The sequence below is a fragment of the Chironomus tepperi genome, unplaced genomic scaffold (assembly GCF_022539635.2).
Source record: "Chironomus tepperi strain 1889 unplaced genomic scaffold, CSIRO-AGI_Ctep_v1 contig_235, whole genome shotgun sequence".
In the NCBI taxonomy this organism is placed as follows: Eukaryota; Metazoa; Arthropoda; class Insecta; order Diptera; family Chironomidae; genus Chironomus; species Chironomus tepperi.
Window position 1 is genome coordinate 97,639 of NW_027226357.1, and position 61,803 is coordinate 159,441.

General features: G+C 34.8%; 9 protein-coding genes and 3 non-coding genes across 15 annotated transcripts; 4 read left to right on the plus strand and 8 right to left on the minus strand.

The window, feature by feature from the left end:
* The first annotated feature begins 13,660 nt into the window (after window positions 1-13,660).
* LOC139091170 (E3 ubiquitin-protein ligase mind-bomb-like) lies at window positions 13,661-20,648 on the plus strand. Of its 2 annotated transcripts, none has more exons than XM_070641113.1 (11): window positions 13,661-13,958; window positions 14,203-14,297; window positions 14,385-14,585; window positions 15,216-15,274; window positions 16,164-17,531; window positions 18,004-18,090; window positions 18,153-18,473; window positions 18,536-18,618; window positions 18,743-18,849; window positions 18,978-19,278; window positions 19,375-20,648. In XM_070641113.1, exons 1-11 carry the CDS (start codon window positions 13,830-13,832, stop codon window positions 20,059-20,061), a joined length of 3,438 nt encoding a protein of 1,145 aa, XP_070497214.1. In that variant the 5' UTR covers window positions 13,661-13,829; the 3' UTR covers window positions 20,062-20,648. The 2 variants fall into 2 exon arrangements, with proteins under 2 accessions (XP_070497214.1, XP_070497215.1); XM_070641114.1 differs by having other exon boundaries at window positions 19,396-20,648.
* Window positions 20,649-22,770: 2,122 nt separating this feature from the next.
* On the minus strand, window positions 22,771-24,563 carry LOC139091163 (uncharacterized). Its single transcript, XM_070641105.1, has 3 exons — window positions 24,418-24,563; window positions 24,101-24,309; window positions 22,771-23,877 (listed from the first exon to the last, which is right to left on the minus strand). Exons 1-3 carry the CDS (start codon window positions 24,458-24,460, stop codon window positions 23,407-23,409), a joined length of 723 nt encoding a protein of 240 aa, XP_070497206.1. The 5' UTR covers window positions 24,461-24,563; the 3' UTR covers window positions 22,771-23,406.
* A 346-nt stretch (window positions 24,564-24,909) lies between these two features.
* Window positions 24,910-26,727, minus strand: LOC139091180 (PR domain zinc finger protein 10-like). Its single transcript, XM_070641123.1, has 2 exons — window positions 25,942-26,727; window positions 24,910-25,866 (listed from the first exon to the last, which is right to left on the minus strand). Exons 1-2 carry the CDS (start codon window positions 26,680-26,682, stop codon window positions 24,910-24,912), a joined length of 1,698 nt encoding a protein of 565 aa, XP_070497224.1. The 5' UTR covers window positions 26,683-26,727.
* A 90-nt stretch (window positions 26,728-26,817) lies between these two features.
* Window positions 26,818-28,956, minus strand: LOC139091168 (zinc finger protein 98-like). Of its 2 annotated transcripts, none has more exons than XM_070641112.1 (4): window positions 28,812-28,956; window positions 28,324-28,704; window positions 28,194-28,251; window positions 26,818-27,694 (listed from the first exon to the last, which is right to left on the minus strand). In XM_070641112.1, exons 1-4 carry the CDS (start codon window positions 28,857-28,859, stop codon window positions 26,937-26,939), a joined length of 1,245 nt encoding a protein of 414 aa, XP_070497213.1. In that variant the 5' UTR covers window positions 28,860-28,956; the 3' UTR covers window positions 26,818-26,936. The 2 variants fall into 2 exon arrangements, with proteins under 2 accessions (XP_070497213.1, XP_070497212.1); XM_070641111.1 differs by having other exon boundaries at window positions 28,324-28,707.
* Window positions 28,957-29,844: 888 nt separating this feature from the next.
* On the minus strand, window positions 29,845-33,337 carry LOC139091164 (LHFPL tetraspan subfamily member 3 protein-like). 2 transcript variants are annotated; one of them, XM_070641106.1, is made up of 4 exons: window positions 33,200-33,337; window positions 30,709-30,989; window positions 30,522-30,649; window positions 29,845-30,466 (listed from the first exon to the last, which is right to left on the minus strand). In XM_070641106.1, exons 1-4 carry the CDS (start codon window positions 33,241-33,243, stop codon window positions 30,200-30,202), a joined length of 720 nt encoding a protein of 239 aa, XP_070497207.1. In that variant the 5' UTR covers window positions 33,244-33,337; the 3' UTR covers window positions 29,845-30,199. The 2 variants fall into 2 exon arrangements, with proteins under 2 accessions (XP_070497207.1, XP_070497208.1); XM_070641107.1 differs by having other exon boundaries at window positions 33,057-33,290.
* A 425-nt stretch (window positions 33,338-33,762) lies between these two features.
* Window positions 33,763-35,234, minus strand: LOC139091167 (uncharacterized). The gene is made up of 2 exons (XM_070641110.1): window positions 35,044-35,234; window positions 33,763-34,968 (listed from the first exon to the last, which is right to left on the minus strand). Exons 1-2 carry the CDS (start codon window positions 35,180-35,182, stop codon window positions 34,445-34,447), a joined length of 663 nt encoding a protein of 220 aa, XP_070497211.1. The 5' UTR covers window positions 35,183-35,234; the 3' UTR covers window positions 33,763-34,444.
* Window positions 35,235-35,302: 68 nt separating this feature from the next.
* LOC139091166 (very-long-chain (3R)-3-hydroxyacyl-CoA dehydratase hpo-8-like) lies at window positions 35,303-37,639 on the plus strand. The gene is made up of 4 exons (XM_070641109.1): window positions 35,303-35,496; window positions 35,702-35,828; window positions 36,089-36,318; window positions 37,248-37,639. Exons 1-4 carry the CDS (start codon window positions 35,399-35,401, stop codon window positions 37,495-37,497), a joined length of 705 nt encoding a protein of 234 aa, XP_070497210.1. The 5' UTR covers window positions 35,303-35,398; the 3' UTR covers window positions 37,498-37,639.
* Window positions 35,924-35,996, minus strand: TRNAK-UUU (transfer RNA lysine (anticodon UUU)). Its single transcript has one exon. It is a non-coding gene; the product is annotated as a tRNA-Lys (tRNA).
* On the plus strand, window positions 36,539-36,611 carry TRNAK-UUU (transfer RNA lysine (anticodon UUU)). Its single transcript has one exon. It is a non-coding gene; the product is annotated as a tRNA-Lys (tRNA).
* Window positions 37,099-37,171, minus strand: TRNAK-UUU (transfer RNA lysine (anticodon UUU)). The gene has a single exon. It is a non-coding gene; the product is annotated as a tRNA-Lys (tRNA).
* On the minus strand, window positions 37,618-38,709 carry LOC139091165 (selenocysteine insertion sequence-binding protein 2-like). Its single transcript, XM_070641108.1, has 2 exons — window positions 38,190-38,709; window positions 37,618-37,978 (listed from the first exon to the last, which is right to left on the minus strand). Exons 1-2 carry the CDS (start codon window positions 38,662-38,664, stop codon window positions 37,641-37,643), a joined length of 813 nt encoding a protein of 270 aa, XP_070497209.1. The 5' UTR covers window positions 38,665-38,709; the 3' UTR covers window positions 37,618-37,640.
* Window positions 38,710-38,805: 96 nt separating this feature from the next.
* Window positions 38,806-40,342, plus strand: LOC139091174 (uncharacterized). Its single transcript, XM_070641119.1, has one exon. The coding sequence runs from the start codon at window positions 38,826-38,828 to the stop codon at window positions 40,257-40,259; it is 1,434 nt and encodes a 477-aa protein (XP_070497220.1). The 5' UTR covers window positions 38,806-38,825; the 3' UTR covers window positions 40,260-40,342.
* The last annotated feature ends 21,461 nt before the right edge of the window (window positions 40,343-61,803 follow it).

Sequence of the window (61,803 nt, forward strand, 5' to 3'; positions counted from 1 at the left end):
GTAATTTCGTAATAGCCTAACTCAAAAAAATGTTCTTTTATATCGTGTCACCCACGCTGGCAACAATCATGCTCAACTTTTACTTTCACGAAAAACAAGCAAAAAATTATGACAAAAAACAAGCTGAGGAACAAGGAGAAGAAAAATGTATTAAGATTTTCACTGGAAGTAAGCTGATTTATCACACGACCTTAACTGCTGCACACACGAGCAATTCACAATGAATATAAATCTCTCTTGTGATTCCCATTGTCATAAAAATGGCACATCAGAACATCATGATCAGACAATATGGGGGGGTTGTTGGTAGGTGATGTTTAGCTTGTCAAGACCAGGATGAGGTAAAACAGAAAGGAATTCATGAAATTTGATGAAAATCTGACTAAGGTATGGCTTTTTTGGTCATATTCTGAAGTATAGTGTTCCAAAGAAGTCCCCAGAGCATTTAGGTTGACCTTGGAAGCACCTCCTACCTACCTTACCCTTGAATACGACCCTGTAATGAACTTAAGACTGTTCTAAAGTTAGATTCTATCGAAAATCAGGATGAAAGGCACCTCTGGCCTGGTTAGGAGAGCATTCGTAGATACTTACCTCAACAAGTCACAAAGTCACTTCCACATCAATTTTTAGCACGTCCTGTAGGTCAAATTGCCTTATTGCAGTACTATATTCCATATATTCAACCCAATGGTTCTCAAACTGTTTAGATAGACACACAGTTAACTTAGTGTCGTGGTGACACAGTTGTATGTTGCAGGGTATGGTTTGAGAAGTCTTGTTATAGGGTTTGGACTAGCATTGTATATAGACTACCCCAGGCATACCCCAGAAAATATCAGATAAAAATCGAGTAGACTTTGCGCTCTGTGCTACCTTATGTTAAGCGCATGGCTTACCCAAGGATGAAATCAACCCTAAGATATAGTCTAAACTGTCCAAATCCACATCCAGAACAATATAGACATCACTTCCAAACGACCCCCAGCGAGCGAAAAAAAAATTTCAGTCAGACGCCACACTTTCCTTTCATAATGATGTTATGTATGCCTTTGTGTCGTGGAACAAATGAGGTGGCTAATATTTTTCTTTCTTCTTTTTTTGTTCCATCCATGCCTTTTCATTCCACTCCTTAAAAATAGATCTATTTGTATTCTCATCCATTACAAACTTTTGTTCTTCTATTATTCACATTCGCGTTCTATGTCTTCACATTCTTTATGCTTCTTGACTCATTCATACAAAAAACATAATTTTCAGCAACATCATAAAAATGAAAATGGAAATGGATATAATTTTGTTACTGTGTATGTTTTGAGTTGTTTACATTTTAGCGAATGTGAATTATTTTTGTAAAGCTTTTTTTTTGGCTACAAAGAAGAGCTTAGAAACCTTAAAATGCAAACAGAAATAAAGTTGCATGTTTGAGGATGAGGACTGAAAGTATTGCATGGTAAATTTGAAGTTGAAGCAAACAAGTGTGTGGAGCTGTTTAAGAGTGATGTGTTGTGAGTATTATGTCTGATGCTGTTGTATACTGTAATGAGTGCCTGCTTAGTGATAACAAAATGACTTTTGAACTGCAACACGAGTTTGCAAAGGAGCCCCTACGTCGCTGTTCTAATGGAAGACAACAAGTTCTTCTAACTTCAACGTGATGGCTGATTTTGATCCATTTTTAAGGCAGCTTGTCAAATTGTGCTGCTTGGTGCTTGATTTGACTAACCCCATCTACAAATCAATTATTAATCCCTAACAGTCAATGAACATCCCTTCAAGAGCTTCCTATATTCAAATGTTCTAGTTAAGCATGCTTGCGAACACGCTCTTAGCTTATTCTGCTCTTGAATGCATGCTCATTGACTTGTAGGATATTATAGACATCAAAAAGTCATCTTCAAAGGACATCGTAAGTTGCTCTCAGCTTATTCTGCTCTTAAAAGCATGCTCTATGCCTGGTAGGATACTTTATATATTAAAAATATATCTTAACAGGACATCACAACTTAACGTCCCCGCATGACCATTTCAGATTCATATGAATGAATATTTACAAAGGTTTGTGGCAATATATGAACATTTTCCATGCCCAAAGCTCAGGCATGAACCATTTTGAAAGGCTTTGATCATCAATTAAGGAATCTTTTGCCAATTTAGATCCATAGAATTGCTTGCCCTTAAATACAGACAATTTTTAAGCATTGAACACTTAAAGTCGTCCAATTAAAGTCATCACACAGTTCTACTTCCTCAAAAAACTCTAACGAATCCAATTCCATCCATTTTTCACCAGAACTTACAGCTCAAAATCTTCTAACCCAATCGAAAGTGAAGAAGGAAGTAACAAAAAGAATCACATCGAGCAAGAACCAAGAAAACTTAAAATTTATCTTGTGTGGCATAAAGCAGCATAATAGAGAAGTAAAAAAAAAGGAAATAAAAACTTTCACCTGAAACTTTTCGATAATCAAGTAAATAAATTTTACTTTACTACCTAACAAGAACGAGAATGAAAGGAAATGGAACTACTGTAAAGTAGGTGAGCAGGTCTAATTTATAGATTTTGATGTAACGGAAGGGAAATAAAAATATAATAAATTGTGTCGGATAGCATTAAGGTGAAAATGTGCATAGATGCAAGTAATTTCGCCGTGGCTTGTTTGGGAGATGAAGATTTGGGAATGTTTGGATCTAAGGAAGAATGTGAAGTGCAATTGATCGAAATTGGCAGTGAAGGAAGTAGTCTGAATAGCATGAATCGGTTAATGGATCAAGAATCCAATCCAGGACAGCAAAATCGATTTAAACCGACACCATGGCAGGTGCAACTCAGTCTGAAGTTAGATTTTGGATCAGTCATCCCACAATTGGTATTCAGGCAAGGGTTTGGATCTCAACAGATTCAGAATTTCACTTTGTCTCAATTTGAGACCGTAAACTTACATTCACAAGCTACACAGAGTAGGCAATGGATTCTATGTCAGCTCCTAACTCCGTGTGGCTTCTAAATGTCTACCACATGGAGCTTCGTGTCATCCAACAGCTCGCATTGCCCACGACTATTCTTAATCCTTTTTATTCAATTCACCATCTCAATTCCTCATCAAAATCCAACAGAATCAATCCCAATCAATTACAGAAACTTACATTCCCAGTCTTAAATCCACCCGCTACCTTCCCATACCATAAACTCTCAAAGAACAATCCCACAACCTTTTAAAATTCCATAAAACAAAAAAATACTCAAACCGAGAGAAAAAGTTGAAGCTTAAAAAATTTATCTCATAGGAGCAATAAGCAGTTGCAATAAAGTATTCGAGTGCAACATCAACTGAGCATTCATATAGATTCCAATTCACAGTTGAGTGAGTTGAACAATTTCAACTTTAATTGGCTGATTAAGCAAGCTTTAATTTGATGTAAAATTTTTCATTTTTTAATCTCAGTCAGCTTTGAATGTGAAAAATTCTTCATTTTGTTAAAAGCTTTCGAAGTGTTTAGACGTTTTTAAATTTCAGTCTGTCTTATTTTGTGATTTAAATTAATTTTCAAGTGAGGAATTATTCAGGATGGCTTTGTGGATGAAGAAACGTATGGTTGAAAGTCAACGACGAAATGGATTGTATGAATTCGATGAAGGAATTATTACAAATAATTGTGGTAAGAATGGGAATGAACTTTGTTTTTGTGGATGGAACTTGAATAGTTGCTTGGATATTAATGGGACATGCTGGAAATGGAAGCATTTTAGGCTGGATTTGAACAGAAATCCTGAAAAATTCGAGATTTTCTGACTTGAAAAATTCAAAAAAAAATGTCAAAAAAAATTCCAAAGCCAACTACGACTGAAAATTTCCAATTTTTCACCCAATTCCCAAATCAACCCCAGCTTCCAATTCCCAATCCTCTATAAATCACTCTCAATCAATAACCAATTCCATTTTTTTAATTACAGCACCAAAAATGAATTGTGTGAAACCAGTTGAGCCACAATTTAATTACAATTTCCAAAGTTGGCCACCAACAGCAGCGTCGTACAACGAAAAGAACTGCACATCAATGCCAAAGATAAATGATCAGCAGTGCCAACAACAATCAACATATCTGGAGCAAGTCCAAGACTCAATAGAGGCGAAAAAAGAGTTTAAGCTTCAGCCAAATGTGTCACAGTCCAATCAAATAAATTCCAATGCACAGGGATGGACTACTATGGATGATAATAAAAATATTTCAGTCACAGCTGATCGAGGAGATTCGAATGCTATGACTTTACCACCAGGCGCCTATTATGGTAATATCTAATGCTGTTGAGTTTGTGTGGGAATGTTGGGTTGTTCGTAAGTGACGTCAATAGTCGAAATTGGGGTTTTGAGGGCTTAGTAGCTTAATATGAAACAAAACATGCAGCATGGCACACAGTAGTCATTTCATAAAATTTGACGTCATTTATGAACAATCCCAAAAACAGCATTAAGCATTATTGCAACAGTTGTATGCTTGTTGTCGACATGATTAACTCAAGTTCTTTCTATATCCTTTATTCATACAGATGAGCCAATTTACATTGACCCAATGACCTATCAACAGCAGCAACAGCATCAGCAAGCTAATTCAATTAATGTTGCATCTAATGCCGCCATTCAAATGGATTTCCGACAAAACTTGGCACAACCTTATCGATGCGCAAATGCTGACTGTAGAAGTTGCATAAACAGCATGAGAAAATCATAAACTGCTTCTCACATCCTCATCTTATTGTATATTTTCTTTTAAGTAAGCTTAAAAATTCGATAATAAAAATTTTCTTATGTCATAAAATTTACTTTTTTTTAAATAATTTTCATCCTTCCTTGAATGGGTCCTTTATGTCATTGAACGGTAGCAGCTTTTTGTCATCTTAAAATATTATGAATACATTTTTTTTATAAATAATGCAAAGCTTATTTTCCTCCAGAGGATATTAATTTTCAGCGATAACAAAATCGCATTTTGTCGTCTTCAATGACGTACTTGTTATTGTGCCTATAAAAAAAAGGATGAGGAAGTAATAAGATTTGTATGAATTTGTGGCGATGTGAGTGACGCATCTTTATTGTTTGGTGATGAAAGGAGTATTGAGGATATGAAGGTTAATTTGTCATTGCGAGAGTTAGGTCAAGTGGTCAGGCAGCAGACTGTTGAATTGGAACAAAAGCTCTTTAGAAAGACGTGGGGTTCAATTCCTACTAGTTGTTGATATCTCAATCTATTACAAAGAGTTTGGAACAGTATTGTTCGCACATCGTGTTTGCTAGGTACTGACAGCTTTGCAGGTTGACGGATAAGACGGAAGATGAACATGACGAGGACCATGACGGCAGATTCAAATCCATTTTGTCGCATTATGTCGCTCGAGATTACTGCCGATTTCACAGTGCATATGACATTACTTTGGCTTAGCTTCAAAAACTGTCTATGCCTTTGCTTATGCCCCATTCCCTTCCTCCAAGTCAGTAACGATTCTCAAGTTCAACATTCTCGAGTTCAAGATATATCTAAGGTATGTTTCGATCTGAAAAATTTGTCTAAATTGTGCCATTAGCACTTACTTACGCAGTCGTTTGAACACCTGTCTTACCGTCTACATGGCGACGTAGCGATTCATCGTGTTGCTGAAGTAATGATTGCTCCGTTGCGTAGCTTAAGAATGTAGCAATACTTTAATTCCTTTGACATACATACTTGATGAATTGACACACAAAACATTGATGCTTCAAATCACAATCAAATCATATCCAATTCTACAAAGTGCTTAGTTACAGACTTGATCAAGGTTACATTCAAATTACTACCCTAAATTTCCACAAAAAATCGGGTCAAAATCACAAAAAAAAATCTGATAATCAAGCAACTAAAGTTTCTCAGAACTGATTTTGTTCCAAAACCAAACTTTCTTGCTTCTAAATTGAGATCTTAATAGAAAAGCATGCAATGTTGAGAGAAGTTTCTTTTCTTTATTTATTGTTCAGATAAAAACTCAAAAAGAAATCTACGATAAAAACGTGAATTGAATTTAGCTTGACTTTATAAAGTGCAATTTCTTTGCATTTATTGTCCTTGAAACGACAATGGAACAATTTCCATGTTTGCTTTCGACTAGATGAAGATTTATTGATGTCAAATTGGATGAAAATAACTTTGCTGATGATTAGATTTTGTTTTGTAAATTAGAAACATGAAAAAGGCATTAGGAATGGCATCGGAAGTAGGAATTTGCTCAATTTATGACTTGTTTGGTATTCCATCCTGAATTCATTCCATTAATCTATCGGATATAACAAATAATTGACATTTCATGGAATTTTACGTAACCTACCTCAAATACATCCACGACAAGTTCCTTCTTCCTTCTTTGTTTGTGTGAAAACATTTAAAATTGATGATATGGCTGGATTTCTTATCGAATTTATTAGTCTTCAAGTGTTTCTGTTGACAATGAACTTGTTTGTGTCATAAACTGTCTGGATACAAAGTTACTGTGTCCGTAGATTGTTGGTATGTGTAAAATTTATGGATTTTTCGTTTTGATGTGAGAAATTGCTTAGAAATGATGAAGTTTGAGTTGTTTACTGGATTTATTTGATGGAGAATCAGCAGTTGATCCTTAAAAGTGATTGATAATGCAGTTCAATGCTGTAAATAAGCTTAAAATTTGAATTTTTAAATCTTTGTTTACAAAAATTCAAATTGTGAACTTTTTGAAATTTTTGATTAAAGCAAGCTTTATGTTCATCCTGATGTTGATCTTTGCAAGCTTAATGGCTTAATGATTGGCAATTAACAGATCCAGTTCAGTTAGAATGAACAAAATCACTAAAATTTCAAATTTTGTGTATTTGGAAGCTTTCATTGTAAATTCAAGCATCTGCTTATAAATCCACGAAAACTTAATGACATATTTCATTAAGGAATCAAAAATTTTCCATAAAATATTCAAACCATCACCTTCAATTTCAATTCACCTTGAGTAACTAGCATGTCTCCATAATTAATACATCTTAATGTCTACCATCTGTTCACGTGACATGATAAATATTTCCAAACAATGTCTGGCTTCTACAGAAAAAAAAAACTTTTGTTGCTCACTCAAATTATTTATATGGCTTAGCATTGAAAAATTAATGCACTCAAGACTCATTCATTAAGCACACACAAGTTATTCAGAAGCTTCCTACTTAATCACTGGAATGTAATATATGACATGAGAGGAAAAATCAATACGTGAAATGTCATGGAATGAGAAACTAACAGAATTGTCACGAATGCGATGAATCTTAAGACTTATGTTTGTTTTCTTCGTCATTAGAGTCTCAAATAATTGATATTGTCAGCATTTCAAGCATATTAAGGAATGAAGTCGATTTGTTATGAATTTTTGTGAGTATTTGGGGAGTTGAATGACTTGATATTAGATGAATATCTCAAAAAGCTTAATTTGAAGGCTGATGACTCAGTGGTGCAGTGATCTGGAGCTTTGGATGTCTTGAAGATGTATAGATGGTCAAACAATTCTCGGTTCGATTCTCAACAAGGCAATTGTCTCATAGTTGGAAGGGATCTTGTTTTGTGGATCGGGAAGTGACGTGTATCCTACTGTTTCTTGTTTTGTGGATCGAGAAGTGACATGGATCCTCCTGGATCTCGTTTTGTAGGTCTGGAAGTGACCTGAATCCGACTGGATCTTGCTTTGCGGGTTTGGAAGCGACCTGGATCCTAATGCTTTAGAGGGACATGGTGGAGAAATGGCCGAAAATCTGGCTCCAGGCTGACTTGACTCTATCCTTTAGACTGAATTTCATCAAATATGCTTTAAGGTAGATTCACGCAAGCACTGGATGGAATTTTCAGTCATTTCTATGCCATGTCCTTTAAGAGCATTGAAAATTGATCTTAGTAGTTCAAAATAGCATTTAAAGCCTGGATCTGAATATCAGATGATCCTAGATAGTCATCGGGTGATATTTTGGTAACCCTTCCTACCCACTCCACTTCCTCTAGTCCCCACTCTCACAAAGAATCTTCAGCTAATCCCAATGACAGCCATTGAAAAAGGATACAACCAAGATTTACATCAATTTCACTCAATTGCCTCAAAAATCATCGATTCCTCATCTCAATCCCACTTTCCAAAGGATTGACCAAAAAAATCATCCCACAAAATTAATTTTATGTCTTTATGACCCACATAAATCATCCCAAAGATTCTCGCAATACACAATATCCCTTCTATAACTTTTTTAAATTGCCCTAAATATCCACTTGTCATTTTTTTTCTTTATGGCTGCCTCTTTAATTTTGAAATATTTTATTGATTACATTTTTCCTCATGTTGGAGTGCCTTTTACCTTTTTTTATGGAACTTTTCCTTTTTCAACATAGAAAAATGAAATTTTTTTGATGTATGTCAAGTCTCATAACTTTTCTCCTATTTTTTTCTCTCCTATTAGACAGACGATTCACATAACTCTTTCGTGCGAGCACATGGGGGTGGTTTGGAAGTGATGTAAAGACTGAACAGAAGCCTAGTCGGACTTTAGGGATGGTAAGAGATCTAGAGACAGTATTGCATTTGATATTGGACATTTTGGATTGCTCTTTCATACAAAATGATGAAAGACGGAAACCAACGTTAAGAGTCAATTGGCAGGCATGGATCACAGTTGATCTGTACGGCTAGTGAACTAACTTACTAACTAAAAGATCTCAAGGAAGACCAAGGAATTCCTTGGATTGAATGTAGTTAGAAAAGGACGCTAAAGTCCTTAACATTCCAAACTGGCAGAAGTTCTCGAAGGATAGAACCGACTTTAGACGTTCTCTCCGCGCAGCAATGGGCTTCACGTACGTCCAGCCAATGAAGTAAGTAAGTAGAAGCCTGATCAATGTGCTCTTGAGGTATTTTGGTCTTAAACCCCTCCTTGAAAAAACGCTTCTGTGTTTAAGCTTAAGCAGAAGTGTAACTAGACATATTTTGAGGACGGATTAGATTTTTGTCCAAAAAATCCTAGCCAATTGAAGCATTTGATCCAAAGAAGAGGTAGGGTTCCCATCAACTCCCTCGTTCATCGGTCCCCCATCACCTTTGGGTTCTTAATTTCCCTCTTATCCCCCTGAGCATTCCCCTTGGTCTTCCATCTCCCCATTTTGTCCCACATCCCCTCGTCCCTTGGTCCCCATCGTCTCTCCCTTCGTCCTTCGGTCTCTCCATCCTCCTCGTCCTTCGGTCCTCCATCCCTCTCGTCCCTACTGGTCCTCCATCTCTCCTTCATCGCATCCCCCTTGTTCCTCGGTCCCTCCTTTCCAATCTTTGGTCTCTTGGTCCCTATCCCCGACCATTCTTGAAGATTCACAAATGACGTCATTTACAAACATCCCTCATAGAAAATTTTCACTAAAGAATTTTCATATCCATAAAATGATTTACAACAAGCAAAGTGAAGTAGCACAAAAATAATAAGAAGTCAGCATCATAAATTCACGAAATATATTCAAGTAATATAACAATAGGAGGGGTGGGATTGTTTTCATCATTCTTATGAATCGACCATATCATGTGAGGACAATGACAATCGTTTGACCATGTCGTGTCATTTTTAGCAATTTATTTAATAGTTTTTTGCCACATGCAACCCCCCACTTTGGTTTCATTTTGTTGTTCCTTCTTCTTCTTCTTACGTCCTATTTTTAGAATTATTTTTTCATGGTAATCAAACCAATCAGACAGAGACAGTTCATGTATGAGTCATAAAAAATTTTATTTTTCTTGGATGATCGTCAATATCATCTTTATATTGTGTGTTTTTCGGAAGTATGAAGAACTGGATTGGAAGCGACGGAAGTAGATGGAAGTTGAGGAGGCGTCATTGGGGTTATGTGCGCATTTTATAGTCGATTTAGGATTGGAATCTATTGGTATAATACTTTTTTGACTAAAGGTACCTATATGGACGACACAAAGTTGCTATTAGGCAGTAAATTAGAACCAATACTGAGAATGTCAATTAAATTTCAAAACAGAGAACAAGCTTTGTGATGTGGCAGCAATAGAGTCAGATGGGAGACCTTTTGTAATAACCTAGGCTGCAAGTCGGAGCTTGGTACCAGTAAGTAAGTAAGTAAGTAAGTAAGTAAGTACTGAGTTTTGAACCTATTTGAGCTCCATTTTTACTCCAAACATGCAAAGCTGCTGTGTTGCACTTGGCATCAGTAATTGACAAGCAGTTGCCAGTATTACAGCTGGCTTCAGAAGCAAACTAAGGGAGGACATGGATCCCAATTGATCTGTACAGCCAGCGAAGTAAGGAAGCAAATATTCACTCCAAACACGTGGTTGAATCGCTCGTGCTTTATTTCACAGCATATAACCTTTAAAACAGCATATTTCTTAACAAGGATTCAAACCCTTGCATCATTATGTCTTCATGATTAATATTCATCCTCCAAACCATCAATGAACTACTCCATTGACCTACTTCAACCCACAGATGCTCAGATAACTTTGTAGATAACAGCTCTATAATAAGAATCAACTGAAACTAAATCCCAACCCCAAAAAGTCATGACATCATCAATTTACCTAACTTAACACTCCACACTGTGAATCATTTGAACCCAATAATCTGTTCAATCTACTGTAAATATAAAGTTACATAATAAATTCTCAAACAAGCTCTTTACTTTGACTTTCTGTCATCATATCCAATAAATTTGATGATCTAATCAGAGAAACTTCAATCTGTAACAGCACACGATATTACATCGGAAGGGAGCAATTTCTTGTTGTAAGTTTTCCGCTTCATGCTCCTTTGTAAAGCTTTGAAAAATTTATGACAACTTTGTATGAATATGAGAATGCCTGACGATATGAAGAACAACGTGAAATGTGTCACATAGTCTCATAATTTTCATAAGGCACTTGATGACAAGAACTTATGTCGTTGAAAGAAGAAATTGTGTATTTTTTGGTATGTAGCACATCCACACATTTTAATTATTAGATTAATTTTCATAAATAGATCCAATTTTTTATATCAACACCACTTTCATGAGACATGAGACGCAATGATGAGGAGCGGGGATGGAAAAAGAGTCTTAAGACAAATGAGGATAGTCCGTGATATGAAAATGTTGAATGCTAAGTAATTACTCATTTTTTTGTTGCTTTTTTTCTTATTTCAATTCTGTTATTTTTTGTCAATGTCTCTTTGTTGTGTCTTGTGCTGGCAATTTTCTAAAACGATTTTAGCTTATGGCTTGCTTATGTCCAAAATATTTAAAATTCTTGCTTTGTTCGTATATCGATGATATGAGGATCGAGAGGACATGCTTAATGTTGATACTTCTTGTTTTTTGGCGGTTGAGGTTATTTGGAATCGGCAATGAATTGATTTGATGTCTGTGCTGTAAATGTTTATTTGGTCGGAAAAATTTCTGTTTTTAACGGTTTTGTAAAATTCAAATATTTTGAAAAGTTTACTTAGAAATTATCCCGTTGGTCGGGTTTGGGATTTTTGGGTACTAAAAATTCAGTAGGACGGGATAAATATTTTTTTTGAATTTTAACGGTTTTGTAGAATTCAAATTTCAATGATTTTCTTAGTTCAAATTTCAACGGTTTTGCAGCACCATAAGTATCCCAAGTGACTTCATACTTCCTTATTATGTATTGGCTCACACACAAACCAGTTAACGCACAAGGACGTAGCATCTTATTCATAATATTTTCATTTAATAGTTAGTTGTTTTTTCCTTACGAGTGTTCATTCTCAGTTAAGGACATCCAATTTTTTATTGTTTCCTTTGTTTGTCTTTGAATCCCGAACAGCACAACGTGTTTACTAGGACATCCTCGAATGGACAAAAATACGTTGAAACTGAACATAAACTAGACATTAATTTACCATTAACTGGACAATAATTTGTCATCAACTGGACATTAACTTACCATCAACTAATTATAACGTATTTTAGTCCATTCAGGACCGTTGAGTCTCCGCCGTATGACTCACCGGATGAATACAAAGACAAGAAGTTGCTTTAATCCATGACGGCAAATTTCGATCCAGTGTCGCTCGGGAATGATCTGATTCATCTCAGATTTAACTCACCATATTGATTAATGCAAAACTGCACGATGGCAATGATGATAATGTTCAATATTCTCAGCTTTTATTTCATAAAAATGAAGTGCTTAAAAATGTCCATAAAAATTTACTGATTTTATTATTTTCTGTAGAATTTTAAATCGCATATTTGTGAACTAGATTGATCTGTCTGGACTTCAAGGAGAACACTTAGTCATGCATGCTAGACAATCATGAAGACATGTACAATTTTTTAACATTAAAGACGAATATGTGAAGATATGCAAGTTCGAGACAGCTACAAATAGCAGAAGGAGAATCAAATTTTCAACATCATCTCTGACCTCAAGTCGTTCCATCATTATCAATAATACTTGTTTTCGTGACTGAAAAATTCTTTGAAAATTCAAATCAGCAAGTAACAGTTGATTAAATTAAGCTGGATCAAGCATACATTGCATGACATTTCATAGCATCTGGTGGGTGCAGAGCAGTAAACATAGAATGACAGTTTACAGTGCATGGACAGAGAATTTGTATGAGCTGAGATGACAGACCTGGCAACAGAGTTTAGGGCATAGCTTATACTGGCAGTTACTTGCCAAATTTGGTTGTTTTCGCCCATTAAATGTCATTTACCACTAAATAAGGTCTTTAAATCAGACTTTGTGAATGGTATGAAAGCTCTGACCGAAGAAGCTGTCAGACAGCATTCGAAATTGACAGGCGAAAGCAGGCGATAGAACCAGCGTTAGACGACATCTGAGGGAATCAATGGATAACAGTTGATCTGTATGGCCAGCGAAGTAAGTAAGTAAGTATAGGATGTCATTTGGTTCTAGGAATACTGCCGCCTTAGTGCAGTGGTAGCAGCATTTGAATATTTGATGATCGGATAAGATTGAGAGCCTTTTTTCTTAACTGCAGTCCTAATATCCTATTGCAGTCTTTTTTGTACAGGTTGGGTTCGAAGATAGCAAGTTGTAAGCAAACTATCCTTAGCTTTTTTGAGAGGCTGTCACCCTACAAATGAGGGATTTGAGTAGGAATTTAATCTACTCTTTTAAGGACATAAATCGACACAACATTAGCCTCCAGCGGTACATTTAGTAGTAACAGGGGACACCATGTGAAGGCACACTTGGCATGTGGTCAGTTTCGGAGTCTGACCTAGGCATCTCCAATCCCCATTTGTTATAACTCAGTAAGTAACTTAGTTTTAGAGAACACGTGATAAATAAGGTCTTATTACTGAGAATGAGTCTAATTTCATGCAACCTTCAATTCGCATGTACCATACTATTCAAGCACAAAAGCTTCAAAAGCCTTAAAAGCACAAAAAGTTCTAAAAAGCTCTAAAATAAATTCAAATTCCAAACGACCGTTAAATAACCAGCACAAAAAACTATCTAAAGTGCAATAAACAACAGTTCCAAGAAACAGGGGAAGACAATCTCATCAACACACAGCGCCACCTACTTCTGAGATCATCAAAGTATCGAAAAAATAATAATATTCGAAAAAGAGAAGTAATTCTTAGTTCGAAGTGTCATGAAGTGAAAATATTTTCAATAAGAAATATCAAAAAAAAAAAAACTTTTTATTTTTTAAAGCTTAAGTGTCTTCATAGTACATACAATAAATATTGAGATTAAGCAATTAAGACCTAATTGCATCCAAATAAATAGAAATAAATGTAACATAATAATGGCATATGCGCCAACAAATGATTCAACATCGACGGCAACAACTAGTGCAAATAGGTCAAATTTTACTAAGGAAGAAGTTGGATGTCGTGTTATTAGAAATGAAAAGGAATGGAAATGGGGAAAGCAGGTTAGTACGACATAATCAATTTCTTATCAATTTGATTCCATTAATCTATTGATTGAGAATGAGAGTAAAATAAGGATCATGAGTAAAAAAAAATACTTTTATGTATGCAGCAAGTTGAAATCTCCTCCATGTTTGATTTTTTTTGTATGTTGTGATGTCATAGAGATATATACATACATTCCATCCAAAAACTTTCGAAGATATAAATTTTTATTTATTTTTTATACATTTATGCTTATTAAAGGACGGCGGTGAAGGACATGTCGGTACCGTGAGAAATTTTGAATCATCTGAGGAGGTTGTCGTTGTATGGGATGGTGGAACTGCTGCAAACTATAGGTAACATTGAAATTTGATACTTTTAAAGTTATTTCCTTTTATCCAATTTCATTCCGTTCCTTCATTACATGTCTATTCTTAATACAGATGCGCTGGATCATATGATTTACGTATATTGGATAGTGCACCGACGGGAATTAAGCATGATGGAACAATGTGTGATACATGTAGGCAACAACCAATTTATGGTATACGTTGGAAATGTGCCGAGTGCAATAATTATGATTTATGCTCAATATGCTATCATTCTGATAAGCATCATTTGCGTCATCGATTTTATCGAATCACGTAAGGACGATTAGTGATTTAATGCTTATTATTTTATGCCTTGCATTGTGGAATATTGAAAGAAAAAGGAACAAAAAAATTTTGTGGTTTGTTGCCAGGTCAAAGAGTTTACGTGACATAATTGGTGCTGTTTCTTTCTTTTTTGTGTGTGCATTTATATCGATGTGAAAGGGGTTAGTGCCAACAAAAAAAAAAAAAAAAAAAAGTGAAATGTGCGAAATTTGATGCAAGGTGAAATGCTTTGATTCGAAATCGGAAATAAGTCTTATGGGATTCTTACAATTAAATGCAGGTGTGGACAACCTTTGTTCCATGACACATTAAAAATATGCCTTGAATTGTATGCAGTGTATGGTTCAAATTGAAGCTTACCACAAAGGTGTGTCATCAAGTAAAAAAGGTTGTCCACCACTGACTTTATGCTAAACCACCTGACTCATAAGTTCTTGAACCATTTCCTCAGAAAATGTCACAAAAACTGCAAAGAAAGTCATGCCTATAAATTTTGGTCCGCATAAAAAGGCTACAAAATGCTTACAACATTCCACAATTCTATATTTGTCGCATCGTTTTGACAATTGTGACTCACATGCAGCAGCTTAATAATAAATGTTAATTTTTTTTCTGCAGAATTCCTGGTGGCGACAGAGTCTTACTCGATCCACGCCGTAAATCGAAGAAAATTGCAGGTATGAATAATTTTTTTTTTGGATATAATCTTTTATGACTCAGTGTTAGTTTAGCTGTATTGTGTTGGAAACTAATAAATTTGGGAAAGAGATAAGGTAGAATTTTTGTTGGGGATTATTGGCATAACTGTTAAAGATGTTCTTATGAATTTCACTTGTTATGTCTAAATTTGATGATTTAGTGCAGTGCTAGTCAAACTGTGTGTTACGGCACGTTAGTGTGTTTCCGAAATTTGCTTCTGTCATGGCTTAACACCAATAAGCCGTACCACAAAATAAGCCTAGACAACTCTAGTTTCAGTACCTTCTGTGATGTCTTAATAGGAATCGAACTCCAACTTTCATGGCTTTCAACCTAAAAATCCCCAAAGCATGCAGCAAGTCCCAACAATCTTGCTGTTAACTGCACATTAAGTTCAAAAATTCAATAAAAAAAATTTCCAGTTCCAATTGACTTGTACTAGTTGCATCTGATCGCCGTGTTTATAAGGAAATATATTATTTGATAAGGAAATGTTGTAAAACTTGAGTACGGTGCATGTGTAAAATCAATTATTATTGATCATGCATTTATATTTTTATGAGAATATTGACTTGAGCTTGACTAAACTAGTTTATGATGGCAATAATGATCTACATAGGACTATATATAGATTCTTTATGGTGCTAGGTCAATCTATAGACTTCCAGGGCTTGATAGGTCATCAGTAAACATTCCATCATTCACTGATTCTTCCTAAATGACTCAGCAAGCCTTATTTTCATGAATACAGCATAAAAGCTATAAAATTAGTGATTCAGACTTAACTATAATGTCTATAACTTGACTTCTTGCCTAATTGAATCATCACAAACTAATCATCCATCTCAATTCCCTTTCCAATTTTAGTCCGAGGAATCTTCCAAGGAGCCAGAGTCGTACGAGGCGTAGACTGGCAATGGGAGGATCAAGACGGTGGCAATGGTCGTCGTGGTAAAGTCATCGAAATTCAAGATTGGGCAGCAACATCGCCAAGATCTGCAGCATACGTTTGTTGGGATAATGGTGCCAAAAATCTCTATCGTGTTGGATATGAAGGCATGGCAGATTTAAAAGTTGTTAATGATGCAAAAGGTGCAACTGTATATCGTGATCACTTGCCATTACTTGGTGAGAATAGTGCAACGAAAGGCCATAATGGCTTTCAAATAGGCGATAGTGTGATTGTTGAATTGGAACTTGAGGTTGTACAGTCATTCCAACATGGACATGGTGGATGGACTGATGGCATGTTTGAGTGCCTTAATAATCCGGGACGTGTTGTTGGTATTGATGAGGATCATGATATTGTTGTCTCATATCCAAGTGGTAATCGATGGACATTTAATCCAGCCGTTCTCACAAAGATGGCATCTAATAGTACGGAAGATTCGGCAAGTCAATTTGCCGTTGGTGATTTTGTGAAAATATGTAGTGATTTAGAGAGAATAAAGATATTGCAACGAGGACATGGTGAATGGGCGGAAGCGATGATTCCTACATTAGGAAAAGTCGGTAGAGTTCAGCAAATATATTATGATAAAGATCTTAAAGTAGAAGTAGGAAATACGTCATGGACATATAATCCATTAGCTGTAACAAAAGTCGCATCATCATCGGATGGATCAGTATCGGCAGTAACTGCCAATGGTGAAAGACTATCAGCTATTTTAAAGAAGCTCTTTGAGCCACAGGTCTCATCAAACATAACCGAGGAACTCGTTAAAGCAGCTGCCAATGGAGATGCTGCAAAATGTGAAATGTATTTGAATCCAACAGGTCAAATAACACCACAACCTCAACAAAATGATCAGGCATCAGCCACAACTCCATTAAGTGATCAAGACGCTAGTGCACCCTCAACATCGACTGGAACTCCATCAGGCATCAATCAAGCGAATGTGAATGGTGTCTTTGCCGGACATACAAGTCTTCAAGCCGCAAGTCAAAACGGTCATTTAGATGTGATCAAAGTGCTTCTTAAATACAGTGCGGACGTTGAGATTGAGGACAAAGATGGTGATAGAGCTGTTCATCATGCAGCATTTGGCGACGAGCCAGCTGTTATTCGATTACTTGCACAATCCGGTGCGGATTTAAATGCACGAAATAAGAGAAGACAAACGGCACTTCATATTGCCGTTAACAAGGGTCATAATAATGTCGTGAAAACATTATTGGAGTTGAGATGTCATCCGAGTCTTCAAGATTCCGAAGGTGATACACCAATGCATGACGGTGAGTATTTTACTTTGTTTGCTCTACACAGTTTTGCATAAGCAATTGAAAATGGAAAGTGAATAATTTATAAGTTTGAGAATGAAATAATTTGCTGACTGCGGAATAGCTTTATTTGATTCTTGCCACTTTTTTTAATAGAAGCTCATTTAGACATTTGAATTATTGAGTAGTTAAATGGGAATTTTATGCAAAATACTTTTCGAAGTGGAACTTTATTCAATTTTCGAAGTAGGCTATTTATTGGAATTTTTAAAAAGCCGTTAAAAATTTGAATTTTTGAAAGTCGTTAAATTTGTGAATCAAATTTCACTTTCTTAGACTTAGAAATTCTCTAAGCTCTAAATCTACTCAAGAATTATGCAACAACTAGCTTTATACAAAATTGTGCACCGCCTTATCGCCCACGGCGACTTAATTCATCTATCATGCTTGTGACTAACAATAATATTATTTTAATTGCCATATACAGCTATATCTAAAGATAATGACATTTGTTTGACATACTTGTTGGAATATGGAGCTGATGTGACACTAACGAACAACAATGGATTCAATGGTGAGTCATGTCTGTTTATTTAATTAACTTTTTTTGACTAAGTCATCAATTTAAATCAACAGCAATACATCATGCTGCGCTTAAAGGAAATCCAACGGCAATGAAAATACTTTTGTCAAAAATAAATCGTCCATGGATTGTGGAAGAGAAGAAAGATGATGGCTATACAGCACTACACCTAGCAGCGCTAAATAATCATGTAGACATTGCAGACCTGCTCATTAACATGGGCAAGGCTAATTTAGACAGACAGAATGTTAATTTACAGACAGCACTCCATTTGGCTGTTGAACGGCAGCATGTTCAAATAGTCAAATTATTAGTTCGTAAGGGAGCTAATCTCAACATCCCGGATAAAGACGGCGATACGCCATTGCATGAAGGTATATTAATGACTATTTGAAGATATGCGGAAGCGATTGGACTAAATTGTTGTTTATTTTAGCACTAAGACATCATACGCTTTCGCAGTTGAGGCAGTTACAGGATGTTGAGGGCTTTGGGAAGATTCTAATGGGACTGAGAAATGTAAGAAAATTTTGAATTTAAAAAAACCGTTAAAAATTGGAATTTTAAAAAACCGTTAAAAATTTGAATTTTAAAAATCCGTTAAAAATTTAAATTTCTAAAAACCGTTAATATTCATTTCCAGAATACTGACAAAAAAGCATCTGCATCGATTGCCTGTTTTCTAGCTGCCAATGGTGCTGATTTGACAATAAAGAATAGAAAACTTCAGACACCTCTAGACTTATGCCCGTAAGTATATTCACGCATTAACAAAAAGACATAAAAATTTATGAATAACTGCATATTCAACCTTAACTGTCTGCATCTTAAATTCTCTCACAATTATTAATAACGATAATTTTTCTCATAATTGTTAGTGATCCAAACCTGTGTAAGATTCTCATAAAATGCTTTAATGAAAAGCACACCGAAGACATCGAATCGACATCAATGGATGAGAAAAATCTCAGTAATGCAGTTAGCAATAATGAAAGTCAACAGAATCAGCCAACGAAGATAGAGGCGCCGGATATTACAGCTGATGAATGTCTTCTATGTTCTGAACAGAAGAGAGATACTGTATTTAAGCCATGTGGACATGTGGTGTCGTGTGAAGCATGTGGATCTCGTATTAAGAAATGTCTGATTTGTAGAGAGACTGTGTCATCAAGGGAGAAGGTAAGGATTAGCATGCATGCAATTAGGACCCTGTCATGGGTCAAAATAACAAATCCAGATAATACACTCTCAATTTTTATCCAAATTTGCTAACAGATTTCCTCAAAAATCTTCCAGATTGACGAATGTCTTGTGTGTTCGGACCGGAAGGCATCCGTATTCTTTAAGCCTTGCGGTCATCTGGTTGCATGTGATCATTGTGCACCAATCATGAAGAAATGTGTTCAATGTCGTACATCGATTGAGCAAATGGTACCATTCTCAGTGTGCTGTGGCTCAACAGGTACAATCGCTAAAGTCTTACACAATATTGATGATCATAAGAAGGATGCCAACATATTACAAGGAACAAATCATAATGGACATAATATTAATATGAATAATTGCAATGCGATCAATAATAAATTTATGGCAACGCCATCATCATCATCGTCAGCACAATCAACATATAATAATTTGAGTGGTACGAGTGGAATTCACAATAATAATTTGAATCTTAGTTCCAATAATAATAACAACACAAATAAGCCTGAGCCGCCACAACCGCAGCCCCAACAATCATCACAGCAACCTGATTATAATGTTAACTTATTCGATGACATGCAAAAGTTACAACAACAACTTCAAGACATTAAGGAACAAACGATGTGTCCTGTATGCTTTGATAGAATTAAGAACATGGTCTTCTTGTGCGGACATGGCGTTTGTCAATATTGTGGCGATCAAATTGAAGGATGTCCAATCTGTAGAAAAACTGTTGAAAAACGTATTTTATTGTTCTAACGACCGCGTTAAGTTTTCATTTTTTTGGATGCAATTATATCAAAATACTATTTTTGCAATTTGATGATCAAAAGGAATCAATGAGAAACTGTTGAGTTTCGTTAAAACTTTTTTGCTATTATTTGGGGGGATTGGGGAAGGGGTTTTTTGGGAAAAGATTTGTTCTGAGATAATGTTGATGATTGAATGACTCCGAGTGGACATGGAACTAGTTAAAGACGAACTATTTACTTGCTTATCAATTGCTAGCTAGTTGACAATGAACTAGCCCTTTGAACATGATAAGAAATGACTAATGACATATTTGGGACGTTCTATATAACTAGACAAATGGACAGTACATTTGATTGAAGAATTATTCTTAAAAATCCAAAAGATAGAGGTTTAGCCAGGTGAGGGGTTTTGAGATCAAACCCCTAAAATTGACACTATGTTCAATAGTTTCTGGCTTTACTTTTGTTTTAAGATCGAATATTGAAATTAGTCATGCTTAGTTAGAGTCATCGGTAGCTCAATAGTAAGAGTATGTGGTAGTCGGACATAAACATGAGTTCGAGTCCCACTTGAAATTGTTACTCAGATGATCCTTAAGATACAAAGACTGAGTTGTGATAAGAGAATGTAACCTTTTGCATAGAGCTACAAGTCGATATATAAAATTGACTCGACTTGAGTCTGAGTCGACTACGAGCTCAGCTTAGAATTTTTCCATAAATTAGCCTTACTGACACTAATGTTAAGGCTGGTTAGGTAACATACTCTAGTGGACAACTTGAAATAATGTCCAGTTAATAATTCAAACCAATGGATGATTCTTGACATATTTTATAGGACGTTCTGGAAAAAAATGTCATTAGTCGAACTAGTTATTAACTAGTCATTATGCCAAGTTGTCTAATTGGGATAGACGTCACGATGTTATTGCTAATTGACTGTAGATTATATCTAACTAGTTCTATCAAAATTTAGTAATTAGACAGCAGTCATTGACTTAATTTGACACAATTTGCTAATTAGGCAACTAAAAAGTTGGCATTAGTATGCCAATTGACTGAAAGTCAACCAAATCTTCAGAACAAATCCTTCAAAAAACCACAAACTCCTTCCTTCCTTAGCTTATCTATTTTAGACATTAAATAGTTTTTAAGGGCTCTTACGTTTAAAATGGCAGGCAATCTCATTTGAAATTCATTGTTTCTTTAAAGAATAAAAAAAAAAAATCGTATACACATCTCTTAGACTTGTAAGGACATAATGTGGCAAAGTATGCATTAAATTATGCATTGAAAAAAAATTATTTTATATTTTTTTAAAAAATTTCATTTTAATTATTTTATTTGAGTTCTTTTTTTTGGGTCCATTTCAAAAATGGACATGTAGCTTTTTATGATGAGAAACGATTGAAATTTTAAGGCAAGCACTCACGTATGATACACAAAAGTAAATAAATGATTCTTCCACATTAACGAATAATAGGGTTAATTGAGAAATAAAAAAAATGATGATTATTTTAAATCAAACTTGATGCTGTTTTACTTTACTTTACATCTTCATCTCCATATTCTGTTATTAATCACATTTGATGAGTATGCGATGAGTGAGAAACTGTGTTTTATTAATGAAAGTGATTTAATGAAATTAGCTGCAAATTATGGATTAATCTAGAGTAGAGATTACTGTTTATGATACTGTTTAAAATGTGATGATGATATGTGATTAAAGGCTGAGTGGATTAATGTTGTGTTAGAGAGATTTTAAGTAATTTTAAAGTAATTTATTCACTTAACACTGTAATTTACTATTATTATTTTAATCTGAGTAGGCCATCGATTGACTAGACGTGATGATTTGCTTTATTTATCTACTCCTTAACAAAAGTACACTTGGGCACATTACTGTGTATTTAGATTACCTGAAGCTGACTCTATTCTTCGAAACCTTCTGTCAGTTTTGGATATTAACGACCAGAACTAGAAGACGACTTGGATTTTGAATCAGAAATTCGACTAGAACCGATTAACTCACTTACTTCCTTCGATGCAGCAGCCATGGCCTCCCTCAGCCTTACCTTAGAGCCAATTAGACTTCATATAAAATCCGAGATGCCTTCTAAATCTTATAACGACTCATTCAGCACCTTTTTCTCAGATGTCCGATTGAGGATTGTTTAGGAAATCTAAAATGCTGAAATATCCAATAAAATGTCTCGAATCATCATCCAGTTTTTGACACATCAAGCTGATTACACTTTTCAGATGAGTCCAGAACCAAATACTCAGACATAATTGAGCCATAATACTCTTAAACAATGATACCAAAACATCCGAATCAATTCAATTTACTTGATTGTCTATATAGTCATGACTTTTGTATCTTAATATTATCTTGACGTAGACAATGTTTACATCTGTTTTTATTATCAAAACTGTTCATTCATTAGCAATAACCTTAACAGGCAAAGAGACCGCTTTTAGATACCGTAGTGGTCTTTTTGTACCATAAAAACATACTCTTTACCTGTTAGGGATACTTACTTACTGGAACCATGCTCTGATGTGGAGCCTAAGTTACAAAACGCCTTCCATCTGAATCTGTTGCTGGCCTTATGACAAAGTTTGTACAAATTTTCCATCTTTGTATCTAAATGACATTCTTCTAAAACCGACCTGCTAGGGTATATACCATCAAAAAGTGAAAATCCAGCTCAAATTCGTTTAAATTTGTCCAAATTCTTTATTAGCACTTCCCAATAACTTTTCATTTTAACAACATCTTTTCAATTCATTCCAAATTTCGTTGAAAATTTCTGTTTTAGTACAAATGCGATTGCTATGTAAATAAGTATGTATTATAAATCTTTAGTGCACTTTAAAATTCCCATCAATGGATTATCAATTAGAGTCGGAAGGCAGATGACGTAGAATTGAGTGAAGATCCGGTCCCAATCTTGCGTGACTCTATATCTATGTTTTATTGATGTCGGAACCAGGATAGTCCCGTTCTGAGTCCCGAAAATCTTCCGGGACCGGGATTTCGGGAAAGCATATCTATATCCAGGTGAGGTTCGATTAAATCCTGTCTCTGACCAGAGTCAAGTCGGTCGTGGACCGGATAATCGTCGATTCTACGTCATGTGCCTTCCAGGGGACTAATCTTCCTTGATAATTGAAGATCACCCAAATTCCATTGACAGGAAGAGAGATTCCCATTTATGAGATTATTCTATGAATAATTAATCTAAAAAAATACTTTTTTCATCAGCATTAACATCTAGAGGACGGTATTGTTGTAAAAATATTAAGGTCACTTAAGTTTAACTTCTTAAAATGTATCAAAAAATTCTCTTTATATGTATCCATGTAAGCCACGTGATTGTGATGATGGAAGTGAGGCAGTTTCATGCATTTGCATTTGTTGAACGAGATTCTTTGATTCTCGACGTCTTTCGTAAGCATATCTTGCGTCTTTATACAAAACCAATCCAGCAAGTCCCAAAAAGAACATTGCAACAACAGCAAAGGCATAACTCCATGATAAGACATTGAATTTAGGGTACATCAACCAGTCACGACGATATGCATTAACGCCGAAGATCAAGACTCCAAAGAACAGGAATACTGATGAGACAGACACAGCAATGCATGAGAATGCTGTCAAGAACCATTCATAACGTAAGACTGTCTTCAATGGATAACGAATGACTTCACATGCCATAACACCGAGGGCTGCAAATGTTGAAATAAATGCAAGCGTAACAAACAGTTGGACAGCCATCAACCATCCTGGAAGAAGCCATTCACGAATCACATAATATTCCTAAAATTGAGAATGAAATTTGAGTTAATTGCTTATTATGGCTATTGAATCATCAAAATAAGTTTGTAAGCACTTGATAGGCTTTTAGACATAAATGCTTAATTTTGGAATGCGTAATTTGAGTACTGAATATTTTGTTGATCTAATTCCAACATCCATGACTCAAACTTTCATATTTTTTATGATTTATGTCCAATTATCTTTCAAAGCACTGATTCCTTACGTGACTGAATATATTATGGCATCCATTGAACAATCTTGGGAACTGATAGTACGGATACATGAAATCTTTGAAGCAATATTCCCACAGACCCATGTTTTTGAAATTGCTGAAAGATTCCTCATAGCTTTCGATCCAATAAGGCGAACTGAATGACATCAACAGGAATAATCCTCCAATGTATGAGATTAAGGCACCAGCAACAAGAGCATCTGTAATTTAATTTTTAAAAAATTAGTCCTAGGGTGTGTCAATTGACTAACAGCTAATCTGTTGATTTTTGGGATAAATCCACAAATTCTTGATCTTCGATTACTTACTTGATGCTTTTGGATACTCATTCTTTTCAATGCTCTGCGACATGATGAGAAGTTTTGGTTAATTAATGTAGAAATTTTATAAAAACATTTAATGAGATTCTCGCAGTTATGAAAACAAAACTTTTGCGGCAGTGACGTAGTGTGATTGGTATGGGATGGGTGATTATGATGGGAATTGTTATTGATGGACTAGATGTCGCTGGACAAGCTAGATTGTAGAATAATTGAGCTATTTGAGTAGTTAGTGACTAGAAAGTTAAGTTCAATCCTTAAAAACAACTAAATTGTCCTTAAAACCTTACAACATTCCTGAAAATCACCTAAAATCCTTAACTCCATTCCACTATAAATCCTTCCATCACTTATACCCATCCCATATACCAACTTCACAATTCGACAACCAGATGTCGCTTATCAAAACCCAAGAGAACTTTACCTTAATATCCTTTATTTACAAACAAACAGAAATAACAATAAATTCTTAAAATTAAATTAATGTGCAGTCTTCACGTGATGATCATACAAGTTCCTATCTGTGAATACCTTAGAACATGATTTATCATTACATCTAAGGAATCCATTGACAAGATATGATAATCGAGGTTTTTTCGCTTGTTGTTCTGGCTCTGATTTGATCTTCATTCCAACTCCTGGGCATGGATGCTTTTTCAACCAGCTGGATCTTGAGAATCTTCTCTGGCATCGAGCACAGCGGTACCGGAATGATGGATCGTTGGCTGGTTTCTTTACCTTCTTAAATGAATTATTTCCCTTTGGTTCCATTTCTTGAAGCAAGTCTTCTTCATAAAGATCATCGTTGTCTCTTAATGCTTTGGTTTCTGGAAGTAGCAGTTCCTCTAAGCTGTCTGGAGATGAAGAAATTGAGTCTTCCCGTCCATCTCCTTTCTCAAAATCTTCATAATGTTCATTAGTCATATGCTCAGCTACCTTGTTCCTTAATTTAGATGAATATTTACAAAAGCAGCATTGGAAGTAACCTACAGTCTCTAAATTACTAATTGACGCTAGAAAGCCTTGTTCGTCTTTATACTTTAGATGTGCTGTATGAAGATGTTTCGTCAATTGTAGCTTCTTATTGAATGGAACATTACATTTGTAGCACTTATAGACCCTAGACAGATGCATGTTAGTCAAGTGACGATTCAAGAAGCTTCTTTCTTTAAAAGTTGTCGAGCACATCCTGCAGCTAAATTCATATTTAAGACTTGAATCATATCTTTGATATTTAATTTTGTTGTCATTTTCTGGACTCTTTGTGGCTGAATGATTCGAAATGGATGAGAATGATGAAGCGGATGAGAGTGATCGCTTTCCGTCCAGTGACTGATTAGATCTATGGTTGTTGATTCTTATGTCTACATTATAACCTATGAGATTTTTGGGCGTTGAGGTGCTTGAACATGGATGACTCCTTTCGATATGAGCAAGCTAATGTAAAAAGTGAGGTTAGGTACAATATGGCTAAGTGTCAGTCAATCTAGGAATAAGGAGGCATATACTTACCAAGCTTTCTTCAGTCCCGCAGAGTGCGGAACACTGCAAACACTTAAATTCACGTCCAGATTGCTTCGGAGTCTTAAGTTCCTCCTTAAATCTATTCTCATTTGAAGTTGGATCTGAAAATACTTGATTATCTTCATCCAGCAACAGCTCTACATCATCATCAATATGAAGCTCAGCTTCAGACTCAGAAGATTCGTCATTATTGAAGAAATGGCACTTTGTTACATGCTCATCAAGCAGTTCTCGCTTTAAAAACTTTTGATTACAGAAGTTACATGACATGATTTTAATTGGAGTGATTTTCCTCAATTGTTCTTGTTGTGGAACGACTTGTTCAGTCTTTTGTGATGTATCTGTTGTATTGTCATCTTGTGATACTTCTTCTACCTTCTTAATAACAGGATTAGACTTCCTGAAGAACTTTTCGCAGCAATTTCGAAATTGCTTTGTAATCTTAACCTCACTTTTGTGGAGGAGCTTCTTATGTCTACTATGTGGAATAACATACTTAGGAGATATCTGACTAAGGATATTCTCATCAATAACTAATAAAGTCTCAGTCACACAAACATTTTTACTAATAAATTTCACAACAGCACAAAGATTTGTTTTGGATAATAAAAATACAAATTTTCCACTTAAATCACGCGAATTTTGTGACTTCTTAATTGTCTTCAATCTATATTGTCGATTAAATTTCCGTTCCTTTGCTTTCCAACGTCTAACAGCTGCTATCTTCATGATTTTTAATAAAAAATTAAATTTTTCTCTCAATAACCTGAAAGGTTCTGTTTTGTTTACGTTCAAAGTTTACTTCGATAGAAAAAAAATAAAGTTTCACGCCCCTCGCGGAAAAAATACAAAATAAAGTCAAAATTTCGTTAGATTTATTTCATGTTTTGTTTTATTATGTATGATCAGTACTCTAATACAATTTACAATCGTAGTAATTAATTGTTATACTTAAATTATGAGTGTATATGCTATATAAATTTTTAATTATTATTTTCCACACCATTTTCATTACCATTTTCAGTTTCATTATCATTAAATGCACCGCTATGTAGACTCTTTTGATGTCTTGTTAAATGATATTTTCTTGAGAAATTCTTATTACAAATAGTACATTTGTGTTCCTTAAGCGATACAATCTTTGTTATTTTTGGCCCTGATGACGTTGACATATTGTCAAATCCAAAGAAACCTGTTGAATTTTGAAGCATATGAGGTGGTGGTGGTACGAACATTTGTCCATTCTCATGTAAAGAGCCGCTCGGAAGGTTGTAATTATGATTTGGATTTAGATGATTTATTATCTCCATTTGACCTGCAATGTTATGGACATCCTCGACATGCCTTCGAAGGAATTCAGGACGTGAGAATCTCTTCGAACATATCTGACAATTGAAACTTTGCATATCCGGTGAATATGACTCAAATGCTGATGATGATGCTGGTGATGCTGCGGAATTATTATGTAAGCTGTTCATATGTCGGGTAAGATGATCCTTCTTTGAGAATGATTTGTTACACAAATGACATACTGGACGTTTCTTTCCATCTACAACAACATACGTTGTTCCCGTAGCTGAATGTTTTCGTAATGGATCATCTCCACTGTGTATATACTCGCTAAAATCACTATGATGTTTATTCTCAATGTGCGCTCGCAGGTGACCACTACTTGAAAATATGGCTTTACACTCTTGACATATAAAGCGTTGTGAAAGGTCGGATAAGGACGATGCGGCAACTTAAATGAAAAGAAAAATGATTAAATTATATATGAGGTATGAAAGGAAGTGTATGTGGGAGTGAGCTTGCGGCTTTAATAGGTATTGAGTTAGATTTGAAAGTATCCTACAGTTTTGCAGTCTAGAAAAAAGGATTTCTGATGAATATGTAGGTGTGGAAGGTATTATTTATGGATATAAGTTGAGTATTCTGTAGGATTGTGCTCAATATTCATTTGGAATGGCTGAAAATCTCGATTAGTAACAATATACTGAGGTTCGTCCAAAATGGCAGGTATGAAGCCTTGGACAAGCTATAACGTATAGCCTAATAGTTTCTGGCTTACGCATCTAAAAGGCAGATTTGCGATTCTTGGTCAAATTCTATAGTATGCAGTTATTCCAGCACTAAGCAGCCTTGGATTAGATTTAATTAGACAGCCTTGGAACTCATTCCAAAGTTCGACTCCCAAGCCTAGTCAATCCCCATCATTAGCATAACACACATAATCCACCCACCTTCTTCACTATGTACACGTTGTTGATGTCTTCGTAGATGATCATTCCTTGTAAAATCCTATTAAAAAAAAGTATAAAAATTAAGTTCAATCATGCATGACTTATTACGAGACGAATTTCATTTCCATACCTTTGAACAGAAAGTGCAATGATAAGGTTTAAGTTTACTATGTACTAAGGAGTGTCTCGTTAAATGATCGCGACGATTGAATGAGTATGGACACTGTGAACATTTATATGGCTTTGTGCTATCAACTTCTTTTTTTGACTTTTTTGGTGAGCCAGACGATGATGTTGTCTCTACGCTGCTCTGTCTAAACTCTGGTTCCTGTTTGTATTTATGTTCTGTTGGAAAGTTTGGATATTGTGAATGATGATGACTGTTGTTAACATCCGAATTTTCTGATGCTCCCATAAGATTCTGATTCATATGTAATCCCGGGTGGTCTGGTTCTGTGTGAATTATTTGTGGCGTTATCATTTCCTCGGGTGACCAAAATGAGACTCGCTTCTGCTTAAGGATAATGAAAAACAGCAGGTGGGAAAAAAATTTTTGTTCAATTTTTTTTTTTGCTCTCACTTTTTTCTCGTCAAAAAATGAAAATATTGATTTTTTACCTTCTTTTCGGGATTTGATGGGACTTGTTGTTGATTTTGATGATCCATCGTGAGTTGGGTATGTTAAATTAATATCATGTGCTATTAAAAATACTGTTTTAATAGAAATTACACTAAAAATTTCGATTATGGAAAGAAAAAATTTTTTTAGTCAATAAAAAGAGAGACAAAATATTCGGAGATGTCTACGTTGTGGTTGTGATGCTTGTTTATTAATTTGAGGTATAGGTGGCGCTGATGTTGTATTTGATTTAATGCTGATACACTCGATGGGTTTTTTAGGATCGTTAAGATTGTTTAAGGAATCGTTCATTTGTTATGTTACAGAATCATGAAACCCTTACCTGTCCCTTCACTGAACGTAATTACTGAACGACCCCTAAGGTAAAACAGGCAAATTCCAAGTATAATGGGGAATTCGGTAATATCCTATGTAATTATTGATAAAAATCTCCAATTAAGTGACTAAAATGCCATTCATTTATTATGTAATGCTTTAAAAAAGGGTTCGAGCAGAATTTGATCTTCTCGGGTCGAGCTTGATTCGGTCATCTCGGGTGAGCTTGATTGGATCATTTCGGATCGAACTTAGCTCGGTTTTTTCGAATCAAGCAAAATTTGGGCTTCTCAGGTCGAGCTTGAATCGGTCTTTTCTGATTGAACTTAGTTCGGTCATTTTGGATCGAGCTTAATTCAGTCATTTCGATCAAGCAGAATTTGGGCTTTCTGAGGTTGAGCTTGATTCGGTCTTCTCGGGTCGAGCTTGATTCGGTCTTCTCGGATCGAGCTTGATTTGGTCTTCTCGGTTCGAGCTTGATTCGGTCTTCTTGGGTCGAGCTTGATTCGGTCTTGTTTGATTGAGCTTGATTAGGTCATCTCGGTTTGCACAAAATTAGGCCATCTCGGGTCAAGCAAAATTTGGTTATCTTGGTTCATTCAAAACAAACCTGAATCCACTCAACATTCATTAATGTCTTAGTGTCTAAAATTCTCGGTGACTTCGTAAGTCTCTAGCAATAAAACAATCCATACCTTCCGATTTTCGAAAATTCTTTATTTCAATACGTTTAAAAAAGTTTAACATTCAATTGCATGTCATATTTACAACATGAAAAACAAGGACGGAATGCATTTATAGTACCTAAAATTTCATCTGAGGACGGATTTATATTTTAATCTTAATCCTATTCTATAATTAATTGGTTAGAAAAACAAAAAGAATAGCAAACTTTTGGACATTTGGACTTATTTCACTAAAGATGATACTTAATATTATATTTGAAAATGTTATGCGACGCTTTTGAGCGATTAGTACAAAAAGAAATGTCAGATCATATTTCTGTTACTTTTAAGATTCGATACTATATCTTTCTTCTATGACTACAATATTATGTCTTCGTTTCGTGTTCCATCTCGAATCGAAGCTGAGATTCTTTAAATTGTCTCAATCGTCGTTCTTGTGCGTGATGTTCTGTGAAGAATAGTGACGAGCATACGAGAGCAGCTACAGAGCCAATTGCCGCGAGAATGAAAGACCATCCAAACCAATTATTTGCATAGCCTGGCATCCATTTGTCTCGATTGCCGAAGCATGCAAAGATTATTACTCCTAAACTAGCACAGGTTCCAGTTGCAAGCAGGAGGTAGGCTGTGATCTAAAATGAAAATTAACTTAAATTTGACAATTCAGGTAAATTTCAGATTCGTTACCTTTAACATAAGCAGGAAGTACTTCTGATCAGGTCCACCACAAAGGAAGTACAATAGTACGAGAATCAACGATCCAAAAACTCCAATGAAGGCAAGTGTGAAGAAAAATTGAGTAAAAATCATGAATGCTGCAAGGAAAATAAATCAAATTAGACTTAAAAATAAACTCAAAGAGTCAACAACTTACCAGGCATCAAAAACCCTCGAATCTCATCATAACCCGTCGTAAATGGATCATAAACCCATCGACATCCAACGAAAAATCTCCTCTGATAATCATCATTTACATCTGGTAACGATCGGAAGCAGTGAACCCATAAACCAAGTCGATCTAATTTTGCGCCAGTTATACGATAATCGCTAACAAGCCAACTTGGTGTGGAAAATGCCACAACGATGCAAACGAATGCAATTGCGAAAACTGCAACACCACAGTTCCCAGCCAACGTTCGACGCTTCATATCCTCCCTGAATCGAATTAGAATGAAAATAAAAGGGGAAATAAATAAATATTGAGTATTAGTTTTACATTGTTGTCTAGAGTTATTTTGAGTATATTGAACAGGAATTTGTTTTGGTTCAGTGATTGCACATTTTTTTGCATCGTCTGGTGCTAAATTGGCTTCTTTGGATATTTGGGATGGAATTCTATGAATGCTAGTAAGGTTGAAATGCAATTTAGGAGTGAATATGTGAAAGGAGTCGTTCGAAACCATACAACAGCTTTAACTTTGCTATTGAATTGTTTTAAATTTTAAATGTCAAATGTTCGTTATTTATCAGAACCTTACAAATGTTTTGTTTAGAAGTAGATTTTCCAAATCCTTACAAATGCTTAAGTAGCTGTTGTATGGTTTTAAAGAATCAGATCAATTTTAATTTTATTCAATAAGTTTTGAGACTGTCAATGACATTCCCTAATATGTACAAATAACAGTAATAAGAAGGTGCCAAAAAGAATGTTCCTAATTGCATTTTAATACCACAAAATGCAACAAGTTGTGCAAAAAAAGACTAATGCAAAAAATTTATTTTATTTCCCCTAGTTTTACAAAAGTTCTGAATGAATAGGCAATTGTGCATGCATTAAAGGAAGAGGGTTGTTGAAGATTAAAACTTTTTTCCCTATAAAAATTGTTTTAAATTGTTCTTTTTGCACATAACAAGAATGTACCTGTCTGTTTAACGACATTATTATTAATAGCAGCACCAGGTAGACTTATCATTTTGTAATAATGTCATTGGGAAGGGACTGAATGTATAAATTATAATATGATTTAATAACTTTACCACAAAAATTGCCTACGAAATCATTTTAGCATTGAACTATGTAGGAAAAAAAGCTATATTCTATGACAAATGTCTACATACATATATTTACACATTAGCACAATGGATAGATATTGTGCAATAATGCACAGTGCATTTAAATTATAGAATGAAACAATTGCGGTGCATTGAAAAGATAAGAAGTGCAAAATTAAAGAATTTTTGCCGTTTCTCGTATTTATTCAGCACATGTTTGATTTGATTTTTAGTAGGAACAAATAAATGTTAAGTCATTAATTGTGGGAAAGTTGTAGATAGACACACAAAAGACTTTTTTTTCGCGAGTTGTAGGAAAAACTTATTGTTTTGATTGTTCTAAAGGCTGAATTCAATGAAAATTCACTCGATTTGTTTTGGATTTTCAAGCAAATGTTGACTAGATTTGATTAGGAACTGTTATTGGTGTCAGAGACAATGTTGTTTGATGTCTTGAGGTTGAATTAGACAAAATATGGTCTTTGACTTGATCTAAGTTGGATATATTGAATTTTAATAGTCATTAAGACAGAATCTAAGCTAGTTTAGAACAATCAGGTGTCTGGATGTCGAGACATTGAGATTTTCCAAGACTAACTTAGATTTAGACTTGGTGTCTATACTTATGCACCCTTAAATGACTCAGTCTTCATTATAATCATATTTGAACTAAGAACATTGACACTAAAGTAGCAACTTGACTCTAAACCCTTTAATTCCACTTAAAACTGTTCTTCAAATTCCATTTAAAGCTACAAATATCTAGAAGGCATCAAGTTCCATCCAAAAAACGGAAATCATCGTCATTTTCAGTCATAAATTTCATTCAAGTCACGACTTTTTATTTGCAACTTTTATTTACAATTTCTCGCGAATCAAAACAAAAATATTAAGCATGAAAATCATTATCCAATACAGCCAAAATACAGAAATTCCATGTGAGATCCACAAATATAAAACACAAAATAAACGCACACAATGTTAATTTATCGGGCGTTTTCTCTTCATTAAGACTCTGCATTTCTATAAATTTCGATTTATAAAAATTCGAGAATTTCAACCAAATTAATCACAATAATCTTAGATCTTTATGACACTTGATGTATGTTAGTATATAGTTTGGATATCCAACTAGATTATTCCAATTAGATTTGTCACTAAAATCTCATCCACACGACATAAAAATGAATCACAAAAATTATTAGTAATTTAAACATGGCGTTTACGTACATTATGAACTTTATATATTTTTTTTGGTCAAAATAAGGCACAAAAATCACACAAAACTGATAGAAAGCAGTACAAAAAGTTTTTAAATCCTCTACCAACTATATCAAATGAACACTAAGCAATAACTAATGTCGCTATCTTACAAATTCTTGACGCGCCCTGAGAGCAAATCTGAATTTTGTTGCATGTTGTTCACTTCTTATGATCACTATATATGAGTGGAAGTAGAATAAAAAAAAGTTAAGAGAAGAATTGAATAAAAAAATGTTTTTATATTGTTGTGTGTGCGTCGTAGTTAAGTAAATCAATAAAACTGTGAGCGTTACGAACAAAAAGTTTATAGGCGAGATAATGAGAATCGCGTTGTATGAAAATGTGAGCGGAGTGTGAGAGCGCAAGGTGTGTGTCGATGCCTTTTTAAACTTTTGGTACATGGAAAACGAAAGATTTCAATGACTATCTCTGATTTTAGGATGTGAGCATCAATTCTACATATTAAACCCTTATTATCCCTTAATGTCCTTCAATTTCATACAAAATTTCGCAATATTCTATAAAACCACATTCACGAGTAGCCGTTGGTCAGTCAAAGAGAGAACAATACCTTAAAGAGAATGAGCACAACACTCACACATTCATACCTAATTTCATATACACTTGTTATGATTCTTTTTATGTTAAACAATTTTTTTTATTCTCTTTAAAATTATTGTAAACATTCTAAAATACTCATCATGCAAAAAAAGGTTCATACTCAAAATATTTGAGTATAGGACGGAATTAAAAAGTACTTAAAAATATATTTGATATATTCATTAATAAGAGATTTTTCGTTTTTAAGATTCTAGTGTTGCAAAGGCGTTTAGTTTGAGGACAGAGTCGGCAGTTGATGAATAACATGCTGTTTATGTTCATGCGATCATATTGGCTCACTGATCAGATCTAGGATCACTCGAATACATTTCATTGGTGTGATTTACAATACGTATCTTACGGATATGTAATACATTTGGACAATTATGCTTATTTGGAATGCGATTCATGTTTTCATAGTCTATAGCTTTATGGATTTACTAATTACAGTGATTCCTAATCGCGGAGTGTTCTCTGATCATTTACTGATTACTGATCACTTAACTATTTGATTAATATCATTTAATTTGTATTTCTGCAAGTTCAAGTTGATTTCTCTTCATCCAGACAGTAACATGCTTTCTCTTAATCTTCAAACTTCCATTAATTAGTATTTCCGCGATCGCTTTAATTGAATTTAATTATTTTCATGAATGCCTAACTCTGTCTTTAAGATTATTGCAAAAAGGCACTTATTATCATCAGTTTTTTGTGCAACAGCAACTACAGATCTATTATTTATCCTTAATTCTAGCTTAAATGTCAGTATGACCCCGTTGTCTCATCGTATAAGCTGCTTCTCGATTTCCAATCTCATTCAATCTTTTGTATTTTAATCGTCTGGCTTCAACAATGAATAATATGCCAGCTGGGAACAGCATAACTGATCCTGGACATGCTAATGCAAATGACCATCCCATATGATTATGTTCCCAATTTGGCATCCAATCTCGCGAATCTCCATAACAACCAAATAGAATGACTGCAAATGTTGAACAAAATCCGGCAAGTATCAAGCAACTTCCGTTTGTTATGAGTAGCTGAATGTATCGATCATGATCCTTTGAACATACAAGGAACAAAAGTGTCATCAATATTGAGATAAGTAAAAGTGTGAATCCTAATGTGAAGAAGAACTGGATTGTTATGAAGAATGATGGCAAAACGTAATCATGAATTATATAGAATTCCTCCTCAAAAATCCACATACAGCCATCGAAGATTGTGTCGTAGAATCGATGAATATCGCGGAAATTCTGGAAACACAACTCCCAAAGTCCTAAAATGTATCAAAAATAAGGAATTATTAAGCTTTTATAAAAATAATACAACCACACCCGAAAATTAAACTTACCAAGATTTAAAAACTTTGGATCTTTTAAAACGCCATCATTTACGAGCCAATAAGGCGTTGAGAATGAAATAACAATAAAGACAAATGCACCAAATGTAAATCCAACAGCATATTTCGCGGTTTTCGTTCGTGCTCCCATGATTAAATTAATAAAATGTTATTAAAAATTTCTGTTTGATGTTACTCACTACTTAAGTTCTAAAGATCTATGTTGTGTACTAAAAATTTATGTAAAATATGGCAACGTCGCATTTTTAGAACAAAACAGTAAATAGAGAAATTTCATTAGTTCGGAACCTTTCAACTTTAATTTTTGGTGAATTTAAATTCTGTGGACTCGATTAAATTGCAAAAAATGTCATCGGAAACGGAAAGGAAAGCCCAGAAATCTCGTGGACCATCTCAACTAGCTAAATTCTACCTAATCTTGTATAATGCTGTACAGGTAGCAGGGTAAGTTGCTAATTAAACTTATTACCTCCTCCTTAATATCTTGAATAAATTAATGATGAACTTTGGAATTGTCATATGTTGCTTGGATATATGCAATGGAACTTAACAATTTTATGCCAATTGTTGTGTTGTGCTGCTATGTCATCAAAAATCACCCAATCTGTGCTTTGACGTCACTAATAATTTTCTTTTTTATATTCTTCAGGTGGTCATTTATGCTGTTTCAGCTAATCTCTTACTATACAATCGATAAATCTGTCCAATCAAAGATGACTTTATGGGAATACATCAGCTGGACAGTTATCGTATTCCAAAATGCTGCTGTTTTAGAGGTGATTATTGTTAAAATTTTTCCAAAAAGTGCTTTAATTAATAAGTCCGGTAAGCTGTTTCAATTTCCGGACCAAAAAAGTAGCAAAAAGTATGCCGCCCGAGCAGGGACTTGAACCCTGGACCGTTGGATTAAAAGTCCAACGCTCTACCAACTGAGCTACCCGGGCATGATCACTAGTCTGGCCAAATTACATCCACAATCCCTGAGATCGATAACTTGAAATCAAATACTTAATAAGACTACTTGATATTTTCACAGATCATTCACGTCGCTATTGGAATTGTTAAGAGTAACTTGTTCATCACCACCGTCCAAGTCCTATCGCGTGTGATGGTCGTTTGCGGTGTTATTTTGGCTACACCAACGGGACGTGTTTCACCTGGCGTGCCTTTAGCCTTACTTGCCTGGAGTGTCACTGAAATTATTCGTTATGGCTACTATGCATTTAATTTGATTGGAGCTGTTCCATACTTTATAGTTTATTTAAGGTGAGTAATTTAAATTAAGACATGAGTCTGTTTTAAAGCGGCCGATGTATATCGTAATCTCATCAAAAGTCAGTAAACAGTTAAAACAATAACATTATTTGTACAGCACATTAAATTCTCTACCAACTGAACAATTAACGTTCTACACATATGCTTTAAAAGCACATGGCGATCTCCGTCCGCTGTTTCAAATAGTGCATTTGGCCATAGATCATCATATGCCCGGGTAGCTCAGTTGGTAGAGCGTTGGACTTTTAATCCAACGGTCCAGGGTTCAAGTCCCTGCTCGGGCGGCATACTTTTTGCTACTTTTTGTGTTGAAAAACTTTTTCCATGGCTACTAAGATTGCTTGAGAAGCATTATTTGGTCTGCTGATTGTTTCTTTTTGGAGCTGTTTCATTTTTCATGCCGTTCCGTTTTTTGTGGTTTTGTGGGGAATGGATGTGGCAAGAAAAGTTGTGTTTTGGTTTATATTTTTGTGTATTTTCTTCAAAGTTTTGTGATTAAATTTTCTACAATTTAATTTTTCAATGAAAACCTGATCGATAAATTTAGTCAAATTTTTGAATTTTATCCGTTAATTTTTAAATTTTTGGTGATTAACGTTTAACAAAATGATTCTCTTCGAATCTTAAAAGCACAAAAACTCAGAAGTACCAAAAATAAATTATCAAACTATCATGCTGCATTAAAATCAGATCCAGTGCCATAAATCCACAATAATAACGTCCAAAAAATCAATTCATAATTTTCATCTAAAAAAGTAGCAAAAAGTTTTGCGCCCGAGCAGGGACTTGAACCCTGGACCGTTGGATTAAAAGTCCAACGCTCTACCAACTGAGCTACCCGGGCGAGTTAGATGTTTTAACTTTTGTGACAAATGCCATATTTCAATCGATTCTGATTTCATTTTCCTTATATTTTTCAGATACACAACATTCATTGCTTTATATCCAATTGGAGTTACCGGTGAGCTCTTATGCTTCTATTGGGCACAAAGTCACATTCAGGAATCAAAGCAGTGGAGCATTGAAATGCCAAATAAAATCAATTTTACATTCTCGTACTTCTACTTCATGTGGATTGTTATGCTGTCGTACATTCCATTATTCCCACAAATGTACTTACACATGTTTGCACAGCGCAAGAAGATTATTGGCTCAGGAAATAAACATTAAGGATCAATTTTTTTGTATTAATTAAATTCAGAATACTCAAGAAATTCTGATCGGTTGTGGAGCATCGAATTATTAGGTTTTGGGGATTAATATTTTAAAGCAATAAAAAGTATGTGTGGCTAAATTGTTTCTATAAAAAATATTCATTGTCCTGTTTTATTCTTATAAGATAATTTCTCTTGCTTAACAAGATCTAATAGGATATTAACATTTTCAGTCGTTCCTTGATAGTCAAAAATGCCAATGATGCTTATAGGTACTTTTTTGATCAACAAAAAGCCTAGCTTCCTTCTTTTTAATCCGAATACGTATGGAGTTTTACTTTTATCAGCCATTTCCTTTATTTCAGCTACGAGCTTGTCAATTTGTGGATTTTTCTCAAGATCCGGAGCTATAAAAAGTAGTTTTAGTCGCTCAACATGTAGGAACTTCTTGACTTCATTGAATCCGACCACATATCTGCGGTTTGCTTTTGCTTTAACTGGAATAGATAACAAATATAGTTAGTTATGCTGGTAGAATCAGTTTTAAAGGTAAAATTGGTGTTTGACTTGATAAAGATCCAGAATTGCATGAATAGCACAAAGTGTTAAAATTTGAAGTTACTGAACTAATTCAGAAACGTCAAGCAATTGTCATAGCGTAGAAAATCATCAAATCAGCCAGCCTAATCAAACCAAAATCAAACTTACTTGGATTTTCCTGATATTTGTTAGTCTGATACCTAAATAAATCCGTAATCACAATCTCACTGTAATGCTTAATTTCCGGAGTACTAAAATGATCACAATAGTCACGGAAGTTCCTTGAATGCTGTACAATTGGTTGATTAACTTGTTGATCACAGTTTGTCACTTCCTTTTCCTCAATTTTCAATTCTTCTAGTTCTTCTACAACTTCCTCTATCTTCTCAAGATGCTCTTCATTCTGTAGCTTCTTTTTTATCCGTTCTTTAAGGATTTTCTTCTTCAATGTTGACGGTTTTTTCCTTTTAAATTTTCCTTTTTTCACAGGTTGCGATGAAATTTTCTTGACAAATGTTTTCTTTCTCTTTTTTACATTTTTCTTCTTAGTGACAATAAAATCTGTTAAGCTATAACACTTTGTTGGCTTCCTTGACTTCCGAATTTTACTAATTTCAGTATTGTCAGTTGTCTTATCTGCCATTTTACTTAAATTAACTAAATTATAGAATTTTTATTTACAAAAATCGCTCGCGTCACTAATTTTTGCATCTTTTTTTGTTTGAATTTTCGCGTCAGTAAACATTGTTTTGCGTCTGTAAACAAGTTTTTCGCATCATTTTCGGTAATTTAAAATCAACAAAAATGTTTAGATTTAATTTAATTAAATACCAAATAAGATATCTGAGTAGTGAAGCTAGACTATTGAAAGGAACTTTGACGCTGAGGTTTCATGACTATTTGACAAACAATCATGGCCAGGAAGAGCAACAAAAGTCGAAAATAATTGAGGATATTGAGAAAATTTCAGATCGAGGACGAGGAAAAACGGAAAAAATCAAGATTATGGACAGAAGTTACATGAAAAGCCTTAGGAATCAGCTAAGACATGAAGATATGATTGAGTGCTTAGAGTATTTAGTGAAAATTTATCCAAATCAAATACTTAATTTGAGATTTTTTGATGAAGCTTTAAAAATTCTTTTAGAAAATGACAAAATATGCAGGAAGGAGTTCATTAAGCTGTGCTACTTTATTGGATTCCTGAAGAAGTTTCAACCAGGTCCAAAATATCTAGAATATTTAATTGACAAGTACTTAGATGATAAATTAGGAAGCAACGAACTGAATCGAATGGATTTTGCAATTTTTTGTATCTCAACTTACAAGTCCAGTGTGAGAATCAGCAACAAGAAGTTTCATGACCGACTAATAGCTGAAGTTTTAGCTACAGACGACAATGACACGTACTTATTAGTAGCATTTGTGAAGAGTTTGAAGCAGAATGAGATTGTGTCCAGTCAAGTGATCAACAAATTGAGGGAACTTACTGAAGCTTTTGAGTTTGACTATGCATCTCTAGTCCATATCCTGCCATACATCGCAGACAATAGTATTAAGGATGACAGCTTAATTCAGTTAATCTGCACAAAGTGTATTAACACATTTGATGACAATGTGAGAGCTAAGGACGTCCAGAAGTTCCTACATTCATGTGCCATGCTGAATCTTAAGATGAACAAATCAGATCTCGAGAAACTTGAGAATGTCATTATCAGTAGAACGTCAAGTGATGAATATAAGACACATTTTGATCATTTTGTCAATGCAGCACTGTCTCTGTGGATGTTAAATCATCAATCCAATAAATTAATTAAAATTTTATTTGAGGATTCACGATTTTACAAAACTGGACTGGAAAATAGACTCAAATTGGATTCAAGAAAGTTATTACTGCAAACTTGTGTGGAAATTGAGAAGCCAAAGTGGATTAATCAGTCAAATTCGTCATCATTTTTGGAAACTCGCACATCTCCTGGATATTTGATCAAATCGTCACTAGAAAGAGCTATGAATACAGTTTTGGCTGATAAAAATGGAATTTTCGTTCAACAAATTAAGAATCTTAATTTAGCTGGAATTTTAGTGACTGACAATGATGAGAAGATTCATTATGAGATCCTGGATAGAAATACCTGCTTATCAGATCGAAAGACACCAAATGGAATATTCCAACTTAAATTAAGGCTTTTAAGGAAAAAGAAATGCAACGTTAAGGTGATATCGATATTTAAATAGTTATTTCATAGGTTGTTCCTTAGTTATTGTAGCTTAATCTTAATAAATGATTCCCATTAGACTGTTAGAACTGCAAACCGTAATTTGAGATTTGAATTTTCTTTGGAATTCAATAATTTCATAACGGATTTTTCAATTTTGGATATTTTTGTGTTCCAGTTCAAAAATTTCTAACGGATTTTTCAGATTTGAATCTTTTGAACTTCAGTTTGTTCTAAATTTAGTACAAGATTTGGTAAACAAATACAAGTTCATCGACCTTCAATGCATACTCAGGATGTGACCAAAGCATTCATTGACCCGAATATTTACATCATGTCCAACAAAATTGCAATACTATACCATCCATATTTCCGCCATCTAAGCTTCATCCTGTTTCAAACATTCAAAAAAAAATTGGAAATCACGAAACAAGCATCACAGACTCAAATATTCATCAAAAACATGTTTTAAAACTCACTTTTTTCAGTAGCATACATCATAATGCAGAAGGTAAATAAGAAGTAAAAGGTATAAAATAATTGACATGCACATCCGTAGCACATCAAATACTTGGAAAAATTTGAAGCTTTTTTTTTTTTTGTGAATGATAAATTGATATGAATTGCCATGGGATCACTCGTCCGTTTTGCCTTATTTGAAAGATATGGAAAAAAAAAGTTTTCTAGTAAATAAGTCATGAATGTTCACTTTACTCTTTGATGTGTTATGGATGGGGCTTTGGATGTGGAAAAGGAGGTTGGGAGGAGGCAGATTAGGTTGGCTGGATGGTGACATTAGCGTATGACTCGATGGTGGCTTAATATTTGAGAATTGAAGCTGAAAATTTTGGGAATTGGACAGATTTTTGGCCGAAATTTAAGAATTTGACAGAATTTCAGCGGATATTTTGAAAATTGACAGAAGCCGAAATTGTTGAATTTTGACAGATTTTTGGCCGAAATTTTGAAAATTGGACAGAACAGATTTTTGAAAATTTGATCGAATTTTGACTGAAATTTTAAAAATTGACAGAATTTCAGCCGAAATTTTGAATTTTGACAGTTTTTAGCCGAATTCGTGAAAATTTCAATTTCTAGCCTAAATTCGAAAAATTGACAGAATTTCTGATCTTCAAAACTGCGCTCTAAACCCAAATCCACTTCCAAAACAAGACCCCCATCAGTCCCCCACATTTCACGTTATTTCCACAATTCTAAAATAATTTATATGCTCAATGCACATCAAGCTTTTCTCATTTTTTAATCATTTTGAGTTTGAAACATCCATCCATGCTTGCATGTTTGCTCCTTTTTTACAAAAAAAAAATTATTTTCATTTTTCTTTTCATCCAAGAGAGCATTGGCAGAGCCATCACAGAAAAAGGAATAAAAAAAAAACTCTTTTTTTGTGCTTAGCAAAGTAAAACGTTTAACGTGATATGCTTTACAATCAAATTTATCCTGCTTGTTGGATGTCTGGCTGTGTGTCGATGAATAAAAGGAATGGATGAATGGTGGTAATGTAATGTAATATAATAGAAGAATACTAACAGCTTCTGCCTTTTAAGCAAAAAAAAGCAAGCTTAATTTTACTTTTTGAAAAGAAATGAAAAGTAAGTGGATGGGAGAAATGGTAAGTTCTGGTATAGACATGGGTGTGCTTTTATGATTGACGAGGAAGCTCTTAGGAGAGATAGAATTGGGGTGCTTAATGGTTTTGTGATGTGGTTCTGGAGAACGGGCTTGTAAATCTGGTCTTTATGGTCTATATAATGAATGGGAGACCCAGTCTCTGGTAGGAATCGAACTCACAGACTCACAAAAGAGCGGCACAGATGTCTATCCACTCGGCCACAGAGACGTTATTCTCAAATTAGCAGATTCGACTTTATAAGTCTCTGTACCTCAAATTCCTCTTTGTCCAGGCACAATAGCTTGATAAAGCACAATATCCTTGCTCTGGATCCACAATTAGTCTTCCAAATCCATCTGGTCTCTTCCAAATTCAACATCAATTCACTTTCATCGATCCTTGATTGCATTTTTAAGTTTCAAGGCATCCTAGCTTCCCATAGCCAACAAAACATCCATAACATGCTAAAGAATCCTCCCTTTTCATGAAACCCACCTCAAAATTGACAATAAGTTACCATCCAATGTCCACTTTGTCTCAACTTGTCCATAATTCTCCTTTCACATACACACACACACAGTCAGTACGATGATGATAAACGGGATGATGGTGAAGTTTAAGGAGAAATAAAAAATTTGTAACGTAGCTATGAGTTTTTCAATTTCAACTTTTCTATGCTGTACTTTTCCTCTTTTTCTTCCTTTAAAAGAGCTCAATATATATAAAAGAAAAAAGTTTTATTTTTGGAAGAAAAAGGATGGAACTATGAAGAAGATATAGATGAGGTTATGTACAGATTGGTGAGGAGCGGACTTCCGTGGTTTTGGGTGGATGATCAAGGATATTGGGGACATTGAACTAGACCTAGATAAAGCTTTAGGCTAGACCTAGACTCAGATGTAAGTTAGACCTAGACTCAGATGTAGGCTAGACCTAGACTCAGATGTAGGTTAGACCTAGACTCAGGAGTAGGTTTAACCTAGACTCAGATGTAGGTTAGACTTAGACTCAGATGTAGGCTAGACCTAGACACAGATATAGGTTAGACCTAGACTCAGATTTAGGTTAGACCTAGACTCAGATGTAGGTTAGACCTCGACTCAGATGTAGGTTAGACCTCGACTCAGATGTAGGTTAGACCTTGACTCAGATGTAGGTTAGACCTAGACTCAGATGTAGGTTAGACCTTGACTCAGATGTAGGTTAGACCTAGACTTAGATGTAGGTTAGACCTAGACTCAGATGTAGGTTAGACCTAGACTCAGATATAGGTTAGACCTAGACTCGGATGTAGGTTAGACCAAGACTCAGATGTAGGTCAGACCTATACTCAGATGTAGGTTAGACCTAGACTCAGATGTAGGTTAGACCTAGACTCAGATATAGGTTAGACCTAGACTCAGATGTAGGTTAGACCTAGACTCAGATGTAGCTTTGATCTAGACTCTGACATCAACACCCCCTCACCACCTGGAAGTTCAACTCTCCCTTTACAAAACTTTTACTTACTAGATCTTTTTTTTTGCAAAAGCATACATGCTCTTTATGGGATTTAAGCGATTTAAGTTGTAGAAGAGTTCATGGTATACAGCATGTATCAATCCATTGTGTGCGGATGAATGAATAAATGTTATACTCTATTCATTTGTTTGCCTCATTTTTCTCATATTTGCCAGCATTTCTTATTCTCTTATGTGCGATCAAAGCTTACGTCAATGGAACAAAATTTCAATAAGAGTGAAAAAAAAAAAACTTTTTTTTCTTTTTGAAATTTTACAGAATGGAAGTGGAAGTTTAAAATATTTATGTAGAGCTTTGGAGCTGGGGTCAGTCGCTTATGAGGTCTCATGATAGTGATTTTGTGGTTCTTTTGGTTTGGAATGATACAGGAGTTGCTGTATGCAATGTTTTCTGCAGTAAGCAACCTTTGGATTTCTGGATTAATACAGAATCTCATTCTATGGTCTAGTGACATATCGAGTAATCATTGGGACTGGTTACATGAGCATATCTGATCCAGAATCAGTAATTTGGGCTATTTCCATTAAAATAGCAAAAGAATCGTACCCTAGCGACCCCTTGCCCAACTCTCCTTTTCACCCATCCATCCCAAAACCCAAACCATGCACATCACATCCCCACATCCCCAATTCCTTCAGTGAATCTCTAAGATTATTAAATATTTTCATTCTTTGAGACTTTTTTCTTTCATATTTGAATGGATTGGAAATGATCAACTGTGACACGAGTAAGTGATGTCTTCATACATAGAATGAGCAATTGAATTGGATTTGGATATTTGAATTTTTTACTCTTTTTGAGTACATATTTTTTTGTAGCTTTTGAAGTAGAATGCACTTGAGTGAATAAAATATTTTTTTTTGCAGTCTTATGGCTGAATGGGTTTGAATTGATGTGCGAGATTTGAGCTTTTTCTTTGGATTGATAAGGTTTGGAAGCTTCTGTGCTGATTTTGGATTTTTAGATGGATGGTATTAGATACTTGGTGGAAGGTACAGTAGCATAAATCGGTTAATCGGTCAAAAGTTCGGTCTTGACTCTGATTTTATACTGGATTCAGGTTAGGTTCGGCACCATAACAGAGTCAAGCCAACCTAGCGTGTACAAGTCGGTTAATCTCATCAAAAATCAGTTCATAATCCAGCGTGGCTCTGACTTGATCTTGGATTCGGTTTAAGTTCAGTACCATGCCAGAGTCAACAAGTTGGTTACGATCCAGACTGTGGAAATGTCGAAGATGGCCGTTATTTTTATTTTCAAAAATATAAATGACCGTTTAATTTTGAATTCAGATTGACCGTTATAAAACTTCCTCCTTCGTTTTATTATTAAGAAAACCAAAAATTTGTTATGAAATTCATTATTTCTTAAACTTTGAATCATATTTAGGTCGTGTAATTACAAATCAAGCTTCATGTGACAGTTTAAATCGAAAATTTACAGATTTTTACATCGATTTTTATAACGGTTAAAATTACGACTCCCTTCGACGTTTTTTGAATCCTTCGACATTCAGTGTCGAAGGATTTCGACGCTCAGATTTCCACAGTCTGATTCGATCAAAGATCCAGCTTAAAGTCAGCGTGATTCTAATTGATAACAGATTGAGTTTAGGTAAGCGTGACTCAGATTTGATACTGGATTGGGTTTAAGTACGGTATCATGCCAGAGTCACTCCAGCCTATTGTGTACAAGTCGGTTAATTGAGCAGAAATCCGATCCAGACCAATGTTACTCTAATCTGACGTCAGATTATGGTTAAGACCAGAATCATACCAGAGTCATACCAGCCTAATGTGTACAAGTCGATCAGAAATCCGGTCAAGACCAGTGTAAGTTTGATCAGATATCAGATTAGGGTTAAGACGAGTACCAAGCCAGAATTAAGGCAGCCTAATACCGGCTCTCGGAACGATTAACCGACGGAAAGTTACAAGGAATGAGCAGCATTCGATAACCTTAAAATTGAACTAAGAAATTAACCTCCAATTTGACAATCAAATTTCCCCAAAATAAATCTAATTCCTCCACCGTCAAGCTTCCTTCCCATCCCTCCCAAAGTATAAAAATAATAAAATATTACCAAATGTCATAGGTGTGAACGCCGTGTGTAATCAATTGGGTAATATAAAGAGAGTTCACATATGGGAATGCATGAAGCATAATGGTGCATGTGGAGCTTATAACTTACTATGTTACTTACATGAATGCAACACACAAAAAAAATGTTGAAAAATTATTGAAAAAGTTTTGCTTTTTTTGTTCTTCTTGTTCCGTTCTTAAACGACGCCACTGATGCAATGAAGTAGAAAAAAAAGAGAAACTTTTTTATGCCATAAAATAGATTTGAAACGATTACCTCGGAATGTAATCGATCACGTTCAGCAATTTTTTCCATACTTACTGCTCAGTTTCTTTCTAACAGTTCAATTATGTCAAAAAAAATGGGGATGTAAAGAATAAGTTTATTTTTTGCAAACTTTGAGATTTTTTTTCTTTTTTTGGAAGTAACTCTTTTGGATGGAATTCATAGGCTAACTGATTTTGGAGGAATGTCTGGTGGTTATTATGACTGTGGAGAGTATTTAGATGCCTATAAGATTACTAGGAAAGCAAATGGTGTAAAAATGGTCGAAAATCCGGATACATACTGATTTGAGTCTGTCCTGAGTCCGGATATCATCGGATCTAGTCAATGGCAAGAACAATGCTTGCTTGGGACCGGATTTTCAGCGATTGTGTGTTCCGGGTACCAGCATACTGTACACTTACTTCGCTGAGGGTACAGATTGATTGTGAATCATAATTAATCATTGAAGCCACCTGAAACTGGATCTATTGTAGTCTGCAATTGAGTTGACATCACACAATTGGAGTTAGACTGTATTGGACTCAAAATGAACTTTAAAATTGGACTCTACTGGACTCCAAGTGGATTTCATTGTCAGAATCTGAAATGGCGTCTTACCAATTCTGGTCTGCGAAGACAGTAACACAGTAACTCAGTAACTGATTTTAGTAAGCAAATTCAACATGTTTGTGACTTTGTATGTTAGCTTAAGATGCTATAAATAAGATGAAACCCAGAAAACCTAAGCAGATTGAAGAATTTTGTCCAAAAAGGGAAGTAGATGAAGAGTGGAATGGTGTTGCCCCATACCTCCTTACTCAATAGATCCCTAATTTTAGACAAATCAAAGGATACCAAAGAGTCATTCGAAATTAGGATATGTAAAGGATCCAAGAAGAACGACCAATAAACTCATGAGGGCAAGCTGTTAAAGGAGACATTATTGCATTTTATACGTGGTGCCAGGTATGTAGGTTAGCCAGCAATAGTGCCAAGCTCAGGCGACATATGCGAGATGTCATGGATCTCGGTTGATCTTTACGGCGTAGTACAAAGTTAGTAAGTAAGAGACATCCAGCATTCAATATTTAAACAAATTTCATTTCCTAACAACCTGATTGCAAGTTCATCAAAAGCTTCTCGAAAATATAACCTCAATACTTAACTCAACCAGCTTTTCTTCCTATAGTTAATTCATTTGCTCTCTACTCTCCTTAATTTTCAAGGAAAGTTCGAAAAACTTTCGCAATTTTTTTTTTCTTCATGAAAAATTTTCCGTCTGACTAGCAAAAGCAATAAATGATAAATAAATTATCGTTTGTGAGTTACTCAACTTTGTTTTTTCTTCTTTTTTAGTCTTGCTGACAGAGAATTTTTACTTCTTATTTATGGTTTTCCCGTAGGTGGATGGCATGAATGGAAATTATTTTTGTTATGTTTCCTAATTTATTTGACATAGTTTGTAATTTTTTTTGGTAAGCACGTGAGATGAAAGACCGCAAGATTTGGTTCTTTTTTTGGAGTGGATAATGTGTTTGGTGAGTTGGTAGGATTTTTGGGGATGTTGAGGGATGTATATACCTGGGGGAATTTGTTTATACCCAGGCGGAATCCGAAAATGTCTTGGATTGGTTGTGTTGATAACGACGCTAGAGTTCTCAATATCACAAATTGACAGAAGTTATCGAAAGATAGAGCTGTCTACAGGCGTTCTTTAAACGCGGGAAACCCCGTGCGCCCCAGCCAAGGAAGTAAGTAAAAAGGGGGAATATCTCCATGTCGAGAACATCTTGGGCAGAACATCTTGAGTGGTCTTGACGCGGGTATAATGATGGGTACTTGATGAGAGCGGACTTCTACCCATTTTTATGACAAAAAAAATGCAGTTCGCTGGATTTTGTCGCTTGAAATGTGAGGAAAATTCACAAAAAAATTAGGGAAAGTCGTGAGATCTCCTAGAGGCATAGCCAGGGGATCAGAGGATACTTTTTCTTTATCCTCTAACTTGGAAGACACATGGCATGCAAACGGCCTAAATTCGGCCTCAGACCATCTTGACTCAAGCTTCATATTTGCCAGCATTTCTTATTCTCTTATGTGCGATCAAAGCTTACGTCAATGGAACAAAATTTCAATAAGAGTGAAAAAAAAAACTTTTTTTTCTTTTTGAAATTTTACTGAATGGAAGTGGAAGTTTAAAATATTTATGTAGAGCTTTGGATGTGGGGTCAGTCGCTTATGAAGTCTCAAGATAGTGATTTTGTGGTTCTTTTGGTTTGGAATGATAAAGGAGTCGCAGTATGTAATGTTGTTTGCAGTAAGCAACCTTTGGATTTCTGGATTAATACAGAATCTCATTCTATGGTCTAGTGACATATCGAGTAATCATTGGGACTGGTTACATGAGCATATCTGATCCAGAATCAGTAATTTGGGCTATTTCCATTAAAATAGCAAAAGAATCGTACCCAGCGACCCCTTGCCCAACTCTCCTTTTCACCCATCCATCCCAAAACCCAAACCATGCACATCACATCCCCACATCCCCAATTCCTTCAGTGAATCTCTAAGATTATTAAATATTTTCATTCTTTGAGACTTTTTTTTTTTTCATATTTGAATGGATTGGAAATGATCAACTGTGACACGAGTAAGTGATGTCTTCATACATAGAATGAGCAATTGAATTGGATTTGGATATTTGAATTTTTTTACTCTTTTTGAGTACATATTTTTGTAGCTTTTGAAGTAGAATGCACTTGAGTGAATAAAATATTTTTTTTTGCAGTCTTATGGCTGAATGGGTTTGAATTGATGTGCGAGATTTGAGCTTTTTCTTTGGATTGATAAGGTTTGGAAGCTTCTGTGCTGATTTTGGATTTTTAGATGGGTTTGGTTCGGTTGCCCGCTGATCACTTGCCCACTGATTGTTTGCCCACTGACATTTTCCCACTAATCTTTTTCCCACTGGTACGCTTGCCCACTGGTACTTTTCCCCATTGATTTTTTCCCCACTGATTTTTTGCCCAATGGTACGTTTGACCACTGGAAGTTTTGCCTGCTGTGCCCACTGGTACTTTTCCCCACTGATTATTTTCCCACTAGCTTTTTGCCCACTGGTTTGTTTGCCCACTCGTATTTTTCCCCACTAGTACGTTAGCCCACTAATTATATTCCTTCAAAATCAATGCGTTTGAAGTCCTGCTTTGCCTGGCTTCCTGGCTAGACTTCGGGGTTAGAGACTTAGAGACTTCGGGGTTTTCGCATTCGTTGGTAAACACTTTTGGTTTTTGTACTTGATTACCCTTAACATAGTGTGTCTGGAAGTTAGCTAGATCTTATTATGCTGCACATAATTTGACTGGTTATTCTCTAGATCTTATTTTATGATCATGTTGTTTCTGGTTTCAAAATAGATATTGTTAACAGAAATGACTTCAGAGTTGTCAAATAGATGTCTGTGGGTAGGTGCCTAATCATTGACTTTGTCTAGACATAACCTATGGAAAGGCAAACAAATTTTCCTTCTTGTAGGTTTGCCTAGCCAAAGGCAAATCTAGACAAAGGTACTGACTAGTCAAAGGCAATCGATTTTGCCTTTGCCTAGGTACTGCCTATAATAGGCATGGCTATGCTAAGGCAAACCTAGCAGATTTTTTCTCATTTTTCAAAAAATAATAGGCACCTACCTGAATCTACAGTAGGTTTGGCAAAAACTATTGCCTTTGGCTATGCAGTACCTTTGTCTAGATTTTGCCTCTGGCTAGGTAAGCCTACAAGAAGGTAAATTTGATTGCCTTTCCAAAGGTAATGTTCAAAAGCCACCATGATACAGCTAGGCATCTATTTGATAACTCTGAACATATCATTTCTGTTAACTATATCTATTTTGAAACCAGAAACAACATGATCATAAAATAAGATCTAGAGAATAACCAGTCAAATTATGTGCAGCATAATAAGATCTTGCTAACTTCCAGACACACTATGTTAAGGGTAATCAAGTACAAAAACCAAAAGTTTTTACCACCGAATGCGAAAACCCCGAAGTCTCTAAGTCTCTAACCCCGAAGTCTAGCCAGATGCCAGTCAAAGCAGGACTTCAAACGCATTGATTTTGAAGGAATATAATCAGTGGGCAAACGTACTAGTGGGGAAAAATACGAGTGGGCAAACAAACCAATGGGCAAAAAGCTAGTGGGAAAATTTGGGGAAAAGTACCAGTGGGCAAAGAAGCAGCGGGCAAAACTTCCAATGGTCAGATTGGGCAAAAAATCAATGGGGAAAAAATCAATGGGGAAAAGTACCAGTGGGCAAGCGTACCAGTGGGAAAAAGAGTAGTGGGAAAATGTCAGTGGGTGTAGTGAAAATGGGCAATCGACATAATCCTTTTAGATGGATGGTATTTACTTGGTGGAAGGTACAGTAGCATAAATCGGTTAATCGGTCAAAAGTTCGGTCTTGACTCTGATTTTATACTGGATTCAGGTTAGGTTCGGCACCATAACAGAGTCAAGCCAACCTAGCGTGTACAAGTCGGATCTCATCAAAAATCAGTTCAAAATCCAGCATGACTCTGACTTGATCTTGGATTCGGTTTAAGCTCAGTACCATGCCAGAGTCAACAAGTTGGTTATTCGATCCAGACTTAATGTCGAAGATGGCCGTTATTTTTATTTTCAAAAATATAAATGACCGTTTAATTTTGAATTTAGATTGACCGATAAGAAAACCATGAAATTCATTATTTCTTAAACTTTGAATCATATTTAGGTCGTGAGCTTCTCGATTTACAGATTTTTACATCGATTTTTATAACGGTTAAAATTAATTTAAAATTTCGTCAGATTCAGTGTCGAAGATTTCCAGATTTCCACAGTCTGATTCGATCAGATCCAGCTTAAAGTCAGCGTGATTCTAATTGATAACAGATTGAGTTTAGGTAAGCGTGACTCAGATTTGATACTGGATTGGGTTTAAGTACGGTATCATGCCAGAGTCACTCCAGCCTATTGTGTACAAGTCGGTTAATTGAGCAGAAATCCGATCCAGACCAATGTTACTCTAATCTGACGTCAGATTATGGTTAAGACCAGAATCATCAGAGTCATACCAGCCTAATGTGTACAAGTCGATCAGAAATCCGGTCAAGACCAGTGTAAGTTTGATCAGATATCAGATTAGGGTTAAGACGAGTACCAAGCCAGAATTGCCTAATACCGGCTCTCGGAACGATTAACCGACGGAAAGTTACAAGGAATGAGCAGCATTCGATAACCTTAAAATTGAACCTACAAATTAACCTCCAATTTTACAATCAAATTACCTCCTAAAACCACCCAAAATAAATCTAATTCCTCCACTGTCAAGCTTCCTTCCCATCCCTCCCAAAGTATAAAAATAATAAAATATTACCAAATGTCATGGGTGTGAACGCCGTGTGTAATCAATTGGGTAATATAAAGAGAGTTCACATATGGGAATGCATGAAGCATAATGGTGCATGTGGAACTTATAACTTACTATGTTACTTATATGAATGCAACACACAAAAAAAAATGTTGAAAAATTATTGAAAAAGTTTTGCTTTTTTGTTCTTCTTGTTCCGTTCTTAAACGACGCCACTGATGCAATGAAGTAGAAAAAAAAGAGAAACTTTTTTATGCCATAAAATAGATTTGAAACGATTACCTCGGAATGTAATCGATCACGTTCAGCAATTTTTTCCATACTTACTGCTCAGTTTCTTTCTAACAGTTCAATTATGTCAAAAAAAATGGGGATGTAAAGAATAAGTTTATTTTTTGCAAACTTTGAGATTTTTTTTCTTTTTTTGGAAGTAACTCTTTTGGATGGAATAGGCTAACTGATTTTTGGAGGAATGTCTGGAGGTTAATATGGATGTGGAGCAAATTTAAAACACGGTGTAAAAATGGTCGGAAATCCGGCTATTCACTGACTTGAGTCTGACCTGAGACGGATTACATCGGATCTGGCATCAATGTCAAGAGTAATGCTTGCCTGAGTCTCAATTTGTAGCCATTGTGGGTTCAGAGTTTCTTACTTACTGTACACTTACTTTGCTGACGGTACAGATTGATTGTGAATCATAATTTAGCTTGGATGTCATCTGAAACTGGATCTATTGCAGTCTGCAATTGAGTTGACATCATACAATTGGAGTTAGACTGCAATGGACTTTAAATGAACTTCAAATTCGGATTCTACTGGACTCCAAATGGATTTCATTGTCGGATTCTAAAATGGTGTCTTGCAAATTCTGGTCTGCAAAGCACAGTAACTGATTGTTGTAAACAAATTCAGCATGTTTGTGACTTTGTATGTTAGCTTAAGATGCTATAATTAAGATGAAACCCAGATTAAACAGATTGAAGAATTTTGTCCAAAAAGGGAAGTAGATGAATAGTGGAATGGTGTTGCCCCATACCTCCTTACTCAATGGATCCCTAATTTTAGACAAATCAAAGGATACCAACGAGTCATTCGAAATTGGGATATGTAAAGGATCCAAGAAGAACGACCAATAAACTCTTGAAGGCAAACTGTTAAAGGAGACATTATTGCATTTTATACGTGGTGTCAGGTATGTAGGTAGTAGCCAGCAATAGTGCCAAGCTCAGACGACATCTGAACAAGATAATGGATAATAATTGATCAGTACGGTCAGCGAAACGAGTAAGCAAGAACTCCAACAATTTATATTTTGACAATCTTCATTTCTGTACTACCTGACTGCAAGCATAATCAAAAGCTTCTCCAAAACATAACCTCAATACTTACCTCAACCAGCTTTTCTTCCTACAGTTAATTCATTTGCTCTCTACTCTCCTTAATTTTCAAGGAAAGTTCGAAAAACTTTCCCAATTTTTTTTTCTTTTCTTTCTTCATGAAAAATTTTCCGTCTGACTAGCAAAGGCAATAAATGATAAATAAATTATCGTTTGTGAGTTACTCAACTTTCTTTTTTTCTTCTTTCTTAGTCTTGCTGACAGAGAATTTTTACTTCTTATTTATGGTTTTCTCGTAGGTGGATGGCATGAATGGAAATTATTTTTGTTATGTTTCCTAATTTATTTGACATAGTTTGTAATTTTTTTTTGGTAAGCACGTGAGATGAAAGACCGCAAGTTTTGGTTCATTTTCTGGAGTGGATAATGTATTTGATGAGTTGGTGGGATTTTTGAAGAAGTTGAGGGATGTGTGATGTTGAGGAAAATTGTGGATTTTAGTATATTGAGGAATATACCTTGGGGAAATTTCCTCATACCTAGGCGGAATCTGAAAATGTCCTGGATTGGTTGTGTTGATAAGGACGCTAGAGTTCTCAATATCCCTAATTGGCAGAAGTTATCGAAAGATAGAGCTGTCTACAGACGTTCTTTAAACGCGGCAATGGGCCCCCGTGCGCCTCAGCTAAGGAAGTAAATAAATAGGGGGAATATTCCCATATCGGGAACATCTTGGGCAGAACATCTTGAAGTGGCCTTGACGCGGGTACTTAATGACGGGAACTTGATGATAGTGGACTTCTACCCATTTTTACAACGAAAAATGCAGTTCGCTGTATTGTGCAGCATGAAATGTGAGGAATATTCACAAAAAATCATGAAAAATTGTGAGATCTTCATATTGCAGAGGCATATCCAGGGGATTTGAGGGTATTCCTTCTTTATGATCTAACTTGATGGTATGACGGTAAGCAAACGACTTATAATTTGGCCCCAGTCCACTTTGACTCAAGCCTCAGATCATTTGCTTTGACGAAATTCGGCATTAGACTAGAGTCAAACAAACCTTAAGGCTAGATAGTCGACCATGTCCACGTTTTGTACTGTCAGCGTAAATTAGTGATTTTCTAGCTTTTTAGCATGCAACTGCCTCGTTTATTTGGGAAGCTTGTCGAAAAATTCTTGAAAATTGAAGAATTGTGTGCCCTTCTGGCTAGTTTCCTGGCTCTTAGAGTAGTACATATTCCAAAATACATCAAATTCTCAGTGCTTTAATTTCCTTCAGTTCTCGTATAGATTCAGTTCTCCTATAGATCTACCTCATATTATTGAGCATCTACTTAAAGCCAGACACTCTTCATACCTTCCAAAATTTCCATAATTATTTTTCCTCGCATTCCTTAATGTCTTTAAATTATTCCTAGTCTTTATCACCAGCACGTGTTTGTCGTATTCCTTTAAAAAAAAGGTAAAATAAAATTCTAGACGCTGTCGACAAACTTTCCCATCAAAATTCATCATAGCATGATTTATCATCAAAAGAATTCACTCAAACTTCAAGAGAACAAGCCTTCTTCTTCATGTCTAATTTGTGTATCTACAGCATGTGCGTATGCAACTACTTAAAATTGAAATTTATTCAATAAAAAAGCTCAAAAAATATGAACATATAAAAAAAATTTACATCGTATCTTTGCGTAAGTTATGTACGCATGGAAGACATTCACATTTAACTGATATAATAAACAAGAAAGCAAAAGAGGAAGTAACAGCGATAAAATTAAATAAAAGCAGACATAAACTTTAAATTGATGAAATTTTTTGCTTTCATTTTCTTCTCAGTTTTCTTAATTTTGATGATATTTTGTGCTGCACGTGTTGGAATGTTTAGGGGAACTGAAAATTGATTCCTGAAGGAGTTGATATTGAGTTGAGTTGGATATGAAGTGGAATAAGACGAAGGATGTATAAAGAAAAAGGTTCTTAAGTGTAATGCTATAATGTATTACGTCGTATGTATGTAAGGGACATACCGCCGTATGTCTATAACAGAGTTGCAAAACAGGCACCTGTGACAGGCAAAAACCGTTCAAATTCTTGATAATTTGTATTGTTTTTTTTTACAAAACCATACAAATTATCAAGAATTTATACGGTTTTTGCCTGTCACAGGTGCCTGTTTTGCAACTCTGGTCTATAAGGTGGGGATGGGTGTGTTGGCAGCTAATGGAAATCCAACGATAGAGCCAGCATTGAGTAGTCCAGTGACATTTTGACATTAGTGATATCATGAATCACAATTGATCTATACGACAAGCAAAGTAACTAAACCTAACAACCAAAGAGCATGCTTTTATGGTGCAGGAAGACCACTACTGTACCTAAAAGCCGTCTATCTTACCTGTTAAAGTAAGTCCTAACAGACAATGATCATCCTCATTTAAATGAGTATGCTAATGAGTATCCTCAATTTTGTGAGCATAGCCATGAAAAGCACACTCCTTGTTTGTTCGAGAAGTTTGTAAGCAGAGCTCCAAGTCGATATGGTTGAAGTCGACTTGAGTCAATCCGACTCGATTTCGAGCTCTGTATGTAAGTATCCAAGTGGAAAGAGGAATTAGTCTCAAAATCCAAGAATGTTGTAATCGAATCCATATAACATATTGGTAATCTGATTTGCCTATAAGTAACCAGACCATCCATGTGCTTATATTATTGGCTATCATGTAAGACAGCGAATTTCACAGTTCAAGATGTACATCCGAGTTTTAATTTTTAATCAATTGCTTATTGTTAAGTCTCAGAATCAGACATCAGACTCTTTCCCAGAATAGCACTAGTCGGCTTGTGGGATAAGCACTAGAGTCTGAGGGAGGCCATGGATCACGCTTGATGTGTACGGCCAGCGAAGTAAGTAAGCAAGTACTAGTCGGTTAATCTATCCAAAATATGGCAACTTCGCAGTTTGGCTGTCGCTTGGACAGTGACCGAGCTTAAATCGAATTCAAGTCGAACCCAGCGACGAAGAAGACCCACGCCAGTCTGTATTCTGATTGTTGATCGATTAGTGTTATTCATGTTTCATTCCTCATCCATAAATACATATATCCCTTACAATAAAATCCAGATTAAACCAATGCACATAAACTAAAGCTTCCAATACCTTTCCACAATACAATAATTCAATTCATACAAATTTAATCCATTCTACAAACTTCAACAATACACAAGCTTCCCCCAAAAAGCTTTCCCGGTTTTTTACATTATAAATTCCAGTAAGCACCCTAATGCAAATTTCTCCCTTAACAACGTGTGGTGTAAATGAGCAAACGAGAAGATACACAAGAAATGAAAGAAAAACAAAATTCAATTGCGTATCATTTCACATGATGTAAAAGTTTTCACACGCAAAGGGAATAAGAAGGTAGGGGATCTCATATACAAACAGGTATGGCAAGGCTGAATGGTGAGAAAGCACAACTAAAAGGAGAATTTATAACACAATTTGCAGTTGTTAAAATGTGTGTGTGTGTATGGATGAAGGCACGGGAGTGAAAATCAGGGGTTACTATTGCATGCCTTTTTTATTTGATTCCATCGTATATGAAAAGCCAAGTGAAAAGCTTAAGTAATTTATAAACTCAACACTTTCATTGCTGTTTTTATGAGAAGGATTTTGCTCATTTTGTTCGCAGGTTAAGGTGGATTTTTGGGGATGTTTAGGTAGAGATGGGTTGTCACTTTGTCTAGTTTGGGATGGAATTTGACAAATTTATTGAGTTTGAAATTAAAAAATGTCAAAAATTTCAATTTTATTAAAAGAATTTTTAAAAATATTATAAAAGTTCAAAAATAAAATTTTAAAAATTCAAATTTAAATTCAAAAAAAAAAAATTAAAATTAATTAAAAAAAATTAAATTTCAAACTTCAAAAAATTTAAATTTCAAAAATTTAAAAATTAGAAATTAAAAAAATTTTAAATAAAATTCATAAAATTTTAAAAACTTAAAACTTAAAATTTTAGAAATTAAAAATATTTTTAAATAAAATTTAAATGTTTTAAGGTCTTAATTCAAATTTTAGACAAAATTAAAAATTTAAAATTGAAATTGAAAAAATTAAAAAAAAAAAATTGAAATTTTTAAAAATTAAAAATTGAAATTTTTTTGAAAATTAAAAATTGGAAATTTTTAAAAATTAAAATTGAAATTGAATTTTTTAAATATTTGAAATTTAAATTTTTTTAAAAATTTATAAATCCAAAATTTAATAAAAATCAAAAATTTTCCAAAAAATAAAATTTGATTTCAAGTTGTAAAAATTTTTAAAAATTTTAATAATTTCAGAATTTAAAAATTAAAAATTTTTGAAATTAAAAATCAAAAATTTGAAAATTTTAATATGCTTAAAAATGAAAATTTTTAGTAAAATTAAAGATTTTAGAATTTCAAAATTTAAGAAAAAAAATAACTTTAAAAACAATCTTTTAAATTTTCAAAAATTTTTCACAATTTTCTCAACATTTTCCTTAGCTTAAAAGCTTCTCAACTCAATAATTAAAATTCTACAATCACTCCTCCAATTTCCATCTAAATCCAACTTTAATCACCTCCAAAAGAAAAAGCGCTCAAATTTCATTTTTCCATCCATTTTCATCACAATTTCCACCTCATTTTCCCCGTATTTAGATGCGTACTGAAAAGCATTTTAATTAAGTTCTGAAAATTTAATTAAATTATTCTTGATTTTAATGCGACATTACCATTAACATACAATCATTACCATTTCCATACTCATTGCATGACGCTCTACAATTGTTGAAAATGTTTAATTTTCATTCACATTCCATTTGAATCCTATCTGATTTTCCTACTACTTATTTGGCTGTTCTGTGCTCAAAACAAGTAAAATTGTCTTGTTGAAGGCACCATAAATTTCATCTCCTCATTTTACAATACACAGAATATTTTTTAATTCCATTTGTTTCCTTATCCATTTGTGTGTAGCTGCTTCAATCGCGTTTATTCTCATTAAATGTCGACACTCACGTAAATAACAATTAAAGTAGTACAAGCAGTTTTATGTGATGTCATTTAATTTTCCCTTCATTTCATGTCGTCGACGCTTGTCTTATCTTTTTTCTTACTTATACCTTTTTTTTTACCTCCTCCATCTCCATCTCCTATCTTTTATTATGTCATGTGAAATGTTGAAACACAAGATGAATAACGATGAAAGGATTTCGATGTAGCGTTGAATCCTTTTGCTGCTTCTTCTTACTTTTTTATCAACCTTTAGTCGTGTAATTTGTAGCATGCTATTATGACTTATTAGTAGGGGGTGATGAACGTCGGGATTTCTATGGAAAAAATTACTTCAAGATTAACATTCAGAGATGCTTTTGAATTAATGAGGTCGGGATTGTTTGCTTTGGCTTTATGGAAAGGCTTTAACTTTTTTTTTTTTTATGAATTATTTTAATTGATGAACTTAACTGTCTTAAAGCGACGACTTTATTTAATAATTGAATTTTTCAATCAAAAATTGAACTTAAAGCGACGATTTATGATCAAGAATTGAACTAAAGCTTCAAAATTCAATCAAAAGTTGAACTTAAAGTGACGACTTTTAATAAAAAATTGAACTTGAATCAGTGACTTTTAATCAAAATTTGAACTTGAAGCAACGATTTCAATCAAAACTAGACAACGACTGTCAGTCTAAACTTGAACTTGATCTTGAACTTACTGACTCCAAATTTTCTCAAGAAATGTCTATTTTTTCCCAATAAACCTAAATCAACTTCCATGAAAATTTACTATTAAAGGACTTTGTTCGTAAAAGTTCAATGATTTATTCTTTCCATTAAACCTGATTTAAGTTCTAGGAACAACATAAAAAACCCAACGTGCCAGAATAAAATTCACAAAAGTAAATTGTCCGAATAAAGCGTTCTGCATTTCCAGAGCTCATTCTTCTCACTGATCGCAAATGATTGACAGACAAGGAAAGAAAATCTTATCAAAAATAAATTAGTTGCGCGAATCAATGAGCACTTTGACATATTCAATTCATTTACCACTTCACTTGAACTCAAGTTGAGTGGTAAATTGACATTGAATAGATGTCAAAGTGCTCATTATTGATATGGCAACTAATTCTCATTTTTGTCAGTCTCTCATTCTTGTCTGTTTTTAATCAATCATTTGCGATCAGTGAGAAGAATGAGAAATGGAAATAAGATGCTTTTTCGGACAATTTACTGCTGGAAATGAATTTTATTCTGACTTTTCTTTCTTTTTTTTGTGCTTCTCATCAGGTTGAGGAAAGAATAAAGCTCATTGCTGTGATACGAACAGTTGAAATAGTAAATTTAATGAAATGAAATGGATTGCCTTTCAATATATTTTGACGTTTGTCAATTTTCAAGTTCTTATCCTGATGTTAAGACTTGTCGTTGCTTCAAGTTCAATTTTGATTGAAAATCGTCGCTTTGAGTTTAATTTTTGGTTAAAAGTCGTTGCTTCAAGTTCAATTTTCTTCACTTTGAGTTCAATTTTTTATTAAAAGTCGTCGCTTCAAAATCAAATATCGATCAAAATCGTTGCTTCAAGTTCAACTATTGATTGAATTCTTAAACTAGATTTGAATGATCATCGAATGTTTTTATGTCCCGGCATTTTCATCTGAATTGTTTGATTATAAATAATCCTGACTAAACTCACCCAAAAGACAGCATCAACCTTAATCACTAAAAATTGAATATGACATAAAAATCCAAAAACCTTTTCACACGACAAAAATCCTCAAGTTGCAAAAAGAGCCAATTCAAGAAATTGCTTATCGACTTCAAAGACATTTCGCACAAAAAAGAAAAACAAAATTTCAATTCCCTCCCACTTCCATAAGTATTCATTGATAATCAAATCATGAAGAGAGCATCACATTCAATTTTTTTTGTTTTATTTTGTGACTTTTTTTTTAAGCCATAAGATCAGTCAAATGACATGAAAGAATGAAGATTTTAGATAGGGGAGGTATTGGATATTAGGTACAGGGTTAAGTTGTCATTTTACGATTTTTGGACTTTTGGATGCCCAGGTACGTAACTATGACTGGCTCAGATACGTGAATGTGTCTTACCCAACCTCCTACACCCTTCGTCCAGTGGTGCATTTAATGGTGAAAGGGAATACCAGGCAAAGGTATACACTTGGTCAGGCATTTGGTCAGAATTCGGCTTCACCAATTCCTCCCTCTGCAGCTTATTTGGATTCCAAAACAAATCTCATCCTTTCAAGAGCGTTGCGCACTAAGTGAATGACCGCATGTCATGAATGATTCATTAGTGGCTTACTACTTAGACGAGTCATGGCACAAATCAGTTTGAGCAACACTGACCTATCTATCTACATATAATTCAATAAAGTCTCAATATTGAGACGGAAGGCATCGAGACAGCCTCAGGATATCTAATCGTAGGAGCTTCGCCTGTCCCTAATTCGTCCCTAGCTACGCAAATTGCAAACAATCCGTAAACACAAAATCATGTACATACACATATACAAACATAAACATTAAACGTTTTTCTATCCTTTTGACTTTGAAGAAGAAGCTTTATGACTTTACAGAATGAAAGCTCAATTTTTCTACACCAACATGTGTAAGCTGTGAGGATGAAAATCTTTTTTTTTTTTTTTGTATATGCACAGAGTAAAAAAAAAACTAGAATGAACAAAAGGATGATTTTAGCTCTTCCGTTATTTTTTTTTTTTTAAACGAGAAACGAGCAGGAAGAAGAAGGAACAGAAAATGATTTATATCGCAATGTGAAAAATATAAATTCTTGAAAATCATAATTCCTTCATCTTTTCCCCCTTTATGCCACGTCCTTTTTAATATTGGTGGAACTTTATCTTGAAGGCATTTGCATAGGAAAGTAGTTCAAAGAAAGGGAGAGAGGAAATAGGAGAGGATGTGAAATATTCAGTCGAAAATTGAGGACTTTTTGGATAGCTTTGTCATTCAAGGTTGTTGCTGCTGTGAGACTTTATTGGGATTTTAAGCCTTTTTCTGGAGCTTTGTGCGTCAGTGCGCTGAATTTTGATCTTATGTCCATTTATTCTCAATTATCTCACACAAAAGCTCGAAGTCGACATGGATTTTGAATGAAAATGTTGACCAACTTCTTACAAAATAGGAATCAACTCTTACACTCTATGTAGGAGAGTAGCTTGTTGTTGTTTTTGTTATGATTAACGTATTCACATGAGGATGTATTCATTAATGTTCGATCCTCATTATATAATTCTAATTATTGTATATTAACACATCTCCATGAAAACATATTAGAGTTGAATACCATTGGTAACAATAAATCAGCATCAATTGTTAGAACTGAGTGTAAATAATCCACAATTTAGTCACAATTATACTCAAGCTAGCCTTACTTAGTGATACATTGAGTTTAATTTAGCTCTTGGTCGTCAAATGTGCAAAATACAGACATCATGGTGTGGTCAGGGCAGCTTTTTGAAGTTTTGTCATCAACATAACGACGAAGTCATGGCTAGAGTTGGAAGGACTTCAATGTGAAGGCGCCTTTTTGGAGTCCGAACTGCTAAAGTCCTGCCAACCTTGCTCATAGTCTAGTAACAAATATATCACATTTTTCAGGCATTAGAATTCCAAACTTACTCACTTACTTACTGGAATCATGCTCCGACTTGGAGCCTAGATTATTACAAAAAGCATTCCATCTGACTCTGTTACTGGATGTATCACAAAGCTTGTACAAATACTCAGTTTTGTCATCTAACTGGCATTCCTTCTTTACCGTCCTACGCCGTTAGAATTCCAAAGGACACAAGTTACGTCAATGAATCCTCATAAAATCAGTGCTGTCGTCGTGATTCCAAATAAAGTCTTGTGTCCATGGGGCTTATTGAGTGTAAAATATCATATAATTGGCGACATATCCAGCACCAGACCAACGAGACTCTAGCCCGAGTCAGATTCTGTGATATCCAGTGAGCCTCAAGCCAGCCTAGATCCAGCATTTGCATTATTTGAAAGCATTTTGCATTCCGGAACCCTTATTGAAGATTGACTGCATCTCTACCTCCATTCATACCTGAAAATTTTCCATTACAAAAATCCATCCTTCTGCAAAAATCCCCAAAAAAATTTTTGTCACTTAAAGCTCTTCTCTATTCAGTCTCATCATGCGTAAATCCATTCATGCGTGAATCCGATTGTCTTCCATCATTTTTCCTCCTTTCTTATTATTCTCATTCCTTCTACGAAGTA

What these genes read in the sequence shown, in the direction of transcription:
- LOC139091170 (XM_070641113.1), top strand. Translation starts at nt 13,830, where the DNA reads ATGGCATATGCGCCAACAAATGATTCAACATCGACGGCAACAACTAGT. An exon ending in AATGGAAATGGGGAAAGCAG is followed by an intron (nt 13,959 to 14,202) that starts GTTAGTACGACA and finishes TGCTTATTAAAG; the next exon opens with GACGGCGGTGAAGGACATGT. An exon ending in CGATACGCCATTGCATGAAG is followed by an intron (nt 18,474 to 18,535) that starts GTATATTAATGA and finishes TGTTTATTTTAG; the next exon opens with CACTAAGACATCATACGCTT.
- LOC139091163 (XM_070641105.1), bottom strand. Translation starts at nt 24,460, where the DNA reads ATGTCGCAGAGCATTGAAAAGAATGAGTATCCAAAAGCATCAA. An exon ending in TGAGTATCCAAAAGCATCAA is followed by an intron (nt 24,310 to 24,417) that starts GTAAGTAATCGA and finishes ATTAAATTACAG; the next exon opens with ATGCTCTTGTTGCTGGTGCC. An exon ending in GCCATAATATATTCAGTCAC is followed by an intron (nt 23,878 to 24,100) that starts GTAAGGAATCAG and finishes TCTCAATTTTAG; the next exon opens with GAATATTATGTGATTCGTGA.
- LOC139091180 (XM_070641123.1), bottom strand. Translation starts at nt 26,682, where the DNA reads ATGAAGATAGCAGCTGTTAGACGTTGGAAAGCAAAGGAACGGAAATTT. An exon ending in GCGGGACTGAAGAAAGCTTG is followed by an intron (nt 25,867 to 25,941) that starts GTAAGTATATGC and finishes TTTTTACATTAG; the next exon opens with CTTGCTCATATCGAAAGGAG.
- LOC139091168 (XM_070641111.1), bottom strand. Translation starts at nt 28,859, where the DNA reads ATGGATCATCAAAATCAACAACAAGTCCCATCAAATCCCGAAAAGAAG. An exon ending in CATCAAATCCCGAAAAGAAG is followed by an intron (nt 28,708 to 28,811) that starts GTAAAAAATCAA and finishes ATTATCCTTAAG; the next exon opens with CAGAAGCGAGTCTCATTTTG. An exon ending in ACGTGTACATAGTGAAGAAG is followed by an intron (nt 27,695 to 28,193) that starts GTGGGTGGATTA and finishes TTTTCATTTAAG; the next exon opens with TTGCCGCATCGTCCTTATCC.
- LOC139091164 (XM_070641106.1), bottom strand. Translation starts at nt 33,243, where the DNA reads ATGCAACAAAATTCAGATTTGCTCTCAGGGCGCGTCAAGAATTT. An exon ending in TCAGGGCGCGTCAAGAATTT is followed by an intron (nt 30,990 to 33,199) that starts GTAAGATAGCGA and finishes AATTCGATTCAG; the next exon opens with GGAGGATATGAAGCGTCGAA. An exon ending in ACTTCCTGCTTATGTTAAAG is followed by an intron (nt 30,467 to 30,521) that starts GTAACGAATCTG and finishes TTTTCATTTTAG; the next exon opens with ATCACAGCCTACCTCCTGCT.
- LOC139091167 (XM_070641110.1), bottom strand. Translation starts at nt 35,182, where the DNA reads ATGGGAGCACGAACGAAAACCGCGAAATATGCTGTTGGATTTACATTT. An exon ending in TCCAAAGTTTTTAAATCTTG is followed by an intron (nt 34,969 to 35,043) that starts GTAAGTTTAATT and finishes GATACATTTTAG; the next exon opens with GACTTTGGGAGTTGTGTTTC.
- LOC139091166 (XM_070641109.1), top strand. Translation starts at nt 35,399, where the DNA reads ATGTCATCGGAAACGGAAAGGAAAGCCCAGAAATCTCGTGGACCATCT. An exon ending in AATGCTGTACAGGTAGCAGG is followed by an intron (nt 35,497 to 35,701) that starts GTAAGTTGCTAA and finishes TATATTCTTCAG; the next exon opens with GTGGTCATTTATGCTGTTTC. An exon ending in TACTTTATAGTTTATTTAAG is followed by an intron (nt 36,319 to 37,247) that starts GTGAGTAATTTA and finishes TATATTTTTCAG; the next exon opens with ATACACAACATTCATTGCTT.
- LOC139091165 (XM_070641108.1), bottom strand. Translation starts at nt 38,664, where the DNA reads ATGGCAGATAAGACAACTGACAATACTGAAATTAGTAAAATTCGGAAG. An exon ending in CAAATATCAGGAAAATCCAA is followed by an intron (nt 37,979 to 38,189) that starts GTAAGTTTGATT and finishes TATCTATTCCAG; the next exon opens with TTAAAGCAAAAGCAAACCGC.
- LOC139091174 (XM_070641119.1), top strand. Translation starts at nt 38,826, where the DNA reads ATGTTTAGATTTAATTTAATTAAATACCAAATAAGATATCTGAGTAGT.